The 72,089-nt window shown below is 38.6% G+C and overlaps 4 protein-coding genes across 4 annotated transcripts in view; all 4 read right to left on the reverse strand.

The window, feature by feature from the left end:
- Window positions 1–7,150: 7,150 nt before the first annotated feature.
- LOC121398803 (non-muscle caldesmon-like) lies at window positions 7,151–14,237 on the reverse strand. Its single transcript, XM_041578117.1, has 4 exons — window positions 13,878–14,237; window positions 11,015–11,141; window positions 10,368–10,441; window positions 7,151–7,842 (listed from the first exon to the last, which is right to left on the reverse strand). The coding sequence occupies exons 1-4, from the start codon at window positions 14,197–14,199 to the stop codon at window positions 7,151–7,153; spliced, it is 1,215 nt and encodes a 404-aa protein (XP_041434051.1). The 5' UTR covers window positions 14,200–14,237.
- Window positions 14,238–17,656: 3,419 nt separating this feature from the next.
- On the reverse strand, window positions 17,657–22,027 carry LOC121398804 (stress response protein NST1-like). The gene is made up of 4 exons (XM_041578118.1): window positions 21,663–22,027; window positions 19,564–19,690; window positions 18,916–18,989; window positions 17,657–18,387 (listed from the first exon to the last, which is right to left on the reverse strand). The coding sequence occupies exons 1-4, from the start codon at window positions 21,982–21,984 to the stop codon at window positions 17,657–17,659; spliced, it is 1,254 nt and encodes a 417-aa protein (XP_041434052.1). The 5' UTR covers window positions 21,985–22,027.
- An 11,366-nt stretch (window positions 22,028–33,393) lies between these two features.
- On the reverse strand, window positions 33,394–44,201 carry LOC121398967. Its single transcript, XM_041578642.1, has 4 exons — window positions 43,766–44,201; window positions 41,418–41,544; window positions 40,865–40,938; window positions 33,394–34,149 (listed from the first exon to the last, which is right to left on the reverse strand). The coding sequence occupies exons 1-4, from the start codon at window positions 44,082–44,084 to the stop codon at window positions 33,680–33,682; spliced, it is 990 nt and encodes a 329-aa protein (XP_041434576.1). The 5' UTR covers window positions 44,085–44,201; the 3' UTR covers window positions 33,394–33,679.
- A 24,850-nt stretch (window positions 44,202–69,051) lies between these two features.
- Window positions 69,052–72,089, reverse strand: part of LOC121398935 — a 5,045-nt gene continuing 2,007 nt past the window's right edge. Inside the window, exons 2-4 of the mRNA XM_041578548.1 lie at window positions 71,551–71,677; window positions 70,884–70,957; window positions 69,052–69,862 (exon numbers count right to left, since the gene is read on the reverse strand). Of these exons, the coding sequence (XP_041434482.1) occupies window positions 69,564–69,862; window positions 70,884–70,957; window positions 71,551–71,677 (500 nt within the window). The 3' untranslated portion in view covers window positions 69,052–69,563. The remainder of the gene's footprint in view (window positions 69,863–70,883; window positions 70,958–71,550; window positions 71,678–72,089) is intronic.

Genomic DNA, 72,089 nt, shown 5'->3' on the forward strand with positions numbered 1-72,089 from the left:
CTTCATAATCACCTTTCCATTCCACCTTCTCATTCATGGGCAAGAAATTACCTGAAAGTAGAAATGAATCCTTATAAAAACCTTTGGGAACCATGGGTGCAAGTTGCTTCATAGTATTTTGTTCATCTACAACACATATATGAGATTTTTTGTATTCCAGACTCTTTTTTTTTAGAAGCTCCTGTTTATGTGTCTTGTTGAAAGAGAATCCATTGGAATTTATAATGCAGTAATTTATTTTATAATAGTGACCGTTGTTTTGGGGAAGAATAATAGAGGAGTGATCGCTTTCTGACTGGACTGAATGAGTGTTATTTTTAAAAAAATATTTTACTTAAGATGGCCATACACCGGCAGATTTAAGATGCCCTTTCGACCAATTCAGAGTATATAAATATCTATCCAAAAATCGGGCAGATCTTGATCGGCTCATTGATGCAACCTTGCTCCAATTTTTCTTATTCCCTACACTGTAATCAGTGTTGGATTGGCCTACTGGGATACCAGGAAAACTCCTGGTGGGCCCAGGTGTTAGTGGGCCATCTTGCTTCTGACCCTTTGGCCTATTTCATAGACAGTCTCAATTTCTTTATGGGAAGAAAGAGGCTTAATAATGGAAGAATATAGTAAGTAGATGTAAAAGACTAGGAGAATAAAGAGGTTGACTGGCGAGAAGAGGAATAATGGTTTGGAAAGTGTGCCCATGGTCAAGGTTTTATGGTGGGCCACTGGCATCCCAGTCTGACACTGATTGAGGGCCAAACAATGGCATAACCACAATATTGTCCACCCAAGATGGGTCTGTTGGGAGAAAGATTTGCTCGTTTGGCGACCTTGCCAAACGAGCAAATCTTACAGTGTATGGCCAACTTTAGTCAGTTTAGCAGTTTATTTTGAAGACAACTAGATCTACAATTCTGCTCAATAGATAGATATCTGGCCAATTTTTGGCCAATCAGAGGCACCCATATACATCAATAAGCTAAAACCTTATACTTACCCAGCTGAGCATAAATCATTCTTCTCTCAAAGTCATTCATGCTTCCAAACCCTCTGTTATCCACAACTGTGATGGTGGGTGTGATTTCATAGGCTCTTCTCTCCATCGTTACAGCACCCCCACTGGAAAAGACTCCTGATTTAGCATTCATCGTAAACTTTCCTGAACGCAGAACATATAGAAGTGAGTTGATGAGGGCAGACTTGCCGTGCCCTGTGAAGCCAAACAGCTGCAGTAGGACCTGGTTGTAGCCCTGGTTCCCCCGAGGACAATTGTCCAGCCTGAAGTTTTGAATGTAGTCTCGGAGCTGGTTATATTCCATAGCTGAAAGATCACTGATAATCTCTCCACTTGCTTCTGTAGGTGATCCTTTCCTTGTGACACCTTCTTAGATTTATGTTTTACTTTCACTATCTATGTTTCCTTGTTTATTGACTTAAGTTTGCAGTACTGAGGAGACCAGTACCACCCCTCGTAGAAAAACATCCATACCGCAAAGTTACAGAGTTTTCACCTACATGTATACTGGCTATAAAGCTGGCAATACACCAACAAAAAATTTAACTGAACTGAAATTGAACTGATTTTCAGTATATATATATATATATATATATATATATATATAAAATGTCCAGAGGATCCTGGCCAATATTGGTTGGTTTGTTGAGCAAGTAGTACATGATCTATTGGTAGAAGAGGAAGTGCAAAAGTTTTAACTGGGAAATAAGGGAAGCTATTCATATCCCCTATTTCTATACTATCGCCTTAAAGGAGAACTAAACCCTACAAATGAATGTGGCTAAAATTTCCATATTTTATATAGTGAACCAGCCTAAAGTTTCAGCTTGTCAATAGCAGCAATGATCCAGGTCACCATCTTGGAAAGTGTCTGTGACACTCACATGCTCAGTGGGCTCTGATTGGCTGTTGAGAAGCTAAGCTTAGGGCTCGTCACTAATTATCCAGCAGAAAATGAGCTTCCCTGGCTGTAATATAAGCTGATGCTACAGGTTTGCTGATTATTAAATTCTGATGCTAATTGCACTGGTTTCTGTGCTGCCATGTAGTAATTATGTGTATTAATTACTAATCAGCCTTATATTGTGACATTTCTATTCTATGTGTACTGTATATTGTGAGTGGCTCCCTAAGCTCAGTAAGTGACAGCAGCACAGAGCATGTGCAGTGAATCAGCAGAAAAGAAGATGGGGAGCTACTGGGGCATCTTTGGAGACACAGATCTTTACTGCTAAAGGGCTGTGGTTGCCTTGGGCTGGTACAGAAGCACAAAACATCATGTACCACATTTCTACCTACTTCTTTAGTTAAGCTTAGTTCTCCTTTAACAGGTATTCTATAGTGACGGGCAAATTTATTCGCCAGGCGCGAATTCACTGTGAGTTTGCGCGTTTCGCAAATTTGCTGTGAATTTTTTTCCCGACGCTGGCGACGGTTTTGATGCCAATTTTGACACTGGCAACAGTTAACGGACACCCATTGATTTTAATGGGCATCTAATGTCGCCGGTGATGAAATTGTCGTTGGTGTCAATTTTGCCGCCAGCATCAAAGTCCGCTTTCGTGAATTTTTTTAGCACAAATTTGCCTAGAGTTCTATGCAGAGCTGAAAATTGTACAACTGAAAATTGTCTATAGAATAATCAGAAACCCCTCTTTGTAGCACCAATACACATTGATATTTGTAAAGCCAATAACTAATTCATTGTCTACTAGTGCACTCAAAAAAATGCATTGTAGTGCCCGGGCTTCCTTGTATGCTGCATTACATTTAAAAAAATCTAAAAGATGCTACAGTTCTTAATCATTTTTTATTGATGATTTTAATACATACAATGTTTCAATTGCGCTCACCTTTAATCAGTATATTTCAGACACAGCATGTTGTTTACTCTTTGCCGATCTCCCTCTCTCTCCTGTCACGTATCTCTCTTCCTCATCTCTCCGGCACTTTCAAGTCAGGGGAATGAATATCGCCACTCACATTAATCACAGTAACTGCTTTCGATGTACTCACACTCTTCTTGTCTGAATCCAGCCTTCTATATACAGAATGTAAGGGGATGAACAAAATGTTGCGACTGATCGGTGTATAAAAGTTGGTCAAAATGTTGTGTGAATATATGTGATGAAAGAATTGTGAGTGTAATGTGGGTAAATTGCCACTAGATGGTGGTACAAGTGTATTATAAGTAGAAGTGTAATTACTACCCCTACTACTTGCTGCAAATAGTGTTTTATTCCCACGACATGTTTCGGGGTTATGTGCCCTTTATCAAGTGTACTTTACAATTCACAAAGTGCAAGTATAAATAGTCACCACCTCTTAATGGTACAACACAAATAAAGCAAATGATTTCACACAATAGTCCACTATGCATTGTTGTGTGAGCACCCAAAGTCCTTAAATAGAAGCAAAACAACCTAAAGAACTGCCCTATAGTGAGCCTACCTATAATCTTGATCTAGCAATCAATGCGGAAGAAAATAGCCCAATATCTTACCATTTATCTGTAACTGTACAATTAACTTCAAGAAATACAATAGAACCCCCATTTTACATCCCCATATTTTACGTTTCCCCTCATTTTACATTGTTGTTTTGTGGCCCCACCTATATATTATACATAATACATTTCCCTGATTTTACATTTTGCTGGATTTTACATCATTTTTTTTCTAGTCCCCTGAAAAACGTAAAATGGGGGTTCTACTGTATTCTTGTTTTCATAAATGGGCTCAAATAAAGGTCTAAATGATAGTTGGAGTGTTAAGTGTTTCCTGTAATTTCCCCCCTATGGTTGGCTTATTTGATACTAATCGTGTATTCTCTCTGTTACAGATAAAAGTATTTGAGCCCATTTATGAAAATGTCGCCGTGCAACAACATTTTTTTGACGCCCATAGACTTTAATGGGCATCAGCAACATTTCGCCGGAGGCAAATTTTTGGCAAAACCAAACGGGTCAAATTCACCCATCCCTAATACTAAGTCAGCCATAGGTGAATGGACTTGCACTACCCTGATGAAGACGCCACCTGCCTTTGCTACGTCTGCAATGCCTTCCTACATTCTGCTCTTCTAAAATCAAGATGATTCCTGGAATATTTATGTGATAGAACAAAATAATGACCATAACTGTTTTAAATGGCTACTGGTATTCTAACAAGTGCAGTCCTACCTACAGTAACTTCAGAACCTGTGCGACTCTGACCAACATGTCAGTGCCCATTTGCCTCCCTCTTGTACGAAATCCTGCCGGTTTTGCATACACAAGTGTGTACAAATAGTTTCAGCCATCCAGGGTGACCGATAGCTTGACATTATAAGAGCAGGCACTATGGGGGGAGGACAAGGAGCATCGTAGATAAAAGACATTCGACTTTGCCCCTGTTTTTTGATTTTGAACCCAAATTCTATATGAACATTTAAGAGCCTATGTGAAATGAAGAAATATATATATTTTTTAAATTATGTAAACAGTCATGCTGAAATCTGTGAAGGCTCCCATTAATCCCAATATTCTCACACCATTAAAATAAATAATGGCCAGTATAAGACATAACATATACAATTACCCCTACACTTACTTACCCATCTCAAGATCATCCTTCCTTCCAAACCATCTCTTATCCACAACTGTCATGGTGGGTGTGAGAAGGCTCTTCACTGCATAGTTACAGCACCCCCCCCCCACTGGATGTCACCCCTGATTTGACATGCATTCCATACTTCTCTTTAGACAGAACATATAGACCTTAATTCTGTATTGCTAAACAGTTTCCTAACCCAGGAAGCAATTCAAAACCAATTGTTCATTCAGGCCCCTAGAGGCCACAAAACCAAATTCATGGATCCAATATGCCTCTCTGTAACACCATTTTATCATAATCACCACCTTGCATATGTTTAGGTACATGCTCAATGGCCGTGAACCTAAATGTTGCTGGGTCATGTTTTGCCTCAGCCCAATGTTCCGCTACAGTTTGTTGGGTTATATCCTGTTTTTTATCCTGAACTCTAGAGGTTCTTCCCAGATCCACTGCTGCCCATATACTGGATCTGTGCATACTGATGTGTTCTTTTACCTGTCTTATGGACTTGCCACAATGTGGTAAACCACATGGGCATCTTATGATGTACACAACCATGGGTGTAGTACAAGTCCTTCTCTGTTTTATTGGTTTTATTTTTTACATGTGTGAGAATGGACAATATTTGTGCCAAGTATAAGGTTGTTACACAACCTGTGCACCTATATATATATATAAATTACACAAAGTTTAACCCCAGCACTCCAATATAGAACCCCAAGAGAAACCTATTTTTGCACAGCTGAACTGTAACTAGTAAAAAAGACACTTTTAGTTAGTTAGTAGTCCTACCTAAGTGAAAAAAGTGTTATTTTTGGGGGGAGAAAGACCATACCTGCTTTTCTCTTTATTTAGCATGATCTCTTCCAAAAACACCATTGAATGGGGGTTGGGAGAACAAGCATTAAGGAGAGAGCCACCTCCCCATACTATAAAATAAAACACAATAAACTGCAGCTCATCCCTTTTTTATTGGGTGCACGTGGGTGAGGCTTGATAAACAAATTACACAAAGTTTAACCCCAGCACTCCAATATAGAACCCCAAGAGAAACCTATTTTTGCACAGCCGAACTGTAACTAATAATATAAAACACAAAAAAAGGGATGAGCTGCAGTTTATTGTGTTTTATTATATATATATATATATATATATATATATATATATATATATATATATATATATATATATATAAATATATATATATTTATATTGCTGTAGAGTGACTCAGAAAAGGTGGAAAAGGTCACTCTAGCCTTTAATTTCTCCCCATGTGCTGAGATAGGCTCCAGGAAGGGAGTTGTCTTTAAACAGAAAACGGATTCTTTGTTTAACAGTCTGGACATTGGAGTTCACCTTCCACATGAAAGCTGTCCTGGGGAAAGGCTATTTAAAGTTAATTGGAATGGGGGAGTTTGTCTCTCAGAAGGGCAGAGCAGGGAGAAGACCTGGCTGTGTAAAGAAGTCCCAGAGGAGCTGGTAGTGCTGCCTGTGACTGCCTGAAGCAGAAGGTGACTGTGAGTTGGTCGAGCTGGTGAGTCTGGCTACAAGAGTGAGAGAAGCCAGAAAGCTGATCTCCTTAACAGGAAAGAATCCCGTGAGTTCAGGGGTGAGTCAAACTATATTGTTTGTTGTGCTGGTCGTCCACAAGGGGCCCAGTCTAGTCAGGGACTGCTTCAAAGTGTAAAGTTAGTGCCCAGTGGGATAGGTTTTTATTTTTTATTTTATGGTTTGTTTGTATGGTAACAATGGTCACCCCTGTTTCTGTGCATAATTGTGTTTGTTTAAAAGTGGGAAAATAAACCCGTGTTTTCCGTGAAGAAGCCTGTGTCCCTTCTTTCTGCTCCTTTGTCCTGTGCTGCCTGCCCACCTTTGACCAATCCCCCAAAAGTTACATGTGCAAGCTGCTAGTTTGCCACAATATATATATGTGTTTATAATCACACCAGAGAAATTTCCCAGGTACAGTTTGAGACCCTTGTGAGATGCTGACACAGAGAAAGAAGCTTTATTGGAATTAAAACATTGAGCATGGAATACATCCACATTCAATATCATCAGCATAAACCTGTGACAGCACTAACATTAGGTTTTATACCAAAGAACTTTCTAATCAACATCACTTTTAGTTCTTTGATTGATTACTCAACATTCTACTTGTCATTTTTGCAATCTATTGTAAATGTGGCATCAAATCAGGGCAATCACAATATCTAAATTTCAACAGGTCCATATGTTTATAAGTGCAAACCAGTAAATATCAGAAAACAGTAACTATAATTACTAGGAAACCTTTTTAAGACTGAATACCTAAGCCAAATGTTTTATATTGATTCAAGAATTTTAAGGAACAATTTAGTTACTATATCTACATCACCTTTTAGTAGATACTGTACATAAACTGAGTTGGGCCTCAGTTTTAGTAGTCTGGAATTCAGAGAAAAATATGAACAGAAGAGGGCTTGTATGCAAATATCCCCAAAAAAGTAAGAATAAAAAGTTGAACTTCACCTTCTAAAGATTTTAAAATTCCAAATTGTCACTGAATAAAGCAGCTTCCCTCAGTCTTCCTTCTATGCTCCTCAGCTCTCATCCTAACCCTCTCTATTTCTCTTGCCTCCTCTGCTCTCCTTGATGCCGCCTCTCTTCTCCTAGCCTGCTTTCTTCTCCTAGCCTCCTCTCTTTCTCTGGCCTCCTCTGCTCTCCTTGATTCCTCCTCTCTTCTCATAGCCTCCTCTGCTCTCCTCCTGGCCTCCTCTATTGCTCTAGCCTCCTCTGCTCTCCTCTTAGCCTCTTCTGTTCTCCTCCTAGCCTCCTCTCTTTCCCTAGACTCCTCTTCTCTCCTCCTAGCTTCCCTTTTTCTTATAGCCTCCTCTCTTTTCCTAGCAAAAAATCTTTTCCTATCCTCCATTCTTTTCCTAGCCATAAATCTTTCTTTCTTTGATTTCTCTTCCATGTAAGTATTATGACTATACATGTGCAGGAATTTCTTTCTCTGTATACGTTCTTCCTTCGGGTTCCTTGGGTGCACCATTCGGAATCTGACATCATCCAAAGCATATTTAAGGAGGCTAAGGAAATCTGTATTTCTCCCTTGTGTCTGTGTCTGATCCTCTTCAGAGTAGTTCTCCACTGCCACTACCACCTCTGCACCCAAACATTTAAACATATTTTCAACCTCAAAATAATTCCCACTTGTTTTGTAGGTGACGACAACGATTGGAAAAACACCTAAATGACAGGAAAAAATATGCATGTAGAGTAAGCAATATCTCCATCATATAACAATTTTTTTATGTGACTCAATTTATAATGTATTATACATTACACAATGCTTTTATCTAAAAGGATAATATTTTGTGTGGACTCTCTGTGCATATGACACTGGGTACAGCTGTAAAGGGCTAATTGCTCCTGGCACTCAATACCTTCTTCAACTTTCACCCAGGTTAGAAATTCAAGCACCATCACACCCCAAAACTCTCACTGCCACCATACATATATTTATTATTGCTGTATTAATATTATTCATACTTACATTTTAAATCTCTTATATATCTTCGCAAATGTTAAAATGTTATCACTTTCTTGACTGCCAGAAAAATGGGTTCAGACCAAAGTCCTTCTGTCATGAGTTTTATACTATCACCATGTGTCTTGATTTAATGTGGGTGATTCAGTGCCATATTTAACTGGATATAAAGGTTTAAATGAGTCATTACTGGTTAGTAATCTTAATAGAGTCCTTAGAGTCACTGGTTCTATTCTGTCTGCTGAAATCTAACACCATGGGAGCTCCATCCTCTGCTGGGTCTCATGTCCACACCTTGTCTGTTTCTACACACCTACAGTCCAGAAAGGTTATCTGATGAATGGATGAAATAGCCTTATCCTTCTGAGAGGAGAAGTTTTGGGAATACAATCAAAAAGTTAGGGAGTATGATCTAAGAGACATGCATCTAGTTTTGGGAGTTAGTAGATGAAGAACCACCTAACACCAAGGGTCTAACTCATTATTGGAACTTTAATCCATTGGATTTATAAAACCAACCCTTTTCGAAGGATTAATAAAGGATTAGATGCTAGACTTCATTGCAAATCATAATACTATGAGTTTGTGCCACCATGGTTTAATGCGTAAAAGATCTTGCCGGACTAACTTAATTTCTTTTTATGAGAAGGTAAGTAGAGACCTCGATTCTGGGATGGCAGTGGATGTGATTTACTTAGACTTTGCTAAAGCATTTGATACAGTGCCACACAGAAGGTTACTGGTTAAATTAAGGAATGTTGGCCTGGAACATAGTATTTGTACCTGGATAGAGAACTGGCTAAAAGATAGACTACAAAGAGTGGTGGTAAATGGAACATTTTCTAATTGGACCAGTGTTGTTAGTGGAGTACCGCAGGGCTCTGTACTAGGTCCCTTGCTTTTCAACTTGTTTATTAATGACCTGGAGGTGGGCATTGAAAGTACTGTTTCTATTTTTGCAGATGATACTAAATTGTGCAGAACTATAGGTTCCATGCAGGATGCTGCCACTTTGCAAAGTGATTTGTCTAAACTGGAAAACAGGGCAGAAAACTGGAAAATGAGGTTCAATGTTGATAAATGCAGGTTATGCACTTTGGCAAAAATAATATAAATGCAAGTTATACACTAAATGGCAGTGTGTTGGGAGTTTAAATGAGAAGGATCTAGGGGTCTTTGTAGATAACACATTGTCTAATTCTGGGCAGTGTCATTCTGTGGCTACTAAAGCAAATAAAGTTCTGTCTTGCATAAAAAGGGCATTAACTCAAGGGATGAAAACATAATTCTGCCTCTTTATAGGTCCCTGGTGAGGCCTCATCTGTAGTATAGGGGCAGTTTTGGACTCCAGTCCTTAAGAGGGATATAAATGAGCTGGAGAGAGTGCAGAGACTAAGTGCAACTAAACTACAGATGAAGCCACTTGGATTTGTGCCTTAAATGCGTCATGACTAGGGATTAATTGAATAAACTGTGTTATCTATAGTCATCATATCTCATTTAATGCATTTAACCTTTCATTAAATTAAAAGGGTAGACTGTCAAGGTTGGGGTTCTTTTCTCTGGAAAAAAGGCGCTTGCGAGGGGACATGATTAGACTTTACAACTACATTAGAGGACATTATAGAAAAATGGCAGGGGACCTTTTTTCAAATAAAGAGAATCACGCACCAGAGGTCTCCCCTTCAGACTAGAAGAAAAGAACTTTCATTTGAAGCAACGTAGGGGGTTCTTCACAGTCAGGACAGTGAGGTTGGGGAATGCACTGCCGGGTGATGTTGTGATGCTGATTCAGTTAATGACTATAAGAGGGACTTGGATGATTTCTTGGACAGACATAATATCAAAGGCTATTATTGATATGGGTATATATAATTTATGTGAAAGTATGTAGGGGTGTGTGTATGGATGCTGGGTTTTCATTTGTAGGGGTTGAACTTGATGGATACTTTTATATCTTTTTTCAACCCGATTTAACTATGAAATTATGTAACACACCTACTACATTTGTACAACGTGGAGGAACAATAACATCATGGACTTCAGTATAATGGCCTATCTGAGGCATCGCTAAATGTGGGACACTCTAGGTCATTGATGCCCAGCCAATGGCTCGCGAGCAACATGTTTCAAACCAACGCCTTAGCTGAATTATATATAGCTAGATTTAACATAAAGAAAAGTCATTAAATATTCACTATTTTATTATATGTAATTGATTTACCTGTCAGGTCTCTGCAGTTTTTAAAAAACACCTTCATCTGTGACTTCTCCTGCTCCGACAATGTGTTCAGCACTCTGCAAATAACATAGAAAAATAAGGAAACTGGCATCAGAGGGTATATATTCACTAGGCCACAGTCCCTCAAAAACAGCTACAACCACCATTCCTGGATGAGTTTAACATAGCTCTCCCGAGGATAATGGATAAATTAGTACAGTAAGTCTTGGAAGCTCCAACCATTGGAAGCTCCATCAGCTCAAAGATAATAACTCTAAAGAAGGGTGTGAGGGACTTGGAAGAGCTTTTGAAAACTCAAAGGGCAATGACTGGTGTTAAGCAATTGTCAGTGGCATGGGTGGCCCACCATTACACCCCCCACCATCGTTGGCACAAAAAAGACCTAACACAGCAAAAACTGCTCTCAACTCCACAAGTATGAAATACTTATTTGTGATTCAAGGACCTTACAAATACTCTCTCCATCATTTCAAGTGAAACTCAGGTAAAAGACTTGACAGAGATGAAGTATAACAGAGGCATAGAGCCAATTCATCAGTAAAAACATCCATTGACACTAGATGGGCATGCCTCATATAGAGCCTCAAGTGCAAGATAAACAGAAGGAGCAAATAACTGAAATTTCTTACTTATATATAAACACGGGAACTATAAAGTCTGTGTAATTTGGGTCCAACTCGGAATCCTCTAGCTGGGACATAAACTCTTCATAATTGCCTCTCCATTCCACCTTCTTATTCAGGGGTACAAAGTTACCTGGAAGTAGAAATTAATCCTTATAAATATTCTTAGGAACAATAGATGCACGTTGGCGTTGCTTCAAATATCTGTAACTTTTTAATTTTAACACCGAGATTTTCCAAGTTTTTGGGTCCAGTTGCCCTTTGACGTGCAACATTTTTTTTCAGACCACCCATCATTCATTATACAACTACATATTCTTTAAATTGTATTTAAATTGTACAAAAATAATTTTTTTGGGATGTATTCATATATACTGAGCAAGTACACGTATTTTTTTTCTTTATTGGCGTGTGCAGTTCTGGGGAAACAAGAGGGCGAAAAGGGGACAAGGCCTTAGTTTGACTGCACTGGTCTGTAAATGCTAGGTCTGTATACTGTAAGTACACATATATATATATATATATATATATATATATATATATATATATATATATATATATATATATATATAAACAGTCTATAGTGGTGCACTCTCAATATAGGCAGCCGCCTGGGTGCTGGTTATAACATAGCATAACAATCCAAAAATACAAACCGCACTCCAAGGTCTTGAAATGGTGAAAAAGTGAAAAGTTTATTTCAACGTTTCGGCCCACCTACTCGGGCCGTCTTCAGGAAGACTTCCTGAAGACGGCCCGAGTAGATGGGCCGAAACGTTGAAATAAACTTTTCACTTTTTTCACCATTTCAAGACCTTGGAGTGCGGTTTGTATTTTTGGATTATATCTATATATATATATATATATATATATATATATATATATATATATATATATATATATATTCATAAAGCTGAGCTGCTGTGTGCTTATTCTCTATATTTCTGTTTGTGTGAATTGAGCAAAGGTGTAAGCCCAAGGGATGGTGAGGTACTTGAAGGGACTGGAGTATGGGGCCCCAAGCCGTAGGAGCTTGACATGGAGTGTCTAGAGCTTGGAGGAGGCAGCAGAGTTAATTTGACAGTAGCTGCCAGTAAAGGGGGCTTTGTTGTGGTCAAATTGAGGATGGAGCTGGGAGCTGTGCCCTGATGTTTGAAGCCAGCTTTTTGTGTTCAGTTTGAATAACATGGGAACTGGCATGAGGATGTGGAGACACTAAGGATGCCTAATCCAGCTCTGTTTGAGCCCCGATGAGTCTGCCTGAGGAAAAAGTATTGAAAGGCTCCAGCGTATGTCCTCTGTGTGAGGACTGGTGTCCGTTTGTCTGCCACATGGAAGTAACTACCTCTGTCCAACAGGAGAGTTATTTGGGCCAGTAGAGCCACCTTGGGGAAAGTTAAAAGCTCTTGGAGAAAAGGGACTGTCATGCTCTTTGTCCACCTGGAATGAAGTGTGGTACTCTGCCAGGGTTGAGACCAGGGCTGGACTGAGAATTAAAATAGGCCCTGGCATTTCAGGTATACAGAAGCCCAATCAGCCCCCACAGAGGCCCAAACAGCCCCCACCAGCCCACTAAATACTGACTTTCTATGGCATGTTATAGCAGCCCCTCTGGCATTTGCCAGAACCCACAGATTGCCAGTCCGGGCCTGGTTGAGACTTACCACAAGGGTTCCCCAGGGCAGGGGTGTAATTCATGAGTAATTGTATTTTACTCTGCACTTTGCCAGTCATATAAAGTTTTCTCTGTTTAACTGCAACTGTGTGTGCATACATTGTTCTTAGTGGGCTAGGTGGAGGCACTGTCATTAAGAAAAAATCCCAGTACCCTTTCATTTAGCAAAGGGGATTCAGGACCTGTGTATGGAAAGATATTGATGATGTGCATCCTATAGCACACGGGGGGTTAAAAGAGGGTTACATTTTCAATGGGTTCAGCCTGCCTAACCTCTGCTTTTCTGGAATTCCGTTGATTCCATGCACATGATCCTAATCATCAGATTATTCTTAGTGTTATAATTTAATACATATTATACATGTATTAGTTAATACACATGTTTAATTACCCTAAGTGCTAGAACATGGCTACTTGTGCTGCACCCAAACCAGTCACACGTAGCTTGGGAACTTGTGAGAGTCTCATATTGTATTGTCATGACCATTCCATAACCCAGCCCCCAAAAGTCAGTTTTAAGCTGGTCATAGACGCACAGATTCGATCATACGAATCCTCGATTTGTACGATTTTCGGATCGTGTGTGGAGTGTCCCAAAATATATCTTGCCATGCCGATCGGTTGATCAGTCAATCGGACAGGTTAGAAATGTTTTTGTCGGCTGCCAATCATATCTCTGCATGTATTACCGATCGGATGATTTTCAGTGGGAGACTGTCACTAGCTTTGGTCGGACATAAACTTTTGTACGATTGCTGTCAGGGGCAGAACATCGGCTGATCTGTTCTTTTACTACTTTATTTGGACTGAATGGTTAATGGCAGGTCAGGAGATGAGGACGTACGATCGTGGTCCGATATTGAGGTAAAATCTTTGCGTCTATGGCCAGCTTTAATCCATATGTGTAAGACATTTAGTCCCCTGGGAATAATCCTGATGTTGCTTACTTTTTCACTTACTTGTAGCCCCTAAAGGAAGCTAAGGAGAATGCATATCTAAACACATTTTTATTGAGTCTTTTATTGAGAACTATATACTGTAGGGCAGTCAAGTCCCTCAAGCTCAAGTTGAGCTTCTCCTCAACTCAACCATATCTTTGCCTTCTTATACAGAAAAAGAATTACAAATGAACCAGCTTTTGGTTCTCTGCTGACGTTGGTTATTAAGATTTATTTTTACATCTTACTCACTTACCCAACTGTGCATAAATCATTCTCATCTCATAGTCAGTCATTCTCACAAGTCCTCTGTTATCCACAACTGTGATGGTGGGTGTGAGTTCATAGGCTCTTCTCTCCATAGTTACAGCACCCCCACTTGGAGTCATCCCTGATTCAGCATGTATTTTATATTTCCCTGCATGCAGAACATATAGAAGTGAGTTGATGAGGGCAGACTTGCCGTGCCCTGTGAAGCCAAACAGCTGCAGTAGGACCCGGTTGTAGCCCTGGTTCCCCTGGGGACAATTATCTAGGCTGAACTCTAGAACATAGTCTTGGAGCTGGTTATATTCCATAGCTGAACTGTCCCTGAGAAGGTGATCCCTCAACTGCTCTATCACTCTAACTCCTTTATATTATAGGTCTATATTTAACTTTCATTTTCCACTCGCATTTTCTTTTGTTTACTGTTTACACTTAATCCTTTTAATTGTTCCTTCTTGTGTATATTGTATTACTATTTGTATTAGAACCGGTTTGATTAAGGTGAACATTCTTACAACAAGTACTTCCTCTTTAAACATGATCATGACCCATTTTACCTTTTCTTTACTCAGGGATTATCTCTAAACAAAGGATACAAAATTCATGAAATGAGTTGCAAGCCAATCAATGAATTTGTATACTGGAAAAAAAAAAAAAATTTTGTATTATTATTTTTTATTATTTGTAGGTAATTTGTAAAAATAATCCCCCATGAAAGTTATTCAATATAGTAAGGGAAATGAAGGTACAGGCATAGGATCTGTTACCGGCAACCCGTTATCCATATTATGGGTAGGCCATTTCCCATAAACTCCATTTTAATCAAATCAACCATTTTTTTAATGATTTTCTCTGTAATAATTAACCAGTGCCTTGTACTTGATACCCACTAAGATAAGGGGTTGTTCCTCTTTGAGTTAACTTTTAGTATGACGTAGAGAGGGATATTCTGAGACAATCTGCAATTGGTTTTAATTTTTTATTATTTGTAATTTTTATCAAGCAGCTTCCAGTTTGCAATTTCAGCTGCCTGGTTACTAGGGTCCAAATGATCCTAGCAACCATGCACTGATTTGAATAAGAGACTGGAATATGAATAGGAGAGGCCTGAATAGAAAGACGAGTAATAAAAAAAGTACCAATAACGATAAATTTGTAGCTTAACAGAGTTTTTAGATGGGGTCAGTGAGCCCCATTTGAAAGCTGGAAAGAGTCAGAAGAAGAAGGCAAATAATTAAACTATAAAAAATAAATAATGAAAGACAACTGAAAACTTTTAGAATTGGCCATTCTACAACAAACGAAAAGTTTACTTTAAGGTGAACAAAGCCTTTAATCCTAATTGGAGGCAAAATAATCCTACTGGGTTTCTTTAATGTTTAAATGATTATTTAGAACACTTAAGGTATGGAAATCTAAACTACTGAAAGACCCAAGGTCGGACTTGGCACCGGGGAAAAAAAACAGTGGACCCTCAGCTCTTGTGGGCCCCTTCGGCCCAGACCAAATCTTTCTGCCCACGACCTACCTTTTTCGGGCAAATACATTGCATACGCATTTGCAGTGCGGGCCAGCTCCACGGGTGAACCAGGCAGGGGACTTGGAGGGTGGCACTGCGACATCAGCACCGAGGGGCACTGGGCCAAGATCATCCTTCCTTCCAAACCATCTGTTATCCTCAACTGTCATGGTGGGTGTGAGAAGGCTCTTCACTGCATAGTTACAGCACCCCCCCCCCCACTGGATGTCACCCCTGATTTGGCATGCATTCCATACTTCTCTTTAGACAGAACATATAGACCTTGATTCTGTATTGCTTAACAGTTTCCTAACCCAGGAAGCAATGCAAAACCAATTGTTTATTTAGCCCCTAAGGGGCCACAAAACCAAATTCATGGATCCAATATGCCTCTCTGTAACAACATTTTATCATAATCACCACCTTGCATATGTTTAGGTACATGCTCAATGGCCGTGCACCTTAATGTTGCTGGGTCATGTTTTGCCTCAGCCCAAAGTTCCGCTACAGTTCGTTGGGCTATATCCTGTTTTTATCCTGAACTCTAGAGGTTCTTCCCGGATCCACTGCTGCCCATATACTGGATCTATGCATAGTGATGTGTTCTTTTACCTGTCTTATGGACTTGCCACAATGTGGTAAACCACATGGGCATCTTATGATGTACACAACCATGGATGTAGTACAAGTCCTTCTCTGTTTTATTGGTTTTATTTTTTACATGTGTGAGAATGGACAATATTTGTGCCAAATAAAGAACTTCCAGAGGAGCTTGCAGTGCTGCCTGTGACTGCCTGAAGCAGAAGGTGAGTCTGGCTACAAGAGTGAGGGAAAGAGTCCCGTGAGTTCAGGGGTGAGTCAAACTATATTGTTTGTTGTGCTGGTCGTCCACAAGGTGCCCAGTCTAGTCAGGGACTGCTTCAAAGTGTAAAGTTAGTGCCCAGTGGGCAAGGTTTTTATTTTATGGTTTGTTTATATGATAACAATGGTCACCCCTGTTTCTGTGCATAATTTTGTTTGTTTAAAAGTGGGAAAATAAACCCATGTTTTCCTTGAAGAAGCCTGTGTCCCGTCTTTCTGCTCCTTTGTCCTGTGCTGCCTGCCCACCTTTGACCAATCCCCCCAAAAGTTACGTGTGCAAGCTGCTAGTTTGCCACAATATATATATATATGTGGTTGAACTTTTCAAGTACATTGATATCTTCAATAAAGCGTTACCCTTGTTTATAATCACACCAGAGAAATTTCCCAGGTACAGTTTGAGACCCTTGTGAGATGAAGACACAGAGAAAGAAGCTTTATTGGTATTAAAACATCGAGCATGGAATACATCCACATTCAATATCATCAGCATAAACGTGTGACAGCACTAACATTAGGTTTTATACCAAAGAACTTTCTAATCAACATCACTTTTAGTTCTTTGATTGATTACTCAACATTCTACTTAAACATTTATTCTATGATTGGTCGTTAATTGGATATTTATTCACTTATTTTAGAACCTGGTTGTTTCCCTTACCTTCCCTACAGTTGTGTTCACTTTATGCCTGTACTTCATTCATATAATCATGTGCAAATTAACTATTATGGCAAATAGGAACTTGTCTTCTCATAAAAGTACGTTAAAGACGTAAAGTTTTTTAAAATGGTATACTATTCCATATAATACTATAATGTATTATCAAAACACAATAAATGCCATTATGAGATCACCTGTTTCATTTGAATACAAATACTTACACATCAAGTATATATTTGATGTTTCTAAACACCAATAATGTGATTTGGATAAATGATGGATAAATCTGACCTCACTGGCATACATATATTGGAAGGTGCCCATCACAAAAAAGGTATTTGAGTTATTTTTGCAATCTGTTGTAAATGTGGCGTCAAATCAGGGCAATCACAATATCTAAATTTCAACAGGTCCATATGTTTATAAGTGCAAACCAGTAAATATCAGAAAACAGTAACTATAATTACTAGGAAACTTTTTAAGACTGAATACCTAAGCCAAATGTTTTATATTGATTCAAGAATTTTAAGGAACAATTTAGTTACTATATCTACATCACCTTTTAGTAGATACTGTACATAAACTGAATTGGGCCTCAGTTTTAGTAGTCTGGAATTCAGAGAGAAATATGAACAGAAGAGGGCTTGTATGCAAATATCACCAAAAAAGTAAGAATAACAATAAAAAGTTGAACTTTACCTTCTAAAGATTTTAAAATTCCAAATTGTCACTGAATAAAGCAGCTTCCCTCAGTCTTCCTTCTATGCTCCTCAGCTCTCATCCTAACCCTCTCTCTTTCTCTGACCTCCTCTGCTCTCCTTGATGCCGCCTCTCTTCTCCTAGCCTGCTCTCTTCTCCTAGCCTCCTCTCCTTCTCTGGCCTCCTCTGCTCTCCTTGATTCCTCCTCTCTTCTCATAGCCTCCTCTGCTCTCCTCCTGGCCTCCTCTATTGCTCTAGCCTCCTCTGCTCTTCTCCTGGCCTCCTCTATTGCTCTAGCCTCCTCTGCTCTCCTCTTAGCCTCTTCTGTTCTCCTCCTAGCCTCCTCTCTTTCCCTAGACTCCTCTTCTCTCCTCCTAGCTTCCCTTTTTCTTATAGCCTCCTCTCTTTTCCTAGCAAAAAATCTTTTCCTATCCTCCATTCTTTTCCTAGCCATAAATCTTTCTTTCTTTGATTTCTCTTCCATGTAAGTATTATGACTATATATGTGCAGGAATTTCTTTCTCTGTATACGTTCTTCCTTCGGGTTCCTTGGGTGCACCATTCGGAATCTGACATCATCCAAAGCATATTTAAGGAGGCTAAGGAAATCTGTATTTCTCCCTTGTGTCTGTGTCTGATCCTCTTCAGAGTAGTTCTCCACTGCCACTACCACCTCTGCACCCAAACATTTAAACATCTTTTCAACCTCAAAATAATTCCCACTTGTTTTGTAGGTGAGGACAACGATTGGAAAAACACCTAAATGACAGGAAAAAATATGCATGTAGAGTAAGCAATATCCCCATCATATAACAATTTTTTTATGACTCAATTTATAATGAATTATACATAACACAATGTTTTTATCTAAAAGGATAATATTTTGTGTGGACTCTCTGTGCATATGACACTGGGTACAGCTGTAAAGGGCTAATTGCTCCTGCCACTCAATACTCTTCTAAACTTCTTCAACTTTCACCCAGGTTAGAAATTCAAGCACCATCACACCCCAAAACTCTCACTGCCACCATATATTTATTATTGTTGTATTAATATTATTCATACTTACATTTTACAACCTGGAGGAACAATAACATCAAGGACTTCAGTATAATGGCCTATCTGAGGCATCGCTAAATGTGGGACACTCTAGGTCATTGATGCCCAGCCAATGGCTCGCGAGCAACATGTTTCAAACCAACGCCTTAGCTGAATTATATATAGCTAGATTTAACATAAAGAAAAGTCATTAAATATTCACTATTTTATTATATGTAATTGATTTACCTGTCAGGTCTCTGCAGTTTTTAAAAAACGCCTTCATCTGTGACTTCTCCTGCTCTGGCAATGTGTACAGCACTCTGCAAATAACATAGAAAAATAAGGAAACTGGCATCAGAGGGTATATATTCACTAGGCCACAGTCCCTCAAAAACAGCTACAACCACCATTCCTGGATGAGTTTAACATAGCTCTCCCGAGGATAATGGATAAATTAGTACAGTAAGTCTTGGAAGCTCCAACCATTGGAAGCTCCATCAGCTCAAAGATAATAACTCTAAAGAAGGGTGTGAGGGACTTGGAAGAGCTTTTGAAAACTCAAAGGGCAATGACTGGTGTTAAGCAATAGTCAGTGGCATGGGTGGCCCACCATTACACCCCCCCACCATCGTTGGCACAAAAAAGACCTAACACAGCAAAAACTGCTCTCAACTCCACAAGTATGAAATACTTATTTGTGATTCAAGGACCTTAGAAATAGTCTTTCCATCATTTCAAGTGAAACTCAGGTAATAGACTTGAGAGAGATGAAGTATAACAGAGGCATAGAGCCAATTCATCAGTAAACACATCCATTGACACTAGATGGGCATGCCTCATATAGAGCCTCAAGTGCAAGATAAACAGAAGGAGCAAATAACTGAAATGTCTTACTTATAGATAAACACGGGAACTATAAAGTCTGTGTAATTTGGGTCCAGCTCGGAATCCTCTAGCTGGGACATAAACTCTTCATAATTGCCTCTCCATTCCACCTTCTTATTCAGGGGTACAAAGTTACCTGGAAGTAGAAATTAATCCTAATGAATACTCTTGGGAGCAATAGATGCACGTTGCCTCACATATCTGTAACTTTTTAATTTTAACAACGAGATTTTCCAAGTTTTTGGGTCCAGTTGCCCTTGGCTTTGACGTGCAACCTTTTTTTCAGACCACCCATCATTCAATATACAACTACATACTCTTTAAATTCTCTTTAAATTGTACAAAAAAGAAAACACTGTGGGATGTATACATATATACTGAGCAAGTTCATGTATTTTGTTTCTTTATCAGTGTGTGCAGTTCTGGGGAAACATGAGGGAGTAAAGGGGACGAGGCCTTATTTTGACTGCACTTAACTGATCTGAAATGCAACAATGCCATCAAAAGTGTTATAAGTCTGTATAAATGATAGGTCTGTATACTGTTAATATATATATGGTTAACCCAATGGGTTACGTTCCCACGTGCTTGGAAATCCCCTGCTGGGGCCAGCTAAGTGTTGGGCCTACTCTTTGTCCCTGTGCAGTGAGCCCTGGTATTTCCAGATTTGAAGGGGTCACTGTTGAGCTATTGAGCCATTTATTCATAAAACTGAGCTGCTGTGTGCTTAGTCTCTATTTTTCTATTTAAGTGAATTGAGCAAATGTGTAAGCCCAAGGGATGGTGAGGCCCTTGAAGGGACTGGAGTATGGGGCCCCACGTCTTAGGAGCTTGACATGGAGTGTCTAGAGCTTGAAGGCAGCAGAAAGAATGTGACAGGAGCTGCCAGTGAATGGAGCTGCCAGTAAAGGGGGCTTTGTTGTGCTCACACTGTGGATGGTGCTGGGCGCTGTTCCCTGATGATTAAATCAAACTTTGTATGCTCAGCTTAGATAGCTTGGGAACCTGGCTTGAGTATGTGGAGATGCTGAGGATGCCTGTACCAGCTCTGTGTGAGCCTTGGTGAGTCTGCCTGAGGGAAGAGTATAGAAAGGCTCCAGAGTATGTCTTTTGTGTGAGGACTGGTGTTGTCCATTTGTCTGCCACATGGGAGTAACAACCTCTGTCCAACAGAAGTATTTGGGCAGTAGAGCTACCTGGGGAAAGTTAAAAGCTCTTGGAGAAAAGGGACTGTTATGCTATTTGTCCATCTGGAATGAAGTGTGGTGAGCCAGGGTTGGAACTTACCACAAGGGTTCCCCAGGGCAGGAGTGTAATTCATGAGTAATTGTATTTTACTCTGCACTTTGCCAGTCATATAAAGTTTTCTCTGTTTTACTGCAACTGTGTGTGTGGTCATTGTTCTTAGTGGGCTAGGTGGAGTACCCTTTCATTTAGCAAAGGGGATTCAGGACCTGTGTATGGTAAGATATGTGTTTAAATCCTATATTTTCAATGGCATGGCTGGAACAGCAGTGACACCCTATATTCTTATTTTGTAACCAAATCAAACTTGATTCAGCCTGCTTATATTGAATTCAGTTGATTCCAGGCATATGATCCTAAACATCGTATTATTCTTAGCATTATAATTTAATACACATGTATAATTACCCTAAGTGCTAGAACATGGCTTCTTGTACTGTACCCAGACCAGTCACATATACAGTTGCTTGGGAACTTGTGAGAGTCTCATATTGTATTGTCATGGCCATTCCATCACCCAGACCCCAAAGTTAGTCTTAATCCATATGTGTAAGACATTTGGTCCCCTGGGAATAATCATGATGTTGCTTACTAATTCACTTATTTGTAGCCCCTATAGGAAGCTAAGGAGAATGCACATCTAAACATATTTTTATTGAGTCTTTTATTGAGAACGACATACTGTAGGGCAGTCAAGTCACTACATAAAGTTCTGTAGTAGATCAAAACCACTGGAATGAGCTTTCCCTCAACTCAACCACATATTTGCCTCATTATACAGAAAAAGAATTACAAATTAACCATCTTTTGGTTCTCTGCTGACGTTGGTTATTAAAATGTATTCTTACATCTCACTCACTTACCCAACTGTGCGTAAATCATTCTCATCTCATAGTCAGTCATTCTCACAAGTCCTCTGTTATCCACAACTGTGATGGTGGGTGTGATTTCATAGGCTCTTCTCTCCATAGTTACAGCACCCCCACTTGGGGTCATCCCTGATTTAGCATGTATTTTATATTTCCCAGCTTGCAGAACATATAGAAGTGAGTTGATGAGGGCAGACTTGCCGTGCCCTGTGAAGCCAAACAGCTGCAGTAGGACCCGGTTGTAGCCCTGGTTCCCCCGAGGACAATTATCTAGGCTGAACTCTAGAACATAGTCTTGGAGCTGGTTATATTCCATAGCTGAACTGTCCCTGAGAAGGTGATCCCTCAACTGCTCTATCACTCTAACTTCTTTATATTATAGGTCTATATTTAACTTTCATTTTCCACTCCCATTTTCTTCTGTTTACTATTTACACCTAATCCTTTTAATTGTTCTTCCTTGTTTGATTTGTGTTACTATTTGTATTAGAACCGGCTTGATAAAGATGAACATTCTTACAACAAGTACTTCCTCTTTATCTTTAGAGGAAAACATGATCATGACCCATTTTACCTTTTTTTTTTCTCAGGGATTATCTCGAAACAAAGGATAAAAAAATTCATGAAATGGGTTGCAAGCCAATCAATAAATTTGTATACTGGAAAAAATTTAATTTTTGTATTGATTGACTTTAAGGTTATTTGTAAAAATAATCCCCCATGAAAACAGTGCCTGTCTGTCTCTTGCTATTCCCATTTTAATCAAATAAATCATTTTAATGATTTTCTCTGTAATAATTAACCAGTACCTTGTACTTGATCCCAACTAAGATAAGGGGTTGTTCCTCTTTGAGTTAACTTTTAGTATGACGTAGAGAGGGATATTCTGAGACAATCTGGGATTTGTTTTAATTTTTTATTATTTGTAGTTTTTGAGTTACAGTATTGATGTTTTTATTCAGCAGCTTCCAGTTTGCAATTTCAGCTGCCTCATTACTAGGGTCCAAGTTATCCTAGCTACCATATTTGAATTTGATTTGATTTGAATAAGAGACTGGAATATGAATAGGAGAGGCCTGAATAGAAAGACGAGTAATAAAAAAGTACCAATAACGATACATATGTTGCCTAAGAGAGTTTTTAGATAGGGTCAGTGAGCCCCATTTGAAGTCAGAAGAAGAAAGCAAATAATTAAACTATAAAAAACTAAATAATGAAAGAAAATTGAAAACTTTTTAGAATTGGCCACTCTATAACATACGGAAAGTTTACTTTAAGGCGAACAAGCCCTTTAATCCTAATTGGAGGCAAAACAATCCTATTGGGTTTATTTAATGTTTAAATGATTATTTAGTACATTGACGGTATGAAAATCGTAATTATGGAAAGACCCAAGGTCGGACTGGGCCAGTGGGGCACCGAGAAAAAAACCCAGTGGACCCCCGGCTCTTGTGGGCCCCTCCAGCCAAGACTGAATCTTCCTGCCCACGACCTACCTTTTTGGTAGGTTGCAGCAAATGGGTCCTGGGCCCCCAAACCCGACCCTGGAAAGACCACTTTTCTGGAAATCCCCAGGTTCTGAGCATTCTGTATAATAGATGCCATACTTGTATTAAATTGGTTGTAATTGGGTCACCCATGTACTTTATACTTAACATTTACACATGTATATATATGCCAAATAAAGTCACTAATTCTAACCATTCAAAGAGTACATCTATTTTTATGTGTCTGGCAATCACCCATAAATAACACCCATAAATTGCAAGCCTCTAAGATTACATTTGTATGCACAGTGTACAGCTTTTCTTACTAGTCAGCTGTTTTGCTCCAGTGGTGCCCAAACTCCTCCTGGTTCAACTCATTTACTGGTCCTTTGTTGGAGTTCATACCAGTCATAATTTGTTCCGTTTTCAAAGGCATTGGCATAGCAGGAACAAGATTAAGTGTCACCTTATGCTTTATTTTATTAACAAATGAAACTCAATTCTCCTGCATCAAAGACATGCAAACATTCGTGCATGTGAACCACAAAAGGCCTCAGTGTTTCTTGTGTAAGACTTTCTGAATAAGAAGGTGCAGATCACCAATGTTTTAAAGTTATAACCTGAAAAACACGAGGGCTTATTTGCAACGTGAAGCAGGGTGCAAAGTGCAGTTTTTCCCACTACTCCATGTTCAGTGCCAAAATAGCGTTGACAGTAATTAATGAAGCATTTAGCGCTGAGCAGTGAGTAGTGAGCGCTAGTTGCATCTGCACAGGGTTTTCATGTGATATAGTACCTATGGATTGGAGGCTGATGTCATTCCAATATTTAATAAGGGATTACGATCTCAGCCTGGCAATTATAGGCTAGTAAGTTTGACATCTGTGAGGGGCAAATCATTTGAAGGCTTGTTAAGGGATCACAATCAAATTTCAAATCCAGAACCAGTGCTAGGCTCCCTGGTCTCGGCTCTTGCTTCTGCCTTTAATAGCCGCCTTTCACCTCGGGAGGAGCCCTCAGCTAATTGGATGCCACCAGGTCTTCTTAAGAGAGGAGCAAAGCTACAGGTTCTGGACAAGCAAAGGGGCCTAGGATACTGGATGGAAGGACACCACTAGGAAGGCAGGCCAGACAACACATCATGGAACAGGCAGGCCGGGCCAGCACAAGCAGAGGTAGAATAGTCAGACAGGCTGGAACCAGGATTGGAGAGCGTAGAATAGTCAGACAGGCACTGTTGCGTGATGCATAAACCCGCACGCACCATAGCAGAACCGGCACTGGAAGGAATCAGACGCATGTGGTGGGAGTCCCGTCAAAGGCATGGCGGGCGCCCCCCCCCCCCGCATGCCAACGGGTAAGCCACTAGACCACCAGGGAAACTATCATCACACCTCTGGATCAACTGGCAGTTAGGCAGGTTAAAATAGAGTTAAAAGGTTGAACTTGATGAATGTGTGTCTTTTTTCAACCTAACTTTATATGTTACTATGTAATAACATTTATCTGGTGTTTAAACAATAACATTTAACCTGTGTTATTAAACTTAATAAACTGAAATATCCACAAGAAGGTGCAGGGCATGAGCATGCTCAGATTAAGGGGCTGATTCACTAAGGGTCGAATATTGAGGGTTAATTAACCCTCGATATTCGACTGGGAATTGAAATCCTTCGACTTCGAATATCGAAGTCGAAGGATTTAACGCAAATAGTGCGATCGTACGATCGAAGGATTACTCCTTCGATCAAACGATTAAATCCTTTGAATCGAACGATTCGAAGGATTTAAATCCAACGATCGAAGGAATATCCTTCCATCAAAAAAAGTTAGCCAAGCCTATGGGGACCTGCCCCATAGGCTAACATTGACTTCGGTAGCTTTTAGATGGCGAACTAGGGGGTCGAAGTTTTTTTTAAAGATGCAGTACTTCGACTATCGAATGATCGAATAGTCGAACGATGTTTAGTTCGAATCCTTCAATTCAAAGTCGTAGTCGAAGTTCGAAGTAGCCCATTCGATGGTCGAAGTAGCCCAAAAAAAACTTTGAAATTCAACGTTTTTTACCTTCGAATCGGCCCCTAACTGTCAGTAGTGATGGGCGAAACTGGGGGAAACGCATTGAAGTCAATGGGCATCAAAATAATTTTGACGTGCATCAATTTTGATGTGAACAACAATAATACACGCAACTACTTGGTCCAAATACATTAAAGTCAATGGGTATCAGAATAATTTTGAAGTGCAGATTTTTTGCCAGCAAATTGTCTTAATTCGCTTGTAGCAAAACGTGGAAATTTGCCACAAATTAGTGTCTGGCCAATTTATTCGCCCATCACTAGCTGCCAGCCCACAAATCTTCCTGCAGGTAGAAATCATAAAGGCATATGGAAAGCACTTTGCACATAGTTGGAATGTTTTTCTGTTTATTTATACTAACAATACAACTCTCATAAGACTTCTTCCAAATAAGCAAAGATATAATAGTTCATGTGACCAGCATCTAAGTCTTATCCTATCCTTAAGGTGTGACTATGTGGATATTTATTTATATTTCCCCTGTCTGTTCTTATAATCCCAAAAATATGCAGCTGGACACATGCGCCATCTAAACAATTGCATTGATCACGTGTAATTAAACCTTATAGAATAAACTGTACCAAAATAAAACATGCAATGTCTCTGAAGCCTATAGATTGCTTTAGAATTCAAATAACGAAATAAATCAGATGTTCTCAGTACTATAACACCCCATCTGATCTCTAACGTTGACTGTGACATCGTTTTATGATTTCAAAGTACAAAGTTCCATTTCTGCCAGCAGATTATTTATATACACATTTACTGCCATGGGCTTTTATTCCATTGCTTCCTTATTTGCCATTAAAGTTTTCAAGGAAGCATTATTTATGGAGATTATTTGGGGGCAATAGCCACTTGCTTGTGTGCTGTACGTGAATCATTCTTAATTATTCAGAAAAGCACATCGTAAATTTCGTATCAATTTCTGAAATATTTTATAAAGAGGCAAAACATAGTCCATTATAAGTTCTTTGGCACTTAATTCCTAAGAAGAGAGGCAAATAAAATTATTGGCCATCTTTTTTTATTTAAAGTCCAAAAAATCCTCTATAGTCATGCTATAGTAAAAATGTATATTTCTTGAAACATCTAAAATACAACATTACCCCACATGGAGCTTCAGATGGCCTATGACTAAGTGCTGGGTAAGCATGAAACGTGTTAGACTCCATGTAGGGTAATGTTGTATTTTAGATGTTTCAAGAAATATACATTTTTAATATAGCATGACTATAGAGGATTTTTGGACTTGATATGGATTACCTCTGTTTGGTCACTAGAGGTCTCTGTCATGCTTCTTGTAACTAACGTTAGTCCCTATAGCCAATATAAATGTTTTTGACTATTTTGTCTTTGACCATCTTTTCATTTTCCTCAGTGGATAGTTTCTGCCACATTGCGTCCCCTGCCTTGCTTTTTTGCTTTTTTGGGGTGCCTAGGGTGTCTGTAGGGTTCTGTATAACTCCTTGGGCTGCAGTTTGTGTGCTTGAGTCAGCTGAAGTCCCCCAACATAAATAAATTAATAGGAGCACGTATCATGGTCAAAAATGTTCCCATCATGTCCTATAAGAAAAATAAAACTATAGCCTCAATATTAGTAAAATCGGACATGGGAAGTCAAATCATGAAACAAATCACATTACAGCCAATAAAAAATGGTACTTTCCCATGCCTTGGGTGTAACTGCTGTTCTAATTGCCAAAAAGGTGGAGTAGTTCATCATCCCCGACAAGGCACCCCATTGTAAATACGGGGGTACTATACGTGCGTCACTAGTTTCGTGATATACAGCATTAAATGCCCTTGTGGCTTATTGTACGTGGGACAAACCTCACGCCCCATTCGAGAGAGAATTAGGGAACATGAATCTGCAATTAGAACAAAAAAAAACCAGAACAAGCAGTGGCTGCCCATTTTCTAGAAGCTGGGCATGGAGTACACCAATTGAAATATTGGATCATATACCCACACCCAGACGGGGTGGGGATCGCATAAAATTTCTATTGAGAAAAGAGACACTATGGATCAGGAGACTTGGGACACTTTCCCTGCATGGACTGAGCAGGGAATACGATCTACAAGCTATTTTTCGCTGAGATTGTTTTTATTCAGATTTTAATTGTTTTTTTTTTAAATATTTTGTTTTGTAGATAACATACATTAATGATTGGTCTGTGACCTACAAAGAGTTAACCACAAAACAAATTGATTTAAACTACTTAGTAACAGAATGTATGCAACTTGGTTTTTCAATGTGAAATGTGACCAGTAGATGGCGCTTAATAGCCGAATTTTAGTTACAATTGTAACAAAATGTATGTAACCTGTTGTCATTACCAATATGTAACCAGTAGGTGGCGAAAATTTGCCCTATATAAGGGGGTATTTCAAAATGGTGATTATAGAGCTGAAGAAGCTGCTCGGATGAGTAGTGGAACGTCTTCAATGATTACTCAGCAAGTCCAGTTGTTTTTAGATTTAGTTATATTAGATATACCATGACCTGGATGAATGAAAATCTTCATAGTCATATGGTGATTATAGAGCTTGATAAAAGGCCTGGAGGGTCTGAAACGTCGCAGACCAGGTTGTTTGCCATGTGAATTTCCAATAAAGGCATTTTATACTACTGGTGCTGTACAAACTTTTTCTGAACTCCTTGGGCTTTCCACATTAGCTCTGTCTAGGTGCAGCTATCTAGTAGAGGGTTTCTGAAGCTGATATAATTAATAAACAAGCCTACTCTCCTAAGCATTCATCCCCTTGACAAACTACTTCTGATCAAAATGGCTGCAATGGTTCCCTAAATTATGGTTTAGACAAGCTTTGCACTCCATGAACTTCCCTTTGTTGGCACCAAGATTCCCTGTAAGCAACACCTGATCTAACTCGAAATTCCTGATGTATACAGTATGCTTCAGTCTATTTTGGGTGATATATTCGTCTCAACTGTTGGAGCTTAATCTTGTCCCAGTGTTTTCCTCTCACAGGTCTGTTTGAGAATATTGCCCTGGTAACTTTATTTGTTGAGTATCCTGTGTTTTGGTTCCAGCTCTTAGGATTAATAGGTCTCAACCACATTTATTTAGTATTTGATGCAATTGCTCCTGAAATTCCTTATTATCGCTACATTGTATAAATTCAAGTGTTATTCTTAAACCTTTTGGAAGCTGTACAACATTTAAATGCTCTATTAAATGGCAAGAGAGGCCCCCAAAAAACATGTTTATCTGAGCAAAAGAAGGCGGTACATGTGTACAATATATTACCCTTCTCTCATATTTGTATTTAGGTTAGTTACAGTATGTTCCAGGATATGAGCATGTGAGGATATGAGCATGCTCAGTTCAGCTGCCAGTAGTATTCCTGCAGGTAAAAGTCATAGAGGCATATGGAGAGCACTTTGCACATGAGAGAGTCGAGAATCTATTGTATGTATTTATACAGTTGATATGTATATCTATTATTTGGAATGCTTGCAACCTGGGGGTTTCCAAAAAGGGGTCTTTTAGTAATTTGTAAAACTATACCTGGGATCTACTTAAAAAAACATGTTCATGTACTTAGACTGAACAGTGAGATGTGTGTATAAATAAATATTTATTTACTGATATAGGGACACATTCACCTACATTTTCACTTCTTCAAGTGGGTCACAGATGTTGGGGGATTACACAGAAGGGCTTGAGTCTTTCTATTCATCACAGCAACATTATACAAATAATTAGTTGATTTTAGTTAGTTTCATAGCATAAACATTCAGTATATAAAACATGTTTCATATTTACATCTTGTTCACGTAAAGAAAGGTTTGCTTTATACAGTAGTTAAAGGGAAGGTAAATAAAATGCAGAATTCAACATACTCTCGCGTATTCGGCGCAGATCCAGGACATCACAAGGACAGCAGGGTTAAGTGCAAAATTTCAGGCTTTATTTCATCATACACACAGGTAAGGGTTTTAGCGGTGGGCGTGCATGGCTGACTTACGCGTTTCTTGCCGGATCCCCCGGCACTTCCTCAGAGTAAATAAAATGGTAAAGATTTAAAGAAATTAACATATTAAATCATCCCCACATTTATTAAATAAAGAATAAGTTATTTTTAATGTATGAGCCACTAAACATGGTTTGAGGATCTAGGTATTGATACACTTTGTGTAAAAAGTAAAATATAGAGACCAGCACTTTTCATATTTGGGGCCCTGCTTTCTGCCGTTGGAGTTTTCAAGCCAATTAGTAAGATCCTAAAGTTGCTTCCATTTCTGGCAATAATAATAATAATAATAATAATAATACTGCTATGAGGATATGAGTCAGGACCATTAACCTTGCTTGAGTATTTTGAGTAGGGTATGAAGCTTCCGGGACGAGAGGTAGATCAAAATAGAATTTTAAATTATCTTAAATACCAGCTTCCAGTATTGAGCTAAGACTATCAAGGCTGGGGTTGTTTTCTCTGCAAAAAAGGCACTTTTTACCCATAAAGTGGATCACTGTACCAGAGGCCTCCCCTTCAGACTAGAGGAAAAGAAGTTTCATTTAAAGGAACAGAGTAGGGGGTTCATCACAGTCAGGACAGTGAGGTTGGGGAATGCACTGCCGGGTGATGTTGTGATGCTGATTCAGTTAATGACTATAAGAGGGACTTGGATGATTTCTTGGCAAGGCTATTGTGATGCTAAAATCTATAGTAAGTGTATGAGTATATATAGTTTATGTGAGTGTATGGAGGGGTCAGTGTGTGTGTATGGGGCTGGGTTTCATTTGGAGGGGTTGAACTTCATGGACTTTGGACTGTTTTTCAACCCAACTTAACTATGTAACTATGTAGCTGTGTAACCTCAGCACACCAAGGTGCTTACCATCCCTATCTCTTAATGAAGAGCTACTGTATATAACCTGAAAAGCCACAAACCCAACGCACCTTGGAAAGTTAGATAGATATTTGTGCATGTCTGGAGATTGTACAAGGAAATATAGGCTGTTAAGAGTTTTACAAGTGCCTACCAACACCTTAGAGAATTATCTCAGTGTTTGTTGAAACATAAAGATATTTCTAGAGATTGTTTAAAAGCACTAAAAATAGAGAGTCCTGACACATTCTTCATTTTACACCTTTATTTTCAAAGGGCACCATAATGCCACTCATAAAAGTGCCTGCCTAAAGATGTAAGCCCCTTGTTATCATTTATATTAGCTGTGGCTTTCAGTATAATTTGTATATGTTCTAGAGCTTGCTTTTTGAGTTTATGCTTAGTTAATTTTGCACAATTTTTTTGCAGAGACATTCTATAAGAACCACTACCCTTTCAGTATTAAAACTAAAATGTTGTTTTATTCTACATCTTTTATCAATTTTGTCCAGTTTACATTTACCACAAGGTCTAGTGCCTGACTGCTGAGTGGGGTTCATACCAGAACCATAATCAATTTTTCTCCTATAGGTTGTACTGATTCAAAATTGGGTTCTTTTTTTAGGAATGCCCAATGTTTACCTAAACTTCCTTTGATTTCTGTCTCCTAATTCGAATATGTACACATACAGTTAGGGGCAGATTTACAAAATTCGAGTGAAGAATTCGAATGTAAAAAACTTCGAATTTCGAAGTATTTTTTGGGTACTTTGACCATCGAATTGGTTAAATTCGTTCGAATTCGAACGATTCGAAGTAAAAATCGTTCGACTATTCGACCATTCGATAATCGAAGTACTGTCTCTTTAAAAAATACTTCGACCACCTACTTCGGTAGATAAAACCTATCGAAGTCAATGTTAGCCTATGGGGAGGGTCCCCATAGGCTTGCCTGTGATTTTTTGATCAAAGGATTTTCCTTCGATCGTTGGATTAAAATCCTTCGAATCGTTCGATTCGAAGGATTTAATCGTTCGAATCGAACGATTACGAAAAATCCTTCGATCGATCGATCGCAGGATTTGCGCAAAATCGTTCGACTTCGATATTCGAAGTCGAACGATTTTAGTTCCCAGTCGAATATCGAGGGTTAATTAACCCTCGATATTCGACTATTGATGAATCGGCCCCTTAATCTTCTCTTTTTGAAATATCTGAACAATTTCTTTGCAAACAAACAAGGATTAATCATATGGGGTTGGCATGCTTTACAGCCATATAATAATTGCTATTTTAATGTAAAATCTAGTTAGTTGCAATTGGTTTCATGAAGAGATCACTACCAATGGCCCCTTGTTGATCAATAAGCAAAGTAACATTGAGGCATCATTGTGGCTGTGCTATAAGTGTGTGTTAATGTAATGTTAAAGCTAAGAGTCTCAATGATTGCAAATAAGTTAAGGTCCCAATAAATGCAAATAGTAACTCATCATTACCTGCCATAAAGATATAAGGGTGGCTATATACTGATACAGGTACCACCAGGGGCGGGCAAAGCCAACTGGGAACCCTAAACAATCCAGCTGACCAACTCGTTGCTGAGAGGAGAGTACCAGAGGGAAAGGGAGAGCAGCAGAGGGAGCAAGTGAACACAGACTAGGAGTAGGCAGAAGACCCTTTAACAGGTACCTCCCCAGCGCCCTAGGCAGGTGCCTCTTCTGCCTACCCCTATTTCTTGCCCTGGGTACCACTGTAACAAATGCTTGGTAAACTGAATTAAATCATTAGTAAACACACTATTTGACTGCCACCACCCCATGAACAAATTTTTAGTATAATGGCGCAAAAGCAGCACTTACTGCTACTCCCTGGGTTTGTAGGTAAAATCTCTCCTTAAAGACAAATTAGTTGTGGGTAAGGCAGAAAGTCCTTGTAATCCATATCCTAATCACTTTGTGAGGAGGCTGCATCATGACCAACATCTGACCAGGACTGGGATATCCTATAGTTTGTATAAAAGATCCCTGGTGTCTCTAATACAGATTGGGAGGTTGACCTCAAACCTCTGTAGACGCCTTGTCTGCATTTAGATGGTAGGTAAAACATAGGGGCAATGGAGGACACATTCCACCAATGCTTTGAATTCAGATTTTGTGTGTGATTATCATTTTATGCTCTTTCTAAACTGTATAGTTGGATCAAAAGTCAATTTTTGGTAGCATTTCTCATCTGATTAGGGATGTCGCGGACTGTTCGCCGGCGAACTTGTTCGCGCGAACATCGGCTGTTCGCGTCCGCCGCAAGTTCGTGAACTTCGCGCGACGTTCGCCAATAGGCGTTCGCGTCAAAATCGTTCGACCATTCGACCATTCGATCGCTAAAATCAACGATTTTCGTTCGATTCGAACGAAAATTGTTCGATCCAACGATTAAAATCCTTCGACCGTTCGAAATCGAACGATTTTCGGATGTTCGAAGTTCGCGAACTGTTCGCGAACTGTTCGCAATTTTTGCCGGTGTTCGCGAACGGCGTTCGCGAACACATTATCGGCGGTTCGCTACATCCCTACATCTGATAACTGCAAAAGCATTTGTAGATTTGTGCCTCCTTTTGGGTTACCTTTCCCTGCATTACCCACCTCCATCCTTTATTGATCCACTTTGTTGTAATAAAACAATGAAAGTACAGTAATTGCAAAAGATGTTTTTCTGTCTATATGAATTATGTGGTCACATTGTCATTGCCCTCTTGCCAAATAGTTTTAAAATGTTTAGTGGTGAGTACAACTTTCTCTTTTGTTTGTATTTTATACATTTCTAGTAATGACTAAATGTACCATTGAAACAGTTTCAGTAATTGAATTAAATTCATAGAATATTCTATGAAAAGACCTCCAAAGAAGGGGCATCACAGACATGTAAAGAAATATAGATAGAAGCCTATAGTATCAACATTACTTGATATCAGTCTTATATATAAGACAGGACAAATTATTTGTTTAGGTATAACTATAGGAGACTAGGGGGATAGGCAGGGGGGTTGGTAATTACTAGTTTTACTAGTCAAAACTATTTTTTGTTAGGGAGCACAGAGGCATGCAGTTATTCCCAAGAGTGGCAGATTACTTATACAAGAGGTGGGTTGAGGTTACTGTTTATTGGTGGCTTTATGAAATGCAAGATATGGTACAGTGCATATAATAACATAGGTATGAGGAGGGGCAGGCAATATTTGATTGACAGTGAGTTAAATGAGTTTACAACAGCTATGAATGCTTTAATAAAAAAAAAAAGAATTTGGATTTTATGTTTAATTTGAAAAGGACATTAATCATACAGGTTTTTATGTCTGGGTGACAGGTCCCTTGTAAGTTAATCATAAACCCTACAGTAACTACAATTACTATGACACTTTTAGACTTAACATAAACACCTAGGTGTTTGTGTTGATTTTATATATTTTAGGAGCCCCCTACAGTCACAATGTTTGCTTCCGAAGTAACTATGCCCCTGCTGATACTATCATACGAAATGCTGAATTTTTTATGTAGACTTCTTAAGTCTTAAAGACAGTTTTAAATTATTTGTCATTGATTTTTGCATGCACCTTTTCTATTCCTGTGCCTCCTACTAACTGTATCACATTCTACTTGTTTCATTGCTGCTGCAGCCAGTCTTCTAGCTTCTCTAGCTTCTTGTCTCAAAGTCTCCAACTCCTTCTCATGTTCCTCTGCTTTATCTGACTTTTGGTTTATTTTCAATGCCTTTATCTTCTCAGTGACATCAAAGTCATGACTATATTTAATCAGAATTTTCTTTCTCTGTATACGGTCTTCCTTTGGTTTCCTTGGGTGCTCCATCCGGAACATGACATTGTCCAAGACATGTTTGAGTAGTGTAAGGAAATCTGTATTTCTCCCCAGTGTCTGTAGCTGATCCTCTTTAGAGTAGTTCTCCACTGCCACAACCACCTCTGCACCCAAACATCTAAACACCTTTTCAACCTCAAAATAATTCCCAGTTGTTTTGAAAGTGAGGCCAACAATTGGGAAAACACCTGAAACAGTAAAAGACATAAATATTTATGTAGCATAAACACACTCCCCATCATAATGAAAGTCAATATTATCTATATGACATTGATACAGTTTATATTGTGCTTTACATTACAAAGTGCTCACACAACAGTTTAAGAGCTGTGAATGTAAACTGAAAGAGGATATTGCATTAAGGAAGTGGCGCAAATTCCAGAGGTATAGCTGGGACAATACAAACAACTACATGTACAATTGGAAGGAGGAGCGAGTTTGTCAGCGTCTGGAACGCGGTAATCATTAATTAATCATTAATTAATTCCAGGTACTGCTGACAAGTCGAGGGGACACCGCGCGTCACAAGAGGCAGACTAGAACATTGACCAAGAAAGGAGCAGACAAAGAACCAAAAAGATGTTGCATCTTCCTCCTATACCAGCAGTAGCCTAGACGACTATGCAACTTCAACTGCAGCAGGTTTCTTAGAAACCCCGATGAAATACAGAAGTCGCCGCAATCCCAGGACCTCAGCTGTGGGTTTTTTTTTTTAGAAACCCCAACAGAGTACAGAAGTACCTATACCCAGAGAAGCATATCCACGCAGAGAGAGGACTCACATGAGTTAAATAATCTCATTGTTAACCTGTCTAAGATTACTCTAACTGCAGTAGAGACTTCTATTATTAACAGGATTGGGCTTCGTGCCATCTTACAAGACTGATATTTTTGATTTGATTTTCATACGGCTAATCAAAGTTAAAATGTGTTTAAAAGAAAGCACACCAGCCCCAAAAAGACTAGCTAAAAAAAGCAAATATATACCTGAAATATCAAATGAAAGCTTAACCTCCATTATTAAAGGATAAGTAAACCTTTAAACTAAGTGAATGTGAAATTGATGAGGGGGCTATTTTAAGCACGTTTGTCATTTACAGTACATTCATTTATTATTTATTTTTTATTCCAAGATATTAAGGGATACATGTACTGTTAATATGAATGAATTTTGTTACAACAGCGCCACCTGCTGGTCAGTTTCCCACCAGTCTGACCACCAAGTAGTCAAGGAAGTTGTCAGGAGAAAGAAAGAGGCTGATGTTCTTCTGCTTAGGAAAGATGTGAGAAAGGTTTCTAATTTTATTCCTAAGCAGAATTGAATCTGGGTTCAATGGTAGCCCCTTCCTTTGTCAAATTGTTTATGTACCATCTTGAGACAAATCTTTTTGTCAAAGAACCGTATCTTATTTCGGTCACTTGGGAAGGATCTATTCAAATCTTTGAAGAAATGATGAATACGGCTAATGAGAAACATGCCACAGTAACATTTACAATGGAGGTGTCTAAGACTGAGTTACATTTTTTTGACATGAATATAAAAGTAATAGATGGTGAACTGGTCACTAATCTGTACAGTAAATCAATGGATCGCAATAATCTATTAGCACACTAAAAGCTTTCACAACCCTTGGATCATTACTGCTATACCCAAAGGCCAATTCTTGAGAGCTAAAAAGATCTGACTTGCGTGAAATTTCCGAAACGGGGAAAAATTCGCGAAACGGCGCCTGCGCCTCATTTTTGACGTCCGTTTTTTCTAAAAAAAAATTTTGACGCCGGCAAATTTTTGCCACAAATTTTCGTGGGCGTTTCGCGAATTTATTTGCTGGCGGCAAATCGCGCAAATTCGCAGCGAATTCGCGCCTGGCGAATAATTTTACCCATCACCAAGCGCCACTGATCTCATAGTTTAAAGCAAGGGGATACCCTAAAAACAAACTTTAGATGAAGTTCAGGCTACCCCAGTAAAGCTTTGTTAAAACAAAATATAATTTTATAAAAGCTAATAGAATTAGTTTTGTAAGCAATTATGATGCAAGAAGTCTGAGAAGTCATTAAGTGGTTTTGGCCGCTACTTAAAAAATAATATGGCAAATTATTTCAGGATGTACCACAATTTGCATACAAAAGGGGTTCTAAGGGGCAGATTTATAAAGGGTCGAATTTTGAATTCATGAGTTTTTTAAAACTCCCATAAACTCCCATGAACTCCAAATCTGACCCTTGATAAATCTGGCCATTAGAACCGATTTCGATTTAAAGTTGTTGGTTTAAAAATTGAATTTTCTAAACTCGGGTGAATAGGATCGACCTAAAAACTCCGAAAGAAAAATAAATGTCAGGAAAGCTGCAAACAACTCCAAATTGATCCCAGGATGTCATCCATTGGATAAAACAGCAATATGGCAGGTTTAAGGTGGCCGAATAGTCAAATGTGAGTTCTTAAAGGGCCAGAGTATGATAAATCTCAAAAATCTAATTAACATTTTTGAAAAAAACGTGAATCAAATTTTTACAATTCCCTAGTCCAATTTGACAGTTTTGGCCATAAAAAAATCGACAATTCAATCGACAGTTCAAATTCAAAATTCAAATTTTATAAATTCGCCCATCACTACACAGAGGCAATAGAAAAGGAGGAGGGATATGTCTGTATGTTAGGCAGGATTTAAAAGCTTATATAAAGGAGGAGGTTATATCAGAAAATGAGTTTTGTGGGTAGAGATCTTCACCAATTGTAAAGAGTCCAGCAAATTAATTGTAGGAGTCACTATAGACCCCCTAATGTAAGCGACAAGGCTTAGCTCCTGATGCAAATAGGCTGCTAGTTGGGGGGCAGTAATGATAATGGGGGGGTTTAATTACCCAGATATTGATTGGGAAACAGTAATGTCAGGGCAGTTAATGGGAGATTATAAATTTGTTGCATGACAATTTTATGGAACAAGTTGTTGAGGAGTCAACCAGAAAAAATGCTATTCTGGATCTAGTGATCTCTAATCTATAATATCTGATGCAAAAAACAAATATACACTGGGGCAACAGAAACCCTGAATTTCAGAAAAGCTAATTTTAGTGCCTTGTGAGCCCTTAAGATCATAAATTGAGGCATTATGTTGTCATCTAAAAAGATTATCAACAAACCACAGAACAGAAATTGTTGTCATTTAAAAAGATATTAAATTGTTAGTGTTCTCAATTTATTTATTCCCTTAAGAAGTAAATTTAGAAGCACTAAGAATCACCCTTTGTGGCTTAATATAGAATTAAAGAAGTTGAAAGGAAAGAAGAGAAATGCAATTAAAAACTACAAGTCTGTGGGGACAGAAGCTGCATTTAATTAATATAAACACTATTATAAATGTTGTACAACCGCAATCCAAAAGGCAAAGATAGGAAATGAGGAGTGTATTGTGGCTGAGGCTAAGACTAACTCCAAAAAGTTTTTGCTCCTCTAAATAATAGTTTTAACAGATACAGAAAAGGCAAATATGCTTTACTTTAGTGTATACAATTGAGGATTCAGAGTTCCCAGGCTCACTTCATATCTGCACTGTTGGCTTAGCTCAATCTAGTCAGTGGCTGACTCAGGATATGATTCATAAAGCTTTATTAAAAATTAATGTAAATAAGACGCCAGGGTCAGATGGCATACACCCCCGGGTTCTAAGAGAGCTTAGTTCGGTTTTAGTCTGACCTCTATTTCTGATTTTCTCAGATTCACTTTCATCTGGTACAGTACCTATGGATTGGAGGAAAGTCATTCCAATATTTAAAAAGGGATTACGATCTCAGTCTGGCAATTACAGGTCAGTAAATTTGACATCTGTGGTGGGCAAATTATTTGAAGGCTTGTTAAGAGATCACATTCAAAAATTTGTCCTAGTGAATGGCATTATGAGCAGCAATCAGCATGGCTTTATGAAAGATAGGTCATGTCAGACAAATTTGATTGCTTTTTATGATGAGGTAAGTAAGATTCTGGACAGTGGGGTAGCAGTAAATGTGATCTATTGCCAAAGCATTTGATACTGTGCCCCACAAACGACTGCTTTCTAAACTAAGGTCTGTTGGGCATAATGAAGTCATTTGCACATGGATAGGAAATTGGCTACAGGATCAGGTACAGAGGGTGGTTAAAGAAGGGTACAGAAGATAAAGAAGGGGGGATACAAAAAAAAAAAAAGTTTTCCACACCTACAAGAAAATGTTTTTCAAAAAATATTTAACAGGATATTAAATAAGCCGTTGTGTTACATGACAGATATGTAAATTGTAAGTTACTTATATAGTTGAACAAGATGTTTTTAATATTATCCAAGAAATAAATAACAATATTGTTATACATTCATTTATTTATTTCCATATAAGTATTCCAGGGGTTCCAATTTTTCAGGTGTTTGTGCAAAACATAATTTTTATATGCTATAACCTCTTCAGCATGTCTTATCTCCTCAATTAGTTTTACCCACTCTGTTAAGAGGCTCTTTAGATTTTCATTTACGGGGAATCAATGACTTTGTCAGAAACTAGAATATATTTGATAGTTGGTATGTTGATAATCTTTTTAATATTATTATCGTTAGGGATGTAGCGAACTGTTCTGCTGCGAACTAGTTCGCGCGAACTTCGACCGTTCGCATCCGCCGAATGTTCGCGAACGTTTGGGAACGTTCGCATTTTGAGTTCGCGTTCGATTCGAATACAAGTCGTTCGACCATTCGAATTCCTTCGACCGCTAAAAATCGAACAATTTCCATTCGTTCGAACGATTGTAAGCATTCGATCGAATGAAAAGCATTCGATCGAATGGCTTCGATCGTTAGATTAGAATGAAAATCCTTCGATCGAATGATTAAAATCCTTCGATCGTTCGAATCGAACGATTTTAGCGGGTGTTCGAAGTTCGCGAACTGTCCGCGAACGTTCGCATTTTTTGCCGGTGTTCGCGAACGGCGTTCGCGAACACCAAATCGGCAGTTCGCTACATCCCTAATTATCGTATAAGAGTAAAACTGCGGAAGGATGTAAACTTAAAAGATTGGGATATATTTTGTCAATAATAGATTGTATAGCCTCCCAATAAGGTTTTAAAACTTTGCATCCATACCAAATATGTTCATAGGTACCCTTTTCCTCTTTACATCTCCAACAGAGATCTTCTGTGCCATATATGCTTTTTAATTTGTACCATCTTGCCAAAAGTTTATAAGATGATTCATATGATGCTGTAGAGGTAAATGTTTTGTATGTATTGATGCAAATCTTTTCCCATTCATCTGTCGAGAGGTTAAAGTTTAATTCCTCTTCCCACTTATGGGCAAATGGAGGTTTTGCGTCTCCATTTGAGATCTGACTTCTATAGAAAAATGAAATTGGTCTTTTTATATGATTAATGGTATATTCTTAACTTGGAGTAGGGTTTTTAGTGGGGTCCCTCGGGGCTTGGTGTTGAGTCCACTTTTATTTAAATTGTTTATTAATGACTTAGGGCAGGGTATTGTAAGTACAGTAAAACTATGCAGCCCAATTAATTCCATCCAGGATCCATCCTTGCAACAGGATCTTGACTAACTGGCAATCTGGGCAGCTAAGTGGCAAATGAGATTCAATATTGATAAATGTAAAGTCATGCACCTGGGATGTAACAATATCCACTTATACCCTTAAAGGAGAAGGAAAGCCCCAGGGCGCAAAACCCCTCCCCCCTCCCGTGTATTGCCCCCCCCTCCCTCCTCCCCCCTGGCCTACCCCTCCCGCTGGGCAAATGCCCCTAACTTGTTACTCACCCCTCTGCGCAGGTCCTGTCCACGGAGTTCACAGTCGCCATCTTCTCCCACGCGCGTCTTCTTCCTGCTCTGACCGGCGTCTTCTGGCGCATGCGCAGTAGGAACAGGTACCGGTACAGCTCTATTGCGCATGCGCCGAATGTCACGAAGTGAAATCGGAAAACTTCGTGACATTCGGCGCATGCGCAATAGAGCTGTACCGGTACCTGTTCCTACTGCGCATGCGCCAGAAGACGCCGGTCAGAGCAGGAAGAAGACGCGCGTGGGAGAAGATGGCGACTGTGAACTCCGTGGACAGGACCTGCGCAGAGGGGTGAGTAACAAGTTAGGGGCATTTGCCCAGCGGGAGGGGTAGGCCAGGGGGGAGGAGGGAGGGGGGGCAATACACGGGAGGGGGGAGGGGTTTTGCGCCCTGGGGCTTTCCTTCTCCTTTAATGGGACTGCACTAGGCAAATCCATTATGGAGACGGACCTTGGAGTCCTTGTAGATGATAAACTTGTCTGTAGCAAGTAATGCCAGTCAGCAGCATCAAGGGCAAATAAGGTCTTGAGTTGTATTAAATGGGGCAGAGAGTCACGGGAGGAGGGGGTCCCACTGTATAGAGCACTGGTAAGGCCCCATCTAGAATATGCCGTACAGTTTTTGTCTCCATCAATCAAACAGGACATTATTGTATTAGAGAGGGTACAGAGAAGGGCAACTAAGCTGGTAAAGGGAAAATCTTAGCTATGAGGAAAGACTGGCCAAATTGGGGATGTTCACACTGGAGAAGAGGCGCTTAAGGGATGATATGATGACTATGTATAAATATATAAGGGGATCATATAATAATCTCTCTAATGATTTATTTACCAGTAGGACTTTCCAGCTGACACAAGGTCACCCATTACGATTAGAAGAAAAGAGGTTCCGGCTAAATATTGGGAAGGGGTTTGTTACAGTGAGAGCTGTGAAGATGTGGAATTGTCTCCCTGAATCAGTGGTACAGTCTGATACATTAGATAGGTATAAGAACAGACTGGATAGGGTTTTTGCCTTCCTCTGGATCAACTAGCATAAGTACTGATTCCAGTAGATTATGTTTCTGCACTGAATGTAATTGATATTTACCTGTCATGTCCCGGCAGATTTTAAAAAAAGCTTTAATTTGTGACATCACCTGCTCTGGCAATGCAGCCCGTACCCTGCAAGTAAAAGATACATATGAGGAAAGTGACACCAGCAAATGAATCCTAGGAGGAAGTAATTGATGGATGTACATACAGGGGTCTGATACAAATCAGTAAAGCAATTAAAAAACAAAAACAAGGCAATAATGAAACAAGACCTACCTATAATAATAAATCCCCACAATGCCGTGCTCAGTAATACAGTAAATGCAGTTAGTCCTGATTCCCAATACAATCACACTATTCAGTGCAGCACTGTTACTTCAGTTCATTCAATTGACACAATTTTAAAGCTGGGTCCAAATACTTTCAGTTAACACTACTAAGTGAGCTCCACCTGGGTGTCAATGTGGCCATGAGACTTTAGAGGCCTAGGGCTTGACAAGAACAGTGAAAATAAATGAGCTGAACTGATTGCAACAGGCTGAATGCAACGGTAATTTTATGCGAAACAGAAAAGAAAATCAGGCCTGAATTAAAGAAACTTTACTCACTTATAAATAAACACCGGAACTATAAAGTCTGTATAATTTGGGTCCAACTCAGAATCCTCTAGCTTGTATATAAAGTCTTCATAACCATCTTTCCATTCCACCTTCTCATTAAGGGGCATAAAGTTACCTGGAAGTTAAGAAATAATCCTTACAAACATACCTATGAATCTGTATAACAGATCATACTGTACGAATGGCATTAAACATTTTGAAGCAATCAAAAACTGTACAAACACGATCATCATTGGACTTGAAGGCCTCTTACATGTGCTCACCTGTGTTAAGAACTGAGAAAGTAAAGAGTATAAAACATCTTGACCTTTGATATTTCTGCTCCTGATACAGTTGTTCTTAAAGGGTCTCCACTCACACAACATCCCTTTTAAGCTACACTGACACTACTGGTCTTAAAGGTCCAACAGCTTACTACATATTTTAAACTGTTACAATATAACCCATACATCACGGATTTTACGTATTTTTTTGTGGTCCCACCAGTTTCAATGCATTTCTATGGGTGCTATTCCCATTTTTAACGTTTTGCTTTCCTGGATTTTATGTAGCTTTTTAAGGCTTGCCCCTACCCAAACTCTATTTATATCAGAAGTGAGCTCTGCAGTGGAAGTACGTGACCCATGCTGCAGAAGGAGAGGGCTGGAAACACAACCATGTCAGAAGTGGAGAGCTATGCTGGGACACAATACAGAAGACTGAGAAGCAGTTGGAAATGGTGAGCTGTGTTGGAAGGGGTAGTACATGCCTTTTAAATCAAAAAAATACTCCTGTACCTATCTCTTTACATACAGTATATGTGTCTTTAATACATTTTCCTTATTTTACATTTTCCCGTATTTTACATGAAAAAATGTAAATTTGGGGTTCTTCAAAAACAAAGCACTGCAAATAAATGTGCTAATGATTTATTTACCAGTAGGTCTTTCCAGCTGACACAAGGTCACCCATTCCGATTAGAAGAAAAGAGGTTCCAGCTAAATATTCGGAAGGGGTTTGTTACAGTGAGAGCTGTGAAGATGTGGAATTCTCTCCCTGAATCAGTGGTACAGGCTGATACATTAGATAGGTACAAGGAAGGGTCGGATGCTTTATTCACCAGTAGCTCCTCCCAGCAGACAGGAGGGAGCCAATGAGATTAGAGGAGGGAAAGGGGTGTTACAGGGAGAGCTGGGAAGTGAATCAGTGGTACAGGCTGATACATTAGATAGGTACAAGGAAGGGTCGGATGCTTTATTCACCAGTAGCTCCTCCCAGCAGACAGGAGGGAGCCAATGAGATTAGAGGAGGGAAAGGGGTGTTACAGGGAGAGCTGGGAAGTGAATCAGTGGTACAGGCTGATACATTAGATAGGTACAAGGAAGGGTCGGATGCTTTATTCACCAGTAGCTCCTCCCAGCAGACAGGAGGGAGCCAATGAGATTAGAGGAGGGAAAGGGGTGTTACAGGGAGAGCTGGGAAGTGAATCAGTGGTACAGGCTGATACATTAGATAGGTATAAGAAGGGGTTGGATGGTGTTTAGCAAGTGAGGGAATACAGGGATATGGGAGATAGCTCATAGTACAAGTTGATCCAGGGACTGGTCCCATTGCCATTTTGGAGTCAGAAAGGAATTTTTTCCCCCTCTGAGGCAAATTGGAGAGGCTTCAAATGGGGGTTTGTTTTGCCTTCCTGGATCAAATGGCAGTTAGGCAGGTTATATATAGCCTTAAAGGTTTAACTTGATGATCGTGTGTCTTTTTTCAACCTAACTTACTATCCAGATAGCTCTGAAGTATGGGAAGGCCATCTACCATAGACTCCATTTTAATCAAATAATTAAAAATGTTTTAAATTGTTTCTGTTTTCTCTGTCATAATAAAACAGTAGCTTGTACTTGTCCTAACTAAGATATAATTAATCCTTATTGGGTTTATTTAATGTTTACATGATTTTCTAGTAGACTTAAGGTATGAAGAAAACACCAGGTCCAGAAAATTCTGGATAACAGGTCCCATACCTGTATTGGGGTTGATGGATTTTACTCTTGCACCTTAAAAAGGCTAAATGATTAAATGTTATTAAATGGTTTACTTCTTCCCTGGAAAAAAAGAGCAAGTGAATTGAAACGAAGTTTAGTTCGAAAACGAGAGGGTTAAATATTCTGCAAATATAGTAAGATAGGGTTAAAAGGCAAAGTATTCCCTAGTTCAAGTTTTTGAATAATCAATTTAAAATTACTATTATGCTTATCACTTTATATCAATCAACAATGGGGCCATCGTCATGTATCTGTGTAAAAATCTGCACAAAGGTACAATTGTTGAGGAAACTCTTTATGTAGCATTTCACTTACCCAACTGAGCATAAATCATTCTCATCTCAAGGTCAGTCATTTTTGCAAGTCCTCTGTTATCCACAACTGTGATGGTTGATGTGAGTTCATAGGCTCTTCTCTCCATGGTCTTAGCACCACCTATTATATTCCCTGAGTCAGCGTGAACTTTAAAATTTCCTTTAGACAGAACATATTTGAGTGAGTTGATGAGGGCAGACTTGCCGTGACCTACTAACCCAAACAGCTGCAGTAGGACCCGGTTGTAGCCCTGGTTCCCCTGAGGACAATTGTTCAGACTGAAGTTCTGAATGTTGTCTCTGAGCTGGTTATGTTCCATAGCTGAACTGTCCCTGAGAATCTCTCTCCTGTTCTAGAGGCTGCTCCTTCTGGGACTCTCCTTGCATATAAAGATTTCTGAACTCTTTCACTTTCATTTTTTTATATTTATCTGTGATTACTGTAATTAGTTCTGACTTACCATAGGTCAAATAATTCACTTTTTTATAATCACATTACATTTTAATCATTTTATTACACCAGATACCAGAAGAAACAAAATAGTCAATATTCAATATATGAAGAAAGAGTGCAATGCTTCTCTATTTAGGAACACCCTTTTAATTCTGTCTAATCTGGGTTTACACCCTATGGTAATGTCACTGTGTATGTGATTGTCTTATTGTCTTATTATATTGTCTTAGATGTTGGTAATGGAGATTTCTCCCCTATGAAACAGTCTGAGAGACCAATCATTGACCAGGAGGCACGTTTCCCAAAATAATGCAACTGAGCAGGAAAGTGCCAGTCTATGAATAATATGAATGGATGGTTATACTGTAGTTAGGACTATCAGATAGGTAGACCTTAATGTGGAATATGGTAACAATCACGTGAGCAAAAATACTTGTTTTTTAAAAAAATTAGTTTATAAGCAAAAAATGACTGATTACCGGAGCAGGGTATATGCGTTGCTCAATATTAAAGCTATTGGGTTCGCACACTCACAGAAAACTGCAAATACACAATGGTATGAATTATAAAAAATCTTTATATATCTATATATATTTTTTCAATTAATACATTGCACAAACAGGTCACTTCTTTATCAAAGATTAACATATATATGTACAGCAATGTCATCAAGTGAAAATACATACCACACTTTGTGCGAAAACAAGGCAATAAGGAAAAAAAACCACAGACAGCGGAGACACTTGCCGGCAATGAGAATAAGCCGCAACGTTTCGGCGTAATAGCCTTTGTCAAGGGGAATTCTGATGTGTTGTAGGATTACCCCAGGTATATATATGTCACGATCGCCGCCCGGAGCAGGTCCAGGAGCTCCGGGCGGCGCGTCCTTCCCTGCCGGCGTCGCTTCCAAAATGGCGGCGCCCATGGCCGCCACGTGGGTAGCGGCGCCGGCGCGATGACGTCAGCGCGTCAACGTCGGCGCAAGGACGCCGATGACGTCAGAATGGCGCCAAATTCAAATATAAAAGCCTTACCAAGACGCCAGAATGGCGCCCAAGTATAGGATTCATTCCTGTGAAGTTTCCTGGGTTTCCTGTCTGCTTTGCTGAAGACTTATCTTGTTCCTGTTTGTTGCTGACCTCTTGCCTGGACTTTTGGACTTTGCTAATATTCTGCCTGCCTTTGAACTCTTGCCTGGATCCCGACGACTCTTTTTATTAACCCTTTGGACACCGCGACCTTGCTCCCTCAAGAGGGCTTCCTCCTCGATCCTGACTACCTCCCTGGAGGGACCTCCCGGCTCCCTGACAATATACCCAATTCAACCAAACGCCAAGACTCTGTGTTCGTGCGCTTTCTATTTCCTGGTTTGTGATGTCACTTCCGCTAAGGTCACTACCCTGGATAATCAATCCAGGGCTGTGATGCGGATTACCCTGTGCTTATGACTATATCCTGTGCAGACACGGAAGTTGAGCCGCATCTAGAGCCCGTATCTTAGCAACCAAGACAAACAAAGAAAGGGGGAAAAAGCATACATACATATAGCGTATCTTAGCAGCAACAGCGATACATAATTAACATAATCAAATGATCACCAGACAGACAGTTACTCTCACATTTTTTCAAAGGCAAAACAAAGCTATACAGTGTAAAACCTAAAAGTGTCAGTGCATAAAGTGCAAATGCATAGACTATATTAATGCAATACAAAACCCGTACATACTCAATTAATATATAGTGAATAAAGTACCCCCTCTTGTAAAATATAAGGATATTATAAGTTACCGAGGAGTTTCATGACCATATAAAAGTACGAGGCCGAAGGCCGAGTGTTTTTATACAGGTCATGGAACTCAGAGGTAACTTCTAATATCCTCATATTTTACAACTGGGGGTACTTTATTTATTATAATACACAAGTTTCAGTGAGTCATGTGACAGAAATGACATCACTACTCACCGTTTATAACTGATGACATCAGAAGTCACCGTTTATAAGGATATAATTTACAAGGTATTCATAGCTTTTGTGTATTATATAAAGATAAATACAAAGAAGTTTAAATTCATGAAATAAAAAAAATGTCATTAGTACAGGTTAAAGTGACAGTGCATAGCTCTACTCTTATTATATTCATATAGGGTGCAAACCTATTATTTAATGGACATTAAGGGACACATTAGCTATTGGTCGAATATTGAAGGTTAATTAACCCTTGATATTCGACTATCGAAGTAAAATCCTTCGACTTCGAGTATCGAAGTCGAAGGATTTACCGCAATACTTCGATCGATCGATCAAAGGATTTTAATCCATCGATCGAACGATTTTCCTTCGATCAAAAAACCTTTAGAAAACTTATGGGGAAGTTCCCCATAGGCTTACATTGGCGAAGTAGGTAGTCGAATTTTTTTTTTAAAGAGACAGTACTTCGACTATCGAATGGTCGTATATTCGAACGATTTTTAGTTCGAAGGTTGAAGTAGCCTATTTGATGGTCGAAGTAGCCAAAAAATACTTTGAAATTCGAAGTATTTTTACTTCGAATCCTTCACTCGAGCTTAGTAAATGTGCCCCTAAGTGACTGTGCTCTGCAATCATTATAACTTTAAGTGACAGTGTCACATAATTAATTTATTTAAAAGTGCAGTTATATCACGTCCATCTCAGCACCAAGTCATTTTAGTGAATCCATTCAAAGTGATAATGCCTTTTATATTGCAGTTCATGATCAAGTATAATTCAATACATCACCAATGTCCTATGGGATCTGTAGAAATTGTATATTTTACACAAAATTAAAAACTTAAAATTAAACATCAGAACAAACATAAAAATTCTCTACACAGGCCGAGGTCTCAGATCATAAAAAAAATGCATATTTAGAAAAATAAGGATAGTTCCCTATCCTCATTCAGTCCATTAGGAGAGAGAGCATTCAACCATCGCTGCTTCAGGAGTAGCTCTCTATCCTATCCTCGGGTGGGTGTCCTCATCTGTTCTATACCCATAACTGGTTCACTTGATCCTGTATAAAGTGCCTAGCTATGGGGGATGAACTTCTGCCCAGTCTAACATCACTTCTTTGTTCCCCAATCCTAGTGCTTAGTGCCCTTGTTGTCTCTTCTACATAGATTTTTCCACATGGGCACTTCAAAATATATACAACATGATCCGATTGGCAATTAATATAGTCTTTTATTTCATAGCCCTTACCTGTCATAGGATGGTAAAATGTATCAGTGTGTACCACAACGTTGCAATTTAAACACCTCCCACGTTTATACATCCCCTTTGTGGGATAAATGTGGGAGGTGCATCAATTGCAACTTTGTGCAATGGAGTGCCCTCCCTTGATCTGTATTCTTATATGCATTGCTCAGCCATTTTTATGATAGAAAATCTATAAAGACAGATACAGGGAGCCTTTATGAAAATGAACCATTGACAATGATCCATAATACAGTATGTGATGTCCCATTACAATCTATGCTAAAAATGATTGTTAACATGGCAGTGGGAAACCCTGTAAGAAAACACTGATAGTGCCACCAGGGCACATTGGCAATTTCTAGGACAATAAATCCATAATAATAAAACACATAAATCATGAGTACCTGGTACAGGACTGATTATTAGAATATTTACTTAGTTTTCCTTAAAAGGCAAATCAGGCTCAATACAGCATTAGTAATCAGTTACACAGATTGGAAATATTATATATGTGAAGATTTTCAGATAGATGAAATCCTGTTAGATTTAATTGGGAGGTCGGATGAGTAAAATATGATGGAAATATGATGGAAAACATCACTTCTGCACCCCATATTAATGGTGCTTGAGTCTAGAGAAGTGGTATTCAGATTCATTTTTAATCAAGCTCCTGTTTCTGACCCAACATCTGTCCTGCGGTCCCTCAGCTCATAAAATAGGTTGCATGGGTGTGTGGCTTATATCATATATTGAACAAAACAAATTACCCCAGCACTCCTATTATATAGCCTTTAGGAAAAAAACAGATTGAAAGGAGAATGTCTGTATTTAGTAAAAAGAGACACTTTGGGGCAGATTTACATAGGGTCGAATATCGAGGGTTAATTACATAATCTATAAATGTAACCTGAACAAATCAACTTCTGAGACAAAATGTAGTTCATTATAAGGGACCCCAGGTTCTTTGTCACTTAATTCCTAAGAATAAATTGATTTGCCATCATTTCATTTTCTGCCCGTGGAGATCAGTTATATGATCTTCCTTTTGGGTTAAATGTCCTTGAATCCCCTGCCTTGCTTCTCTGCTTTTTTGGAGTGCCTAGGGTGTCTGTGTGGTTCTGTAGCACTCCTTGGGCTTTCCACATTAGCTCTGTCTATAGAGGTGCTGCTATCTAGTAGAGGGTCTCTAAACTGATATAATTAATACGCAATCCTACGCAATCTTACTCTCCAAAGCATTCCCCTTGACAAACTACTTCTGATGACAATCAAATTGGCTGCAATGTTTCTCTAAAGCTGGCCATAGACTCAAAGATCCACTCGTTTGGCGACATCGCCAAACGAGCGGATCTTTCCCCAATATGCCACTAACGGCATGGCTATATCGGGGGTAATCCGAATGTTCGGCCGTATGGTCGAACAATTGGATTACGATACGCCAAGGGGCTCCGACGGGTCGGACGGGTTAAAATCAAACCTTCCCTATCGATATCGTGGCCAGATATCGATCGGGAAGACCCGTCGGAAGCCCCCATACACGGGCAGATAAGCTGTCAAATCGGACCGATATCAGCAGCTTTATCTGCCCGTGTATGGTCACCTTAAATTAGGATTTAGACAAGCTTTGCACTCCATGAACTTCCCTTTGTTAGAACCAAGATTCCCTGTAAACAACACCTGATCTAACTTGTAATTCCTTGGGTGATATATTTGTTTCAACTGTTGGCGCTTAACCTTTTTTCCCAGTGTTTCCTCTCACAGGTCTGTTTGAGAATATTGCCCTGGTAACTTTCTTTGTTGAGTATCCTGGTTTTGGTTCCAGCTTTTAGGATTAATAGGTCTGAACCACATTTATTTAGTATTTAATACAATTGTTCCTGAATTTGCTTATTATCTCTACATTGTATAATTTCAAGTGTTATTCTTAAACCTTTTGAAAACTGTACAACATTTAACTGCTCTATTAAATGGCAAGAGAGGACAACCAAAAAACATTGTTTATCAGCGCAAAAGAAGTTGGTACATGTGTACAATATCTTACCCTTCTGTCATATTTGCATTTAGGTTAGTTATGTTTAAGGCTCCCAGTGATTTTCCTGCAGGTAAAAGTCATATAGGCCTATAAGAGAGTTGAAATGCTATTGCATCTATTATTTAGAATGCTTGCAACCTAGGGGTTTCCAAAAAGGGGTCTTTCAGTAATTTGTAAAACTATTCCTGTGCTCTACTAAAAAACATTTCAATGTCTACCCTCCTTGAATTTGAGAGCATACCCTCAGGTTTACACAAGCAACAACTCTCTGATGAAATCACTGGGAGTAATAACTCTAATCCAAAAAGACTTACCTTTTAAATATGTTGACTCAATAAAAGATAGTGAAGGATGTTATGTTATAATTAAAGGTCTTTTAGCAAACTAGATGTGTACCATTGCCAATGTATATGCCCCAAATTCAGGACAGGTATCTTATATCAGAATTTTTTTGAGTACTCTTCAAAAGGTTGGAGAAGGGATGATTATTTAGGTGGAGATTTTAATCTCACATTAAATCCAACCAAAGATCCCTCTTCATTGAAAGGTAACATTTCCTATAAGGGCCTAAAGGAAATTGTTACGAGTAAGGTTTATGGTAGATATTTGGAGAACCTTGAATCCTACGAAAAAAGACTACACACATTTCTCCCAAGCATATAAGGTTTATTCGAGAATCGACTATATTTTCGTTTCACAACATTTATTTACTCCCCATTCTGATCACTCGCCAGTAGTAATAAAATTTTACATCCCACTGGCCAGGAGACATGAGTTCAGTTGGAGACTAAGGGGCCGATTCACTAAGCTCGAGTGAAGGATTCGAATGAAAAATACTTCGAATTTCGAAGTATTTTTTGGGCTACTTCGACCATCGAATGGGCTACTTCGACCTTCGACTACGACTATCGAAGGATTCGAAGTAAAAATCGTTCGACTATTCGACCATTCGATAGTCGAAGTACTTTCCCTTTAAAAAAAACTTCGACCCCCTACTTCGGCAGCTAAAAGCTACCGAAGTCAATGTTAGCCTATGGGGAAGGTCCCCATAGGCTTGCTAACCTTTTTTTGATCGAAGGATTTTCCTTCGATCGTTGGATTAAAATCCTTCGAATCGTTCGATTAGAAGGATTTAATCGTTCGATCGAACGAAAAATCCTTCGATCGATCGATCGCAGGATTAGCGCTAAATCCTTCGACTTCGATATTCGAAGTCGAAGGATTTCAATTCGAGGGTCGAATTTCGAAGTATTTTTTACTTCGAAATTCGACCCATAGTGAATCGGCCCCTGAATGATTCTTTATTACATAAATGATAATAGATGACAGCAAATACACATGCGGGTTAATGATATTATCCAAATTAACACTTCAGAGGGAATATCTCCAGCAACATTATGGGAAACGCTAAAATGTGTTCTCAGGGGAAAACTGATTTTGATGGGAAGTAATCTGAAAAAAGAATAAATACATTAGAACAAACACATAAAGGATCATTGCTTCGGGATACTTTTAGACCAAAAAGAACAGAAATCATTTATGTGTTGCAAACAAAGATATTACGAACTAAAGACATATGCACTAAATATTTTGCCAGAATTCTGAAAAAGATCCAACCCCAAACCCACAAGGGGGCACATTTACCCAGGGTCGAATATTGAGGGTTAATTAACCCTCAATATTCGACTGCCGAATTGAAATCCTTTGACTTCGAATATCGAAGTCGAAGGATTTAGCGCAATTCGTTCGATCGAACGATCGAAGGATTTTAATCCATCGATCGAAGGATTTTAATCCATCGATCGAAGGATTTTAATCCATCGATCGAAGGATTATCCTTCGATCAGAAAAACCTTGTAAAGCCTATGGGGACCTTCCCCATAGGCTAACATTGGCCTCGGTAGGTTTTAGGTGGCGAACTAGGGGGTCGAAGTTTTTTTAAAAGAGACAGTACTTCGATTATCGAATGGTCGAATATTTGAACGATTTTTAGTTCGAATTGTTTGATTCGAATGTGAAGGTCGTAGTCGAAGGTCGAAGTAGCCAATTCGATGGTCGAAGTAGCCAAAAAAACATTCGAAATTCGAACTATTTTTCCTCTGTTTTCCTATATTCCTTCACTCGCTTAGTGAATGGGCGCCATAAACAGCATAATTTACATCATAACACCATAGACATTGCAAAGGCCTTTCAAGATTATTACCAAACCCTATACAACTCAGAAACACCCAACCAAATGAAGAGTTACTATAAAAAATGGAAAGCTTTATAAGAAATGCCAAAATTAACTACTGAACAAGATAACTTACTAGACGCGCCTTTTACATCAAGTGAATTAGACTCAAGCATAGAAGAGTTGAAAACCGGAAAAAGTCCAGGACCAAATGGGTATACAGCTTTATTTTATAAAGTATTTAAAAAAGAATTGTCTCCTATACTACTGAAATACTTTAACTCAAGCTCTAACAATTATAAATTTCATCCACAAGCTCAGGAAGCCCATATAACATTAATACCTAAAACAGGCAAAGACCCTCAATTATGCCCTAGCTATAGACCCATTTCATTGATAAATTTAGACATGAAACTCTATGCAAAAATCATAAGTAACAGACTAAAAAGATACTTACCTTCGTTAATCCATCCAGATCAATCAGGCTTTGTACATGGGTATATACAAAACAACAAATATAAGAACTGGAATATATGTTGGGTTTCTAGGTTTTTCCGCACCTTCTAACCACCCATCACCACGGTTTAGAAGTCCTTTAATCTTAGACGTGCTGACAGCTCTTAAAAATTAACATGTTCCTTTCTTTCTGGTCCAAATTTCATCATATTTATGGCTAACTTGTCCAGCAATGTCTCAATATTGGTACAAAGTTGTAGAAACAACTAGCAGTGACTAAGGCTAACATTCAGATGGATAATCAAGCTCTAATCACGCTAAACTTCAATCATGAGACGGGTAAGGTGTTAACGGACCCTTTGCAAAGGCACTTACTTCAGGCCGCCAAAGCTATAGTGCCCACGAAATGGAAATCTACCTCTCCCCCTATATATATAGAGAAGAAATCAGACGTATGGAACAATTAACTCTTATACTACGTGACAGTAGTCCAAAATAGAGGAAAATCTGGTACCCCTGGAATCAGTATAAATACTTTAGGTAACAACTAAGGGGCACATTTATTTAAGGGTCAAATTTCAAAGTTAGAAATCTTTGAAATTCGACCATCGAATTGGCCAAATTCGATAGTTGAACTTTTGTTTTTGGATCTTTTTGGCCAAATTTTGGTCGCATTTAAATCGTTCGAACGATTGTAGAAATCATTCGAAACGATCGATTCAACCGATTTAATCAATCGATCGAACGATTTTTAAAACGTAGCCAAATTTTGGCTATAGGTGCTAGGAGGTCCCCATAGGCTAACATAGTAATTCGTCGGGTTTAAGGTGGCGAAGTGTCGCAGTCGAAGTCGAAGTTTTTTTTAAAGAGAGTACTTCGATTTTCGAATGGTCAAATATTCAAAGTATTTTCAATTTGAATCAAAGTCGAATTTGGCCTGTTCGATGGTCGAACTACCAAAAAAATTACTTGGAAATTCGAAGTTTTTGAATTCGAAAATTCACTTCGACCCTTAGTAAATGGGCCCCTATAAGTGTCATGATGTAAGTGTTAGTAACAAATAGATACTAAAGTAAGGGGCTGTACTCACATGTATCTACATGAAAGTGTATTCATTAGTCGAAACCTAGCAATAACTTAATGTCGGACTCTGCTTATAGGTTTGATATAAATATGTATTATTTTGCTTACCTTAACCTTATCCCCTTTTTTCCATCTGTACCCTACCCCCCCCCCTCTTTTCAAAAATCAATAAACAAAGAATTGACCAAAAAAAACTATTTCAATGTACTTAGACTGTGTGGGTCACAGATGTTGGGGGATTACTCAGAAGGGCTGAGTCTTTCATTACATAGAAGCAACGTTATACAAATAATTAGTTGATCTTAGTTACAGTTTCATAGCATAAACTTTCAGTATATAATAATGTTCCATAAATACATTTTGTTTGCATAAAGAAAGGTTTGCTTTGTACAGTAGAAAGGGGAATGTAAATAAAATGGTAAACATATTAACATATTAAATCATCCCCATATTTATCAAATAATTAAGTTATTAATTATTAAGTTATTTTAATGTATGAGCCACTAAATATGGTTGAATTGTTTGAGGATCTAGGTATTGATACACTTTGGGGCCGATTCACTAACTTCGAATCGAAGGATTCAAACTAAAAATCGTTCGACTATTCGACCATTCGATAGTCGAAGTACTGTCTCTTTAAAAAAAACTTCGACCCCCTAGTTCGCCATCTAAAAGCTACCGAAGTCAATGTTAGCCTATGGGGAAGGTCCCCATAGGCTTGGCTAACTTTTTTTGATTGAAGGATATTCCTTCGATCGTTGGATTAAAATCCTTCGAATCGTTCGATTCGAAGGGTTTTATCGTTCGATCGAAGGAATTATCCTTCAATCGTTCGATCGAACTATCTGCGCTAAATCCTTCGATATTCGAAGTCGAAGGATTTTAATTCCTAGTCGAATATCGAGGGTTAATTAACCCTCGATATTCGACCCTTAGTGAATCGGCCCCTTTGTGTAATAAGTACAATATAGAGACCAGCACTTTTCATATTTGGGGCCCTGCCTTTTGCCATTGGAGTTTTCAAGCCAAATTAGTAAGATCCTAAAGTTGCTTCCATTCTCTGGCAATAATAATAATAATAATAATACTGCTATGAGGATAAGAATCAGGACCGTTACCCTTGCTTGATTAATTTGAGTAGGGTATATAACATTTAGAATAGCTGCTGGGGAGAGAGGTAGCTCAAAATACAATTTTAAATTATCATAAATACCAGCTTCCAGTATTGAGCTATTTTGTACACAGTTGTATTGTACAGAGTCTCATCAGATATAAACAAGGATTTCCCTGTGTGTCCCAGTAATTTGGAGAGTGATTCAGGTACATTTGTTGGGGGCTTTCTCTGGTTTAATGGGCAGTCCAGAAATATGTAACAGCAAAATGTGCCTTTAGGGGCAGTTGGGTCTTTGAGCTTGCTATCTTTGTTAACCCAAGTTGGACATAAAAGGGATATTTCAAAGTCACTGCCAAAGACAATGTATGAGGTCTGCCCTGGGCTGGTGACATCTCAGACATTTGTCCGGATTTATAGTGCCCATATGATATCTCCTAAGTGGTGTAAGATAGGAATAATTTAATATCTGTAGAGACATTTCCTGGTATTTACTAGCTGATAGGATATTCATTGATTTTGCATGCTGTTGGAGTATTTTTGGGGCATCTGCTTGTGGTATTGCGGAGGTCCATTTAATTAGAAAAGTATCTGGTGCCTCAACCGATAATGGGGTCCTGATAATACGATAGATTTGAGATATGGTTTTGCACGCGGAGCAGCTGGACCATAATGTGTTTACTGGATTATTTTTTGGATTATTTTTATCTACCTGAGAAAGGTGTTGTGTTGTTCGCCGCAATAATTTGGATCAATAACATTTCCAGATAAAAATGGGAATTTCTGGACCAATTTTTCTTTAGATAACACAGTGAATTTGTTCGTGATAATGTCTTTAATTATTCTCAAATTCTGATTTTGCCAATCGAATAATGTTTTATTGTTTTTCCCCACTGGGAAGGTTGGATTACCGAGCCATGTAAGGTGCATCTATTTCTTAATGAAGTTTAAACAACTTGTAGTTAACAGGATCCTCCAATCAAAGATTTTCAATGGGTATTAAGTTATGTGTATTGTCCCTTTCCATTCTCTGGGTCTGACCCTTAAACCAATGCAGGGCCTCCTTCAGGTGTTCTAATCTAATCAATTGTAACTTTGTTTCAGGAATGAGAGCCAGGAATGTAGAGAATGTAAAGACAGGCATATTTTGCTCTTAATAGCACCTTTATATTCTGTGGTGATTTTATTGTGTTGTTTTTTCATTTTTAAATTACACTGCTAAGGGCTAAACTCCTCGAGAGATTTTGCAGGATGGTGATGGATCGACAAAACACATCTTACAAGTCAGATTCAATTGCATGGGTCAAAATATAATGGCACTGATACAAAAATCTGATTGTAAACTCCTTGGAAATTTTTCCATCCGACGACTGTCGGAAGTGAACACTTACTGTTTAACCATCTGTCATGTCAAAAAAATTGGGAGTTTCCTTAAATGAGAAGGATCTTGGGGTTTTTGTAGATAACAAGTTGTCTAATTCTGGGCAGTGTCATTCTGTGGCTACTAAAGCAAATAAAGTTCTGTCTTGTATAAAAAAGGGCATTAGCTCAAGGGATGAAAACATAATTCTGCCTCTTTATAGGTCCCTGGTGAGGCCTCATCTGGAGTATGGGGGCAGTTTTGGACTCCAGTCCTTAAGAGGGATATAAATGAGCTGGAGAGAGTGCAGAGACTAAGTGCAACTAAACTGGTTAGAGGGAGGGAAGAGTTAAATTATGAGGGGAGACTGACAAGGTTGGGGTTGTTTTCTCTGGAAAAAAGGCGCTTGTGAGGGGACATGATTAGACTTTACAAGTACATTAGAGGACATTATAGACAAATAGCAGGGGACCTTTTTACCCATAAAGAGAATCACGTACCAGAGGCCTCCCCTTCAGACTAGAGGAAAAGAAGTTTAATTTAAAGGAACAGTGTAGGGGGTTCATCACAGTCAGGACAGTGAGGTTGGGGAATGCACTGCCGGGTGATGTTGTGATGCTGATTCAGTTAATGACTATAAGAGGGACTTGGATGATTTTTTGGACAGACATAATACAAAGGCTATTGTGATACTAAACTCTATAGTCAGTATAGATATGGGTATATATCATTTATGTGACAGTAGGGAGGGGTGTGTGTATGGATGCTGGGTTTTCATTTGGAGGGGTTGAACTTGATGGACTTTTTTCAATACAAATTTAACTATGTAACACCGCATGCTGCATCTTTATCAGACAAGTTAAAATCTGATGAAATAGTCGGAAGTAGAGGCAAAAAACGACACTATCTGACGTTATCTGATCTGACTTTACATTCTAGGTGTAGGGGGATCAGATTTGTAGGATCCTACAAATCATGTTCTGTTGCATGGTGTTGCGTGGTTGCCTTGATAAAGAGCCAGAGATGGCTTGAAACGTTGCTACTATTGGTCTGTGCCATGTTTGAATAAAGGCCTTTTTTATTACATTAAGAAGGTGCTGTTCTCGTCTGTATTGAATTTTCTACGGTGTGGGGTGGCCACCATTGAACGTGCACCAGAAACAGTAGAGGAGTTGTGTGCTGACACAGAATCACTAATTGGTGTTGCGTGGTTGCATGGCAAGATCAGATAAAATCTGAACCACAAAATCTGACCAAAATATCCTGTGTAGTTTTCCCCTTGCATTATAAATAATTCACTGTACCATATAAAATTGTATTCCAGAAGCAATAAATGTATCTTTAGCTGTAATATTGGTGTGTAGGCAGTCATCAATGTCACTGTGCCTAGTCCTGACCTTTCAGAAATTCAGCTCTTCACTATGGAACTGCTTTCAGATAGGCTACTGTTTCTCCAACTCCCACAGTGGGACTTGAATTTTTACTATTAAGTGATATTCTCATACCTATACCAGTGTCAGGGAGCATTTATCCTGTTAACTTCCCATTGCTCTGTTTATGGGCTACTGTTGGGAGGGAAAGGGAGGGGTGATATCACTCCAACTTGCCATGCAGCAGTAAAGAGTGACTGAAGTATATCAGAGAACAATCTCAAGACTAAAGGCACCTGGGAAACTAACAACATGTGTACCCCAATATCAGATTCCAAAATTAAATATAAAAACAAATCAGTTTGCTCTTTTAAAAAATGGCTTTCAGCAGAATTTTGCTGGAGCAGCACTATTAACTATTTTCTCATTATAGAATTCCTTAATGGATATTTAAGTCATGTGACCTGTCAATTCCAGGACTAGAGGCTGTCTGTGGAAATTGAGCTATTTAATATAATAAAAGGTGCAAAGTGGGCCCCTGGTTTATAAGCCCGTAAACACCAATTAGCTGCTTTCAGTCACCTGTGCTCAGGGACTAATTCCCAATATACAGCGTATAATTTATAAACATTATAGAAGTTATGATACATGGTGGGTTGATTAGTAATTAATTCAGATCCTTGTTCCATGACAGCTCAAAAATAAGAGCAGTTAGCATTAGTTAGAACTGATTTGTGACAACCATTAAAGTTAGCTTCTCAACAACAACCCAGATCGAACTGAGCATGTGCAGTGCCACTGACACTACTACCAAAATCCAAGATGATGAAGATTTATAAAGGCCTGGATTATTACTGTTATGTATGCTCAACCTTTAGAATGTGCCTTGCGTGTTTATATATATATATATATATATATATATATATATATATATATATATATATATATATATATATATATATACAATAAATCAGACCAGCAACACCGGGTTTTCTTATTCAAGACAACTATATTAAAAAATACATGTACAGCCAACGTGACCTTTCTCAAGGCAACCATGTCTGTGTTACAATCACATATATATATATACTTTAAGTGAACCAATCCGTGAATAGTGACATCATCAACATGTGTAATTAGCATGTGTAATTAGCATGTGTAATTAGCATGTGTAATTAGAATAATGATACCATTAAGGTGACATGTGCTATAAGTTAACTCATTTTCATTAGAGCATAAAGTGAATTTGTGCTGTTTTAAATATAACACAGTTAACTATTTGTTTTAAACTTTTACCTTATATTTAAAACAGCACACATTCACTTTATGCTCTAATGAGCGAATACATTTGCGAATTTTCGGCAAATTTCCACATTTCGCCGATGGTGAATAAATTTGCGAAACAAACAAATTTGGACATGCGTCAGAAAAGTCGCAAAATCGCCACACTATTCAGACGCCCATTGACTTTAATGCCTGCATCTAAAAATGACGTGAGTGACTTTTCGGACACGAGTCCAAAATATACATGGGCGACAATTTTCGAGTATCACAAATTTTTCACAGATTTTTTGTCGTTTCGCTAATTTTGCAGGACTTTTTTGCAAGACTAAAAAAATACCAAAGTTTTTCAAGGCATGTCTGCAGGTGTCTGTGTCAAACAAACAATGCAATATTGCTAAGTATAACTTAGATGAAACCATGGTTACTGGACTTTTGGTCACTCTTTTATTGGACATGAGGAGATAACGTAGAAAAAAAAGTTCATATGCAAATCAGTATTTTACATACAGAGAAACCTTTGTAAAGGGGAAATTCCTTCCCAGACAGACTTTATTGCATAAGTAAAGTGACTAGAACTTTGGGCATAGTTTGTGTTCTTCCCTTTATAAATTGCTTGTGCTTTTGCTTTGGCAAATATATGGTGCGTTTTTACAAAAAACTTCGAAATTCGACCATCAAATTAAAAAACTTTGAATTCGAATATCGAATTCAAAGTTTTTTCAACAAATTTGGCATTCCTGTGGTTGAATAAAAATCGTTCGATCGAACGTTTCGAACGATTTTTAGTGATCGATCGAAGGATTTTTATTCAACCAAAAAAAACTTAGAAAAGTGCTCTGGAAGGTCCCCATAGGCTAACAGTGCACTCTGGTTGCTTTAATTTGGCGAGGTTTTTTTTAAAGAGACAGTACTTCGATTATCGAATGGTCGAATAACCTATTCGATGGTCGAAGTACCCAAAAATTTACTTCAAAATTCGAACTTTTTTAAATTCAAACCCTCACTTGAGCTTAGTAAATCTGCCTCTACGTGATGCCCACCATAAAAAATCCCGCAAATTTGACACAAATGACCAAAGCATTCTGATCATTGATGGGCGAATTTGTTCTGTTTCGATTCGCTGAAAAATTCACTAATTTTGGTGAAATGCGCAAAACGGATAAAAATTTGCTGCATGCGTCTCGGTTTGCACGCCGGCGTCCGTTTCTGGGCACCAGCGCAGATTCGCTGGCGAAAATAAAAAAAAACGGACACCGGCATCCATTAATTCCGCAGCGAAATTTCACAGCAGTTTCACAAATTTATTTGCCAGCAGCAAAACGCAGGAATTCGCTGTGAATTTGCGCCTGCCGAATAAATTCGCCCATCACTAATTCTGATGTTGCCATTTAGTGGGCACGGGCAATGACACTACGATATTGGAGAAGATACGGTAAGAAAACATGGGGGTTCATCACTTTACACTTACTTTTGTTAATGAGCCCTGATAAGTGAGAAAAAACATCTAGAACAAATACTTTTATGTAGGGTGACAATTGTAAAAAAAAAAAAAAAAAAAAAAAAAAAAAACACTTGCAATCTATGATACATTTGTTGCTAAAAGTCTTTGCAAGGTCAGTTTTTATTCATTGTTTTTCTTCAACCACTTCCTTCCCAGGTTTACAATTCTTTATATTTTTTATCTTCATTTATGACACGGGCATTTAAATAAAAAAAAAAACCATGTTGTTGATGAGCAGATAGATTTTTGATTTCACCAGTGGAAGAGTTAGTCATCTGATTCTCAGTGTTGCTTCATCTTATGCTCCCAAACAAGGTCATTAATAACCAACTAAAACCTGCTCCTTTTTAAAAGAGATCTATTTGTTTGTTTGTTTATAAAGGCTGAATAAGGTCCAACTGTACTTAAAGGGATACTGTCATGGGAAAAAAATTTTTTTTCAAAATGAATCAGTTAATAGTGCTGCTCCAGCAGAATTCTGCACTGAAATCCATTTCTCAAAAGAGCAAACAGATTTTTTATATTCAATTTTGAAATCTGACATGGGGTTAGACATTTTGTCAATGTCCCACTGAGACACATTCAGTTACATTGAGAAGGAAAAACGGCAGCCTGCCAGAAAGCATTACTCTCCTAAAGTGCAGGCACAAGTCACATGACCAGGGGCAGCTGGGAAATTGACAAAATGTCTAGCCCCATGTCGGATTTCAAAATTGAATATAAAAAAATCTGTTTGCTCTTTTGAGAAATGGATTTCAGTGCAGAATTCTGCTGGAGTAGCACTATTAACTGATTCATTTTGAAAAAAGCATGTTTTCCGGTGACAGGATCCCTTTAAGAGCTTCATTGTTTTTGCCTTAAGTGAAGAAGACTCCTCAGATTTCAATGACACTCCTATCCATAGCAATCACTTTATTTTATATTTTTACAGCATGTTTAATATATATCTCCAGTAAATGACCATTATAGAGGAAGAGTGTGTTGGTTATACACTTAAAGGCAGGGATGAGTGAATATTCTCGGTAGTAATGGATTCCCAGCGAATTTCTGCATTTTGCCATCTGCAAATCTGTGAAATTGTGGCAAAGATCTGCTGCGAAAAAATTTTGCAGTGGAAAAAAGAAGTCACCAAGACACCATTGTGACTTATGGGAAACTTTATGGGATCTTTAAAACTTTTAAATGTTGTGTTAAATTGCTATTAAAGCCCCTATAATAAATTTCCAGTTGCTCTTCGACTCAAAAAAAGATTGTTCTATGCCATTTAATTCACACATACATTGGAATTCTGTCACACTTGTATTCTAGGTTGGTGCCAACCACATGCTACAGTCCAGTACAACAAGCATGCGCAGTATGGATGCACCGAATCCAGGATTCGGCCTTTTTCAGCAGGGTTCTGATTCGGCCGAATCCTTCTGCCCGACCGAACCGAATTTGAATCCTAATTTGCATATGCAAATTAGGAGTGGGTAGGGAAATATCGTGACTTTTTGTCACAAAACAAGGAAGTAAAAAATGTTTCCCCCTTCCCACCCCTAATTTGCATATGCAAATTAGAATTTGTATTCGGTTCGGTATTCGGCCAAATCTTTCGCGAAGGATTCGGGGGTTCGGCCGAATCCAAAATAGTGGATTCGATGCATCCCTAATGCTCAGATCAGCTGACGGTTATCTGCAGATTCAGTAAAAGGCGAACTGTCGCCAGCGACCACTTCACACACATCGCACCACTTTCCCAGGCGCAAATTCGCTACCACTACGCTAATTCACTAAAATACAAAGTTGCGATGACAGCTGGCGGCTTTACGCAAGCGTTAATTTGGCAGTTCAAGCATTTCATAGTGAAGATGCACTAGCGTTCGTTTGTGCCTAGTGAAAATTCGGTAGTGATCTTGCGCTTAGGTCAATTTGCATAAAGTGGGTAATTTAAAGTTGTATGGACGTCTTTATTATAAATGTTGGTGCAAATGCTTGAAGTTACCATTTTTTATTACAAATGTAATAAAATAATATAATGCTCTACACATGAGCCCACTGTAAAATTAATGTTCCATATGTAATAAAATGTGTGGAGAAAACCAGTTACCCAAAAAAAAGTTTGTTAGGACTTTTGCAGGCAATCCTGCTTAAAAAAAAAGGAAAAGTCGCCAGCGTTTTTTGAACTTTAATGCATTTTCGACTCACAGAATAGGGATGTAGCGAACCGCCGATAATGTGTTCGCGAACGCCGTTCGCGAACACCGGCAAAAAATGCGAACAGTTTGCGAACAGTTCGCGAACTTCGAACATCCGAAAATCGTTCGATTCGAACGATCGAAGGATTTTAATCGTTCGATCGAACGATTTTCGTTCGATTCAAACGAAAATCGTTCGATTTTAGCGATCGAATGGTCGAATGGTCGAACGATTTTGACGCGAACGTCGCGCGACGTTCGCGAACTTGCGGCGGACGCGAACAGCCGATGTTCGCGCGAACAAGTTCGCCGCAGAACAGTCCGCGACATCCCTATCACAGAATATGATGTAAGTGACAGAAGATTGAGGAAGATGTTGCGTCTTTTTAGCACTTTAGCCTGGTCTGAGGTGGCGAAGTCAACTCTGGCGAAAGAGTTAACGTTTAGTAAAATCCGCATTTTAGTGAATTTGTGGAGTAACAATTGCTCACCAGAGCGAAAAATCGCCTGGCGATAGAGTGCAAATGACTGCTAGTGGCACTAATGGAGTCTGTTAGTGAATTGGTGATGTCCCTGCGGGTGGCAACGCTAGCATTACCCCTTTAGTAAATCTGCCCCATGGAGTGCACCTTGCACAGATGCCACTGGTACAGTTGTATGGAAATGTCAGGCAGTGTATATGTCATTTTCCTTTTTTTTTTAATTAGTGTTTTTTTAAAAATATATTTAGTTAAATTATTAATTATATCAGTTTGGTAAGGTCATCTGCTTGCGGCTCATCCGCACCCTCTGTTTGTGAAGATTAGAACATGTGCAACAGAGACAATAAACTCCCCCTATCTCAGTGAGAGAAAGAGATGGATGCAAACAACATGCAACAGGACCTGCCCTGCAATGTAAATGTAGATAGTTTGAAACCATAAAAGTGAACTAGTGTAAGGGATTGCAAATGGGAAAAATATACTCGGATAAGGGTTGTGTGTAACAGATGTTATACTGGTAAAGCAGCTGCGGCCACTGTAGGGATGTCGCGGACTGTTCGCCGGCGAACTTGTTCGCGCGAACATCGGCTGTTCGCGTCCGCCGCAAGTTCGCGAACGTCGCGCGACGTTCGCCAATAGGCGTTCGCGTCAAAATCGTTCGACCATTCGACCATTCGATCGCTAAAATCGAACGATTTTTGTTCGATTCGAACGAAAATCGTTCGATCGAACGATTAAAATCCTTCGATCGTTCGAATCGAACGATTTTCAGATGTTCGAAGTTCGCGAACTGTTCGCGAACTGTTCGAATTTTTGGCCGGTGTTCACGAACGGCGTTCGCTGACACATTATCGGCGGTTCGCTACATCCCTAGCGGCCAGAAGAGGTTTCACTTAATCTGCTCTACTAGTGTTACAGGAACTACAACATAATGCTGGTAATATCGAATGCAAAAATCACAAAAAAATTTGTGTTTTTTTTTTTTTATAAAATCTGACTTTTAAAAAATCACAAATTTTTCGGAATTTATTAAACCCAGAGGATGGAAAAGTCAGAATCTGAAAATCCGGCATCTTAGACATGTCGAAGTTGCATATACAGTAAGTCAATGGGAGAAGTCCCAATGATTTTTTGATGTGCGCTGGGTTTTGGCCAATACCCCGAAGTTTCCAGGTGTTTTCGGGTAAAAATTATGAAAAAATCGTGAAAATCGGATGAAAAAGTCAGAAAATTTTTTGAAAATCGGATGAAAAAGTCAGAAAAATTCGTGAAAATCAGACTTTTTCCCGCAAAGCTAATTTTCTGGAAAATGTAATAATAAATAAGCGTAAAAACCCCGAGCTTATTTGATCAGAGTTTCTAGCAGAAATATTGAGATAAATTCGGACTTTGATAAATAACCACCTAATTGTTTGTTTTACATACAAATCATTCTGGCACGGATAAACATAATAATAAAAAAAGCAGTATCATGTCTTGTGATCTTTGTACCTTCAGCTTTGGCAGAGTTGACCTTGAGGCTCTATTTAATTATTATTCTATTTCTGCAGTGTTGGTGTGTACCAATGGAAGTAAAAATACAGAACACATTATAAAACTGTAAAGTCTGTGACATTAATTTCACTTTTTTTCCTTCACTGGAAATAAAATTGTTTTGATGGTTTAGAAAATAACCCCGGCACCAGAATATTTTTGGGTTTATGATTTTTTCAGAAGATACATTTTAATCTTTATAAATATCCATAATCAGTGGCAAGTGATTGAGAGAGACATCAAAATGCTTTGATGGTAACATTTGGCAAACATGCCCTTATGTATCTGAATCTAATGAAGAAGATGAACCTTTCTGGGGGTCCTGTATGTGGCAACATTGTGATTAATTATAAGTACCTACTGCTGGACTTGTTTATCAAATGTTGTCTTAAAAGTGACCTAAATCCAAAAAAAAGAAATGGTTAAGCGGTTTCTAAGATATTAGACAGTTTAGAGTACTAAGATACACTTGAGAAAAGGCTCTAAGGGTCCTGAAAAATGTTGTATTGTAAATCTAGAATAGATTTTTACTAAACAGTTGTTGCTCAAACGCTTTCTTTGAAAGTCAGAGTATCAGCAAACGTAAATGATGATTTTCAGAGATATTTGTTGAGTAACGATTTATCACCAGACATGGATTCTCTGTAAAATTCCATGTTTGTCTTTTTTTTTTCTCGCATTGCTGCAGCAAAATTTTACCAATAACAAAATTAATATACAAACTTTAATATATTTTGCACCCAACCCCCCCCCCCAACAATAGGCTTTTTCTACGGTTTCACTCTCACTGCTGTTCATCTGAAAGTCTGGTAATATGTGAATAAGTCAGAGTATTATGGCTAGTAGTGTAGAGAAGCCCATAACTTCCAGGACCTACCCCTTAGGTGTAGCAGGAGAGCCTTACCAGCTCTGGTCTTCACCGTCGCCCTTTTGGGGCCCGGGAACTTTCTGCTGCGAAACAGACAGGGGTCCTACACACAGCCAAGGTAGTCAGAAGCACGGTGCCAAAGGGATCAGGCAAGGTCAGAGTCATATCCAGGCAAGGGTCAGTGGCAGGTGGCAAGATTCAGAAGTTGGTAACTAGGCAAGGAGTTAAAAAGAAAAATAAATGCTGGAAAATAGCTTGAGCAGGATCAGAATACTAAAAACCAGCTTGGGCAATTGGATAAAGCCTAAAAGAACCTTTTATTTAGAATTTTGGCACCAACAGTGACGTCAGCACATTCAGTGACGTCACTGCGCACCTCCCCTCAATCCAGATGCGGCGCAAGCACCATTATGCATGTGCGCGTCCAACCGCAATGACCAGAGGAAGCCCGGGAACCAGCACAATGAAAAGTAAGTCCATGCGCCGGTCTCCCGGGGCTTCTTACACTGAGTAAGTGTACGTCATTTAGTTTTTTGGGTTGATTAGGTTTAGCTGAAGTGCTGCTTTTTGTACCAGAAGAGACGGTCTTCTTCAGTTTTCCCAATCTCAGACAGTTTCTCAGCATCTGCCTGTCTTTTTATTTCAGTAGTCTTCTCCACTACATCAATATCATGGGCATATTTGAGAAGGAATTTTCTTCTCTCTATACAGGATTTGTTGGGGTTTCTTGAGCATCACATCCAGAATGTGACACCACGCAAAGCAAATTTAAGGAGAGTAAGTAAATCTCGACTTCTCCCTAGTGTCTGTAGCTGGTCATCTTTAGAAAAGTTCTTCACTGCCACAACCACCTCTGCGCCCCAACATTTAAACAGAAATCCGAAAACCCATTATTCAGAAGCTTTGAATTATCCAGAAAGCTCTCATAGACTCAAATTTATCCAACTAATTAAATTTTTTTTAAATTATTTCCTTTTTCTTGTATTTGATCCAAACTATGATATAAATAAACTTTATTGGAAGCAAAGCCAGCCTATTGGGTTTATTTAATGTTTATATGATTTTCTAGTACACTTAAGGCAAGAAGATCCAAATTACGGGAAGATCGCTTATCCGAAAACCCTAGGTCCTGAGCATTCTGGATAACAGGTCCCATACCTGTACATGTAGTGTAAGTAACCTCTCCATCATACTGCAGGTTATTTACCTTTATGGCTTTGATAGGGAATCTGTTATCCCGCAAATTATATTCTTATAACCGTAGGTATGTCATCAGTTATATTCCATATTTAGTGATGTCATGTTTGGTCACATGACTCACTGAAACTTGTGTATTATAAAAAAAAGTACTCCCTGTTAAAAAATATTAGATATAAGAAATGACCCTGAGTACCAGATACCAGATACCTTAATATATAATCATTTAGTGGCTGGCCAGACTCCCGTTATAAAAAACTTTTCAAAATACACAGATCCTCTGAATCTTAAAAAGTTTGAAGTGAATACACATTTCATTAGAATGGAGCAAATATATACATAATTAATAATAACACTGTCACTCCAGGTGGTTTAAATAAAGAGTTGGAACTTTTTTAAAGTTGTGATACTAGACAATGTGTGGGTCTTATTTGGATAATATGGTTTATTAGGTTAGGTTACGCTGTCAGTTAACTTTCAGGAAAGACAGGGTTAGGTATGTGTCAATATATCTTAGGGTGGGAGAATATATAATATACTCTGTAAATTACTTATTAATTGAGACTAAAAATAGAAGGCAAACTATATTTTTATCTATTTTTATGGATTTGTTATATGAATGGAAATACATACAAATGTTGCTTTTAAATATGGATATATGTATATCAATTAATTCATTGTACATAAAAATAGATATGTGGTTAGAAGTAGATATCAAATATAGGCACAGCCTTCCACAGTGAGTAATGTAGAAAGGGTTAAGTTTTGTAGAAGGAAGTAGGTTAGTGATGATGCTCTCAATGCTTTTTAACTCAAGTGTCTTGTATTGTGAATTTATGCCCATGACTATGTGTGAGATCAAACGAAAAACATCAGGATAAGTTAAGAGTCTGTGAGATAAAGCTATTTTGAAATGTTACTGCTGTCTGGAGTTCCATGTTATGCTGTATCTAGACAAATTATATTTAGTTTGGTTATTTAGGAGCATTTCAGTTCTTTTATTTTCTCTGTTAAGGAATTTAGTATGTAGAGTCTAAATCGTGTTTATGTTGTGTTTTCAATGTATATATTTCAGCAAGAAGTTCATATACTTTACATGTCCTCTGTTTTTGTAAGGTGAGAGCAATGTGTAGGGATGTATAAAATAGCCACCCCTAGTTAACCTAAATGGGTCCTAATGGGGACTTGTGTCAATGCTCTGCTTTATGCTGTGCCCCTGAGATTCTCAATAGTGACCAGTAGATGGCACTGTGCTAAAGTATAAAACCCTTTGTAGCCATGCTCTCAGGGTCCATCTTAAGTTGGCTCTAGCCTGAGCAGGCAGGCAGAACTTGAACGGAACCTAGACAGGTCAGGTCTAGTAAGGATAGGCTACTCACCTTAAACGGTCACTCTAGGAGTGACAGATAGACAGGCTATTTAGCTGAGCAGCTTAAGGCTCTGATGAGGAGAGTCAGGCGGATTAAGATCCGAGGTACTAATTGCCCAGAAGTAGGGACTAAGTGCATAGATTTAGGGATGTAGAGATTCCCCTGGGTTCCACTTAGGGAAAAGGCTGAAAGCTGGGTGTACCTTCATTGCTGCTGTGTATTTTATCTTCCCTGTGAGGACTAATACTGTCCAAAGGTGCTGTGAGTATATGCCTATCCACTGTTGATGTATGATTCTGTTTGCTCTATTGAACACTCCATGGAGGATTGTATTGTTCAATAAAATATGTTCATGGTTAAGTTATAAGAACCACTGGCACCCAATTATTGCACCCTGTATCTAGTTACAGTTGCACTACACCCTGCCTCCACACTGTTTGCGTGGACTTACTCCATAAGATTTAAGGTCTCATCCAGAGTATGTTGGGAGTGGAGCTCATTAAAAGAGAATGGTGGACTCAATTTACTATTAGCGCCCAACGTGGGGCCTGTACAGCCTAGAGTGACAGGCACTGCGGGTGTGGACATAATAGGAAAAGGGCCAGGAAAACCGGTGGGAGATTTCTGTAGTTCTACTCTCCCGCACAAACCCTTCTGGCATAGAAAGTATTATAGTATTGAGCATAAAAAAATGGCCCCAATGCCGCGCTGTGAGGTATTGGCCTGGATGGCTGCTGAAGGCATTGACCCTGCATGGGGTTTTGTTGTAGATTTTGTGCCAAAGGATTATAATGAGCAGGCATTTACTGACGGGGTAAACTGCCTGCCCAATATGAAGGGTTCCCAGTTAATTGCACAGAAAACCCAGGCAAAGTCATAGTTCTTTATATGCTCCCCGATGAGGTACCCCCGCCAACTGAGGACAAGAGTCCGGCTGATGAAGTTGAAGTGTTTTCCCACTTTTTACTAGAGCATGTTCAGGTCTCCTACAGGCTTGTTTTCATCTAAAAGTGGTTTGCCTGCTCTGAGGTAACAAAACCATTAAATCCATTGAGTTTTCTAGAATTTTGTCAAAATCTCCATTTACAAATTTGCCAAAAATGTATTTGCACTATAAATGTGTTTAAATAATGTAAATCTATCAAAAACAAAGTCTAGCAGAGGAGAGTAAATGTTTTTATAATACAGGTATGGAATCTATTATGTAATAACCATTTATCCAGAAAGCACAGTAATACATTAAGGGGATCATTTACTAGCAATCGAATTGCAATTTTTTTTCCCCATGAATCTTGAAAAATAGGTTTTCCTATATTTCTTAAAAGCTCTAAAGAATTTAAATTTATGAAGTGAAAAAAACAAAAACCTTTAATACCAAACTTCACCAAGTTGACGAGGTCCTATAGAAGCCAATGGGAGCTGCGCTGATTTTAATTGGATCGCTTTTAATCAGTTCAGAGGTTTGTGGATTTTTTTTTAACCCCAAAAAAATTGAATTTTTATAGGTTTTCAATGTATTCATTTTTTTTTAGCTCATTGTTCAGCTCTATTTTTTTATTCGGATCTTGTCATAAATTCAATGACAGTCGTGGTTTTTGAGTTTGTGAGTTTTGCTGTGGTTTCTAAAACCTCTAAATCCACCAAAATCTGACATTTTATATCTGACCTTAATAAATAAGCCTCTGGGGATTTTTTATACCCTAGCATCATACTTAAGCAAATAGTTCTTATTTTTTTACCTATTACCTTCTTCTCTATCATAACAAAAGAGTACAGTGATGGTAACTAAATTGCATGAATCCAAAACAATCTTTTAGGGCAATGACAAATGTATCGCGTTGTCTCCCATTGGCTTCAGAGTGTTCATTTATTGAATAGGGATGACCGCTACCAAGCGTAATCGCGTGCCTAATGAATCTCCAGGTCCCAAATTTTCTAGAAAATAGATCCAATATCTGTATTTTCACAAATAGTAGCAAATGACTGGAAACAAGTTTATTTCCTGAGAAAAAAAGTGGAAAAGGAATTGAGATTTTTTCCTCAAAGTTAGCAAATCTCCCCCTAACATTATAAACAATTATATAAGGCACTTGTTAGCTTTGCCAACTTTTGGCATTTATTATTGCTTTTATTATTGACTGAGTGGTTGATTCTTATCTCTCTCATGCACGTATTTCAAAAGGAATTTTTTGCGTTGAGCTCTGTCCTTTTTTGGGTTTCTCTGGTCTTTCATACAAAAACTCACGTCTTTCAGAGCTTTATGGATCAGTTCAAGGAACAGTGTGTGTCTCCCACGTGTTTTAAAATGGTCATCATCTGTATAATTCTCCACTGCCAGTATCTCCTCTGCCCCCATGCCTTCAAATATATTGCGCAGTTTGGCAAAATCTCCACTGGTCTTGTTGGTGAGGACGATGATGGGAAATATTCCTGCAGGAGAGTGAGGAAAGGTTTGTGCACTCTTAGATAATGTGAACATTTTTTTGTTTTGCCCAAAAACGAAAGAATTAAAATTTTGGTTTAAAAGCTTTCGAGATGTTCGAGATTTATAAGTGAAGAAAAACTTGAATGTAAAACAACATCCAAAAGCTTTCAATCTGATAGTTTCAAGTTTTTCAATTCTTTTGATCTGTAGGCTGAGTGGGTAGAATATGAATTTGATGCGTCTATGTTTTTCTTGAATAAATATTTTTTTAAAAAAAGCAAACATTCAAGTTTGGAAAAATTTGAGCTTTGAAACTGGAAAGAAACCTACAAAATTCACAAGTTTGAATTTCGATAAATAATCCTCCCCATGGTAAAAAAAAATGATGGTACCAGATTTACATTTATACTTAAAAATCACTGTTACCTTGAAAAATCATACTTTTATTTAGTGGTATAACTTGATTTTTTTTACAGGGCTAATAAATTACATAGGGCCCCCAACATATCCAGAGGGTGTCCTGTTTACCAATATTCATTGAAATTGCTCATTAATTAGGCCTCATCCCCTATACCTTCTGGGTTCTCCTGTAGGTGCAGGGTCTTCTTCATTTGTAGTTACTGCCTTTATGGGAGCCCTCTCTAGGTCCTTTTTTAAGATTTACTTGAAAACTGAATTTTAAAAAAATTGAGATTATGTTTTTTAATTTAGATTATCTCAGATTTGAAAAAAACAAAAAAACAGGATCTGGAGTATTAAGAAATGTGCCCCATGTACTGTATATGTTTATCGAATGTGAAAGGAAATCTACATGCATGAGGAGAACATCCAAACTCCCTGGAATTGAACCAAGGACCTGAGAGCTGAAAGAAATAAGTCATTGTATTGTTCTTGGGCTGGATGGAATATTTTCTCTGTACGCTTAAATCAGCAGTTGAAACTCAGCAAAATGGAGAGATGGTGTTACTGGGCCATGACAGCGATATTATTAAAAAAAGTTTAAAAATGAGTGTTGATAATGATTACCTGTAAGATCTCGGCAGTTTTTAAAAAAGGGTTTAATTTCCTCTATTTCTGTGGCGGTCATTTCTTTCTTGACACTGGGTGGAAAAATAAATAGAGTAAGAAATGATTAGAGATTCTACATAGGGACCTTAAATAACTGTGATATGCACACTGCATATGTAACATGACAAAAAGAAAATGTTTAAGTTTTTGGGGCGCGTGTGTTTTATTGTTAGCATTTTTTATTGGATTGGGCTAGAAATAACCAATAGTCATTGGAATACTGACAACACAGAAGGCCTGCTATCACACTGAGGAATTACACTCTAAGGATTCTCTACCCAACAGTAGAGATGTTCATTAACCTACAACAATAATAGTTCCTGCTTCCATTTGTGAGTAAAGGCTCTACTAGAATGGAGTTTTCCTTGCAGGAGAGGTGGCAAATAGGTGGGAGATGAACATTCCCTTCTGGTACATAATTCATAACACCAAAGGGAAGAATACAAGGGGGTGCAAGCTGGTCTGGAACCCTATGAGCCACTCTACTATTTATTCTAGTATGGCATTGGAGCATTGCACTGGGATATGCTTTTGAGTAGCTCTAATTTAATAATATCCTTTTTATTACTGTCACCCTGTTGCATGTGTCCGAAGTGCAAGTATGGTGCAAGAAACCCCTTCTCACCTGTAGACAAATATTGGAACAAAAAAATCTGTAAAATTTGGATCCACATCATCATCCTCCAGTCGAAACATCATGTCCTCGTAAGTCTTGTTCCATTCTACTCTCTGTTCCAGTGGTACAAAGTTACCTGAAATATTAGTGATTTGATGAATATTTTGGGAGGTCAACCAAGGACATTGTGTGTGAACTCTAGCAATATTATGTTTTATTGATCATAATCCAATACACAAGAGTGAAAGCAACTTATAACCTTTTTTTTAATTTTCCCTCTTTCTATTAAACTTGGCAAAGAAATAGCAAAATGTGTCCTTTAAGAAGATATACTGTAAGTTTAAACTATTGCTCTGAATTTTAGCTGTCAAAAAATAGTTTTCAGTGGTACAAGGTATTATTTCCTGCAGAACACGTAGCATGGGGGACCCAAAAGATTATTTTCCACTACTTCTGACGAAGTCTCAGCTCTGTAACATATATCCAGTGCGAAGGGAGGCTAACCAGTCGGTCCAAGTGATGTAAGACCTAATACTGTCCCTAGATAG

Source organism: Xenopus laevis, chromosome 9_10S (genome assembly GCF_017654675.1).
Source record: "Xenopus laevis strain J_2021 chromosome 9_10S, Xenopus_laevis_v10.1, whole genome shotgun sequence".
Classification (NCBI taxonomy): Eukaryota; Metazoa; Chordata; class Amphibia; order Anura; family Pipidae; genus Xenopus; species Xenopus laevis.

Bases quoted from the DNA above. Each gene is read 5' to 3' on its own strand.
- LOC121398803 (XM_041578117.1), bottom strand. From the start codon at position 14,199: ATGGAATATAACCAGCTCCAAGACTATGTTCTAGAGTTCAGCCTAGAT. The intron at 11,142-13,877 runs GTAAGTGAGTAA...TTCTACTTCCAG, and splicing joins AATGATTTATGCACAGTTGG to GTAACTTTGTACCCCTGAAT. The intron at 10,442-11,014 runs GTAAGAAATTTC...TGTTATTTGCAG, and splicing joins GTTCCCGTGTTTATATATAA to AGTGCTGAACACATTGTCGG.
- LOC121398804 (XM_041578118.1), bottom strand. From the start codon at position 21,984: ATGGAATATAACCAGCTCCAAGACTATGTTCTAGAGTTCAGCCTAGAT. The intron at 18,990-19,563 runs GTAAGACATTTC...TGTTATTTGCAG, and splicing joins GTTCCCGTGTTTATCTATAA to AGTGCTGTACACATTGCCAG. The intron at 18,388-18,915 runs GTAAATCAATTA...CCTGTCATTTAG, and splicing joins AAACTGCAGAGACCTGACAG to GTGTTTTTCCAATCGTTGTC.
- LOC121398967 (XM_041578642.1), bottom strand. From the start codon at position 44,084: ATGGAACATAACCAGCTCAGAGACAACATTCAGAACTTCAGTCTGAAC. The intron at 41,545-43,765 runs GTAAGTGAAATG...CTTAACTTCCAG, and splicing joins AATGATTTATGCTCAGTTGG to GTAACTTTATGCCCCTTAAT. The intron at 34,150-40,864 runs GTAAATATCAAT...TTACTGTTTCAG, and splicing joins AATCTGCCGGGACATGACAG to GTGTTTTCCCAATTGTTGGC.